The sequence below is a fragment of the Budorcas taxicolor genome, chromosome 10 (assembly GCF_023091745.1).
Source record: "Budorcas taxicolor isolate Tak-1 chromosome 10, Takin1.1, whole genome shotgun sequence".
Taxonomy (NCBI): Eukaryota; Metazoa; Chordata; class Mammalia; order Artiodactyla; family Bovidae; genus Budorcas; species Budorcas taxicolor.
The window spans coordinates 56902658-56974746 of NC_068919.1; the positions used below are offsets into that span (position 1 = coordinate 56902658).

At 41.2% G+C, this 72089-nt stretch overlaps 1 protein-coding gene across 1 annotated transcript; it reads right to left on the minus strand.

Moving 5' to 3' along the window:
* Positions 1–566: 566 nt before the first annotated feature.
* TMOD2 (tropomodulin 2) lies at positions 567–38413 on the minus strand. Its single transcript, XM_052646835.1, has 10 exons — positions 38288–38413; positions 36645–36801; positions 30257–30379; positions 27195–27281; positions 18693–18823; positions 15655–15762; positions 9353–9496; positions 3115–3259; positions 815–845; positions 567–666 (listed from the first exon to the last, which is right to left on the minus strand). The coding sequence occupies exons 1-10, from the start codon at positions 38411–38413 to the stop codon at positions 567–569; spliced, it is 1152 nt and encodes a 383-aa protein (XP_052502795.1).
* Between the last annotated feature and the right edge of the window lie 33676 nt (positions 38414–72089).

Consider the following 72089-nt stretch of genomic DNA (forward strand, 5'->3'; position numbering starts at 1 on the left):
TTACTAAAATTTAAAAATTTCCCATCATGGCTGGAAAACATTAAAACAGTTTTGTAAAATGTTATCCACAGAGTGATGTTAAAGATCAAATGTATGTGAAATAATCAGTAAAAGTAGCTAATTCATTTTGCTACGCGTGAGTCTGGCTTAAAGCTGTATTTGTGGGTGAATAAATATTTCATACTTATTTGCTAAAGCTGTGTTTATGTATCATAATGCTGTCTTCTTTTTATGAGGATGACACCACTGATCTTCAACCAGCAGCGCATTTGCATTTAGTGACTTTTCAGGAACTAAGGGAGAACTTGTGCTAAGCTGGTCACATTTTCTCACTCAGTGAAAGATTGGCAATACTAACTTCTTATGTGGTCAGCAGAACACTTCTGATGTATTTAGCCTAACTCAAAGCTATGCATGTAAACGGAGATAGGCCTCTATCTTAATCACAGTTACAAACACATTTATATATTAAGTTCCTTTCAGTGGTTAAAAAAAAAAAGTTTACATAAGAAAGCAAGATAACCCAATATGAAAATGGCTAAGTCATTTTTGATTGCTGTCACCGACTAAGATCTGCATAAATCCATTGGTGCAAGTCGCCAGAGGTGTCCAGGGACAAATAAAGCAGTTGCAAACGTTAAAAAAATCCAAGACAAACATGTAGCACTAAAAAAGAATAACAGTTAAATTATTAGTTGCTTGGTTAATGGAAATGAACAACCTTTGATAAAATGGTCCCAGTGAAGAAGGAAAAGAGCTTCTGTTTTTAAATTGCTGCCGTGGGGAAACTTCGCCACTTTTTGTGGAAGTTTACCTTCGGTCTCCTTCAACTCGCTTTTTACGAACTAGATGAGAAAGAGAAAAAGGTTTGAAAAGACAAAATGAAGGAGAGGGAATATTCCTTAAATTTCAGACAAACAACAATAATCACACAGAACAGCAATCCCACACGCTTGAGGACAGTTATCAAAAATTTCAATAATTATCCATGGCAACACATGGAAATGATAGAATAGCCCAGTGCTTTGTGGAATTTACATTTAAATAAAGCTATGTCTGATAGTTGGGAACGTGAGTCTTAGAGCTTTCCAATTTCAACGGAGTAGAAGTCTGAAAGAAACCCACGAGACAGTGAACCTCTCATGTTTATCCACAGCGAATCTTCTCAGCTTCTGTGTAACTCAGTCACCAACTGGCTAAAACTAATTCCCTAGGATGTTACAATTCTGATTTTGAGTTGAAGACCAGGAGGAGCTGCAAACAGAAGTTTAAAGTTTCTAAACCTGTTTTAAATGGAAACTTCAAAATAGCAACCTCCAAGGAAGGTGTGCTGAAGAAGGGGATGGCTACCCACTCCAATATTCTTGCCTGGAGAATTCCATGGACAGAGGAGCCTGGCAGGCTACAGTCCATGGGGTCGCAAAGAGTCGGACACAACTTAGCAAAACAACAACAACAAGGAAGGTGTTATTCAGGTGTCTAGCAAACTCAGAGATTAAGGTTCATTTAATCCGGTGTGAGTGCGTGAGTGCCCAAGTCACTTCAGCCTCTTTGCGACTCTATGGACTGTAGCCCGCCAGGTTCCTCCAGTTTCCTCTGTCCATGGGTTTCTCCAGGCAAGAATATTGGATTGGATTGCCATGCCTTCCTCCAGGGGATCTTTTCAATCCAGGGATTGAACCCACATCTCCTGTGTCATAGGCAGATTCTTGACCCACTGAGCCACCTGGGAAGCCCCCTGTAATCTGGTACTTGGTAACAAAGGAGCTAGCCTGACTGCCTTTCCCAGCTTCTACAACCTTCTTCCCCTTTTCACATCCCTACCTGCAGGCTCCTCTGGTGGACAGGAAGAGGAATGCTCTAATCTTTCTGGATTTGGCAAAAAAAAAAAAAAAAAAAATGTGCCCTGGCCTGTGCCCTATCTCATCTCCTCACTTTACATAACCCAGACTGCTCCTGCCTCAGATGCAGGAAATCTGACAAAAGCTGTTCCCATGACTGCTGCTCTTGGGCTCAGGATCACCTCTCCATTTACTCTAAACCTCCAGTTTTGCCTGTTTCTCTTTGTTCAGATGAGGACCTAAGTGTTTTCCCAGGTATCTTCTGACTGCTGCGCTAATCATTCCCGTTTGCTGCTCACTGTGCCTCACCCTTGCACCTTGGAGGCAAGCACTGCGATATGCCCAGCCACTCTCTGGGTGCCATTCAGTGCACCTTGGCTGGGCTTCAGGGGTGTGGGTAAGCACGTGTGGGCAGGGAACTGCACACTAACGTTCACCTGCCTTCTTACAGTTCTAACCCTTGGCTTCCATTTTGTCACCATCTGAACCCTCCCCAAGGTCAGCAATGTACTTGGTGGGACACCTTGTCCAGTTTCTCTAAGGCCTGGCATTCTGTCCCCGTACCTCTATTGAGGACTGAAGCCTGTTATTGGCAGGCTAATTGCCAAGTGGACTGCTGGTACCTGGATGGTCTTTTTCCACACTGTTTCAGGTGGCTAGGATGTCCCCAGATCAAGCCTTCCCAATCGGTGCCATTCTTTTCACTGTGGTTGACCAGGACATTCCCCACCTCTTTCTAACATAAGTCACAAAAGAGTGGGTAGCAGGAAAGATGAAAGAGGGACTAACTGAAAAAGCTACTTTTGAGTTTAACCATTAAAAAACATAGCTCTATTAGGTCATTTCACATGTAAATCACCAAGGTATCAGACATAACCATACTTAAACCCAAGTACAAAAACACAGTTAGGAGTCAAACATAAGTAAACTGGGAATTTCCATGTCACTGTGTCCACTTTCCGGTGTAGATTAACAACAGAGGGTGATTACGCATAAGAAGTAAGTAAAGGAGAAATAAATACACAAAGGAAACCAAGCAAAAACCAAAGGCTGCTTGGGAAAAAAAATTTCTCTTGAAAGAATCCCATGATAAAATGTAAACACTGTAGAGATAATGTGGAGTCCTATGACCATGTAATAACATACTTCTGATGAAGGGCTGACACCAAAGCCCAGTGGAATGGGTATCTGTGAGATGTTATATCTGAAGTGCAGAAATGAATGGTCATCCTGCTCTTGTAATTACTAACAGCACATATTATGCCTGCATTACCCAGGTCATTATTCTTTGTGATGGCAGCTGCCACTCTTGTTCGTGGTCCTTGCTTGGTAAACTGATATCCAAACTTGAGGATCCTGGAATTCTCCTCCAGCATCTGGGCAATTTCCATCTCCACGGCTGTTCCCAACTGCTGTCTCTGATTGCAGATGTGGACACAAACAGAGGATGGTCAAGAAAGAAGAGGGAATAGTTACTCACATTAATGATGCACGGAAAGATGTATAGCTATTTGTTGGACAAAAAGCAAAAGTCTCAATTTGAAACAGTCACGAGATATTTTCTCTCATACACCTGTTCCTTGTTTAAAAGGAAAATCCAAGAGGCAGCTGAATCTGCTGGCATGTTAAATTGAAAAGACTAGGCAAATTATTTATGAAGGAAATGACAATTCCAGATATAAAATTAAAGCAAAACTAACACGTGGTGTTTCCACTTTACCCCAGTATCTGTTGTTTAAACAAAGGATTTTTTTTTTATAGTGACACAGTCTTATAGCAATCAATCCAGTTACAAAATCTTCTATTCTGGGATCTCTATCCAAAGATATCTGAACATCATCAAGTAGATGGGTGGCCATTCTCTCAGAACAGCGTCTCACTGGAAGATCCTCAAGAGGTTTTATTAGTGTGGTTTGAACCATGGCCAGGTGAATTATCAAACACTAAATGGGTTATTGAGCTACAGAAAACTCTGTTTTTTTAAGTGGTGGAAAGAGTATTTTTGCTTGTTTTTTTGAGAAATAGAACAATAATTTTAAAAATAGGGTTAAAAATAGGGGCATGTAAATATAGGAATACACAGATAAATTTAAGGAACATAGTACATTTTTTCCATACTTTATCATTAATTTTAAAAACTACAAAGACAAGACAAAAAAGTATATAAAATAAAAAGCTCCCTTCCTCCAGACTCCCATTTCCCATGAAGAAAGTCAGTTTGGCATGTAGTCTTTGAAACATTTTCTGTGCATTCATGTCCATGTAATCACATGTAATGTCTATATTTTCTTCACATAAACAGATTACATACAATATTATTCTGGGTTTCCCTGGTGGCTCAGACGGTAAAGAATCCGCCTTCAATGTGGGAGACCTGGGTTCAGTCCCTGGGTTGAGAAGATCCCCTGGAGAAAGGAATGGCTGAATGGCTACCCACTCCAGTATTCTGGCCTAGAGAATTCCATGGACAGAGGAACCTGGCAGGTGACCCACAAAGAGTCAGACTCAACTGAGCGACTTTCACTTTCAGCATATTATTCTAGGGTTTTTTATTTTTCATTTAACATTAAGAACATCATTTCATGTAGGTACATATGTTTCCTTCATCCTTGTGAACAACTGCATAGCATTCCATTGTAGTAAGTGATCATATTTGATTTAGCTACATCCTACTGACTGTTACACTGCTTTCCATTCCTATAGTTCCAAACAAGGCTGTGGTGAACTTCCCTTGCACACAAAGTACCAATATGTCCTGGGGCATTTCTGCCAGTGTGCCTGTAGGGTACACGATAGTTGGCTCCAAGAGGAAGGTTTTCCAGATTTTGATAAATGATTGAATTACCCTCAAAGGTTATGACAATTTGTACTCCTGCTGATAGGGCCAGAAAGTTAGTTTTCCCTACTCTAGCCAACATGGGATATTATGAATCTTTTTCATCTTTTTCAATCCAAGGGGTAAAAATGTATTTCACTTATATTTAATTGCTTTAACTTATACTTCTCAAATTACGACTAAGAGCAATTAATTTTCTTATGCATTTGTATTTCTTTGGAAACTACCAACCTGTCATTTGTATACTTTTCTACCATCTTGTGGTTCCTGTTTTTAAAATTTATACATTAGGAAATTAGCTTTTTGTCAAAAATGATGAAAAAATTTTGCTCAGTTTGTCTTTTGACTTTCCTTTTGATTACTATACAGGACCATTTTTCATTTTCATATCGTCAAATTTGTGTCTCTTAGATTCTATGTCATGCTGAGGAAACCTCTCCACTTCTGGTTTCTTTCATTTGTTTTATGATTTCATATATTTTAATATTTAAATCTTCATTTTACCTGGAATGGATTTTAGCAGAAAAATTAAGATATACCCGCAATGTCATTTTGTTCCAAAATGCTGGAGAGTTATGTAGTAAATCAACAATACGCCAATGAAATTTTTTTAAAGTGCTAGTGAGTAGTCCCACCATCTTTTACTTCATTTGTTCCCCTACTGAGTTAAAATGCTACCTTGCTGCAAAATTCTCAGGTGTACTAGGCTGTGTTTCTGGACCCTATAGTTCTGCCAAGTCTATGCCTGTGCCTGACTCATGTAATTTTGATTAAATATATTAAATTACATATCAGTTAAATATATTAAATTATATATTATTATAATACCTTTTAAATATAATACATATATTGAAACATATATTTTAATACATATACCTTTTAAGTTTGGAAAATTTAAGTACTGAGTACATGAGGAAGAAAAGTTAGTGAAGGAATTTTTATGTCCTAGGCAAGTTCTAAGGCTTAACTCTGCTCCTCTTCTTTCTTTTCATCCAGCAACCTGTCAAACGAGTTTTTCCTCAAGAAAAGAACAAAAAGTGATATTTCCAGTCAGACAATAACAATTCTGGATATCCACAGCATAGAGATTAGTGTGCTCAGCAATGTAAGGTTATGGGAGGGAGAGGCAGCAAAAATGTTAGAGATACTGACCTCAACACTTCATGAGCAACTTTAGCTCATGACACGACCCCATGACCGCCAGGCTCCTCTGTCCATGGGATTCTCTGGGCAAGAATACTGGAGCTGGTTGCCATGCCCTCCTCCAGGGGATCTTCCCAACCCAGGGATCGAAGACCCAGGTCTCCCGCATTACACAGGTGGATTATTTACCATCTGAGCCACCAGGGAAACCCACACTTTGGAAAAGCAGGACTGGACCAGGAGTTGAGACCTGAGCTAAGGTCAGGGCTGCCGTAGTTACAACTTACGTCCCCGGGGTGTGCCACAGGTGCTAAGGGTGGAGGTAGCTGACCAAGGAGGGTGACATAAAGTCCCTCTATTTCCTTTCACAAAGCTTAGGCATCTGGAGACCTAGATTTGGGTAACACACAGGCTGGGTATGCAATGGTGGATATAAAGGACATAAGATCTCAAGACAATTATACTGGGAAAAGGGCATATAAAAGAAGGTGAGGAAGTAATATAGCATAGAGCATCTTTCTTAGCCTGAGTGTTTTTTTTTTTCTTTTTTGAGATGTTTTGTGTTATACAAACCTAGGGCAATAAATGGGCACCAAAACTTCTTATAATTTGGATATATTTCTCTTTTTTTAAGTCACTAAATACAAAGGAAAAGAAACAAAATTTAAGCATATGGTTCTTCAGATCATCTTTTTTGAAGTGACCACTTTGTTCTACGCAGATTTATTCAGCAGTTACCCATCTGTTACACCAATACACATCACTGATTGTTCTTCTCACAGGGGCACCTGATTCAATCACAGCTTGTTTACCTGGAGCCTAGCCACGGCAGCCAGCCCAGTGCAGGATTCTCTGCAGGCCTTAGCTTTGGTGCAGCTGCCTGCTGCAATGGTGCTAAATTGGTCTCAGCTGCTGCTCCTGCCTGAGACACTATCTTAGAGATGATTTTATATCAGACCCTTCATTATACAGATAAGGAAACTGAGGTCTGCTTCTAACAGTCTGAGTCAACAACAAAATTTGGATGGAAGACAGGTTTTGACTCTGAATTTCCTCCTTCTGGGAATAAAGCAAATAATTTTTCCAGCTGCTCTAGAACTTAATCCTCTTGTCACAAGTGAAGAGAAGCCATTTCAGAGGCAAATTAGGGAATGAAAGTTGAAAAAGGACACAAATCCCTTCCGAGCTGACTAAGGAGGAGGAGGTTGATGCTTCAGTGCAAGTTTGGACATTGTATTTCAGGGTCTTCGTCACATGCATTTTTAAAAAAACCTTTTATGTATTTATTTATTCTGGCTGTGCTGGGTGTTGGTTGATGTGGGCTTTTCTCTAGTTGTGGTGAGTAGAGAGGGGCTATTCTCTATTGTGGTGCACAGGCTTCTCATTGCAGTGGCTTCTCTTGTGGAGCACTCTAGAGTGTCTCTAGAGTGTGCAGGCTTCAGCAGCTCTGGCACATGGCCTCAGCAGTTGTGGCTTGCGGGCTCCAGAGCACAGGGTCAGTAGCTGTGGCACATGGGCTTAGTTTTTCCGTGGCAAGTGGGCTCTTCTTGGACTAGGGATCAAACCCATGTCTCCTGCATTGTCAGGAGGATTCTTTACCACTGAGCCACCAGGGAAGCCCCCACATGCATTCTTAAAAGGTACTTTATTCTAAATTTTCAGGATTTCAGCGCATTTACTAGGTATAAAGTTTCTAGATTTAGCAAATAAAAATACAGGACACGTGGTTAAATTTGAATTTCATAAAATAACAATTTTTCAGTATGAGTACATCCCAAATATTTCATAGGACACACTTGTATTAAAAACTCTTCATTGTTTATCTGAAATTCCAATTTAACTATATTTTATCTGGCAACCCTAACTAGTATTAAATATCTTAAGAGGAACTAGAAACAGTATCTGGGACATTATTTCAGATGAGGGGTTTCACAATGGCCTAAACCAACACAGAAAGTTAAACCTGCTTTGGAACAAGGTATCCACTTCTGTCTTGGCTCTCCTGGAAACATTCACCTGGAGTCCTCTTTACTTCTTCCTGACACTAGTCTATTTGGTATACATCCCTGAACCATAGCTCCTTTTTACTCCCTTCCTATTTCCCTCTAGCTTGTCTTCCCACTCTCCCCTCCTTCATGCTTCCCTCTTAATTGCCTAGCAGCTGGACACATATCAGGATACAAGGAGTGAGCTTCCTGAGAGGGTACGGCCACGTGTGCACATTCCTGAGGACTCACTCCACATCTCTGCATGGGAAAGCTGTTTTGATGATGCAGCCCTCTGGGGAGGGTGAGACTGAAAGGGTGCCTGTCTCCTGGTGGGGCTCCCCTGCTCCCCTGGCAACAAGCCTCAGGAGGAGTCTAGGAATAGATTAACCTACCTCTAATTAATTAATTCAAATTAAATTTGAATTTCAACCAGACAATGAATAATTTTTAGTACAAGTATGTTTCAAGAAATATTTGGGATGTACTCATATAACACTGAAACAGCCCATGTGTCCTGGAGCCAAATAAAGGAGAGAAGAGCTATTCATGGGTCTGCCGTGGCTTTCCAGGCTTAGGTGACAGTTTCGGGTGGGGTCTAGACCAGGGATTTTCCCAGACATGCAGGGGACACTCCCCCCACTGCCCTTCCCATCACCCCACAGAGAGGATGCTTGAAGCACTAGACTCCTTGTTCGCTCTTTTTGGTCCATTCCAGGGTTCTTTATTCCAACTATACTGTGTGTAGACCTTTCAGATTTCCTGAATCCCATGGCAGACACGTCTCTGCAGCCAAAGGGACAGGGCACGACATCATGCTGAGAACGGAGAGTTGCTGCTTGCAGGCAGGAGCCAGCTGAAGCCGGTAGAGCAACTCCAGCGACTCTGTAGGCTGAGGCTGGGAAAAGAGGTCTTCAGTGTACAGGAGAGGGTGTCTCCAGGGAAAAGCAGCTTGCTTTGGCTGCTGGGACCCCAAGAAGTGCTGCAGCAGAGCTGAGATTGTGATCACACTGTGGGTGTGGCCTGTCGCTCTAAACCAGACCATCTTCTAGAATCCCAACTCCTTTAAATAGGCTCTATGGTCAGCACCAGACAGTAGGGGCCTGGGGTTGCTGCCTGGCTCTGTCAGCCTCCAACCCAGGGCAGGGAGGCTGTTTCTGGGTGTGGCCACTCTGCTTTCTTCCATAGTCCCAGTAAGAGGCAACAGCAAGACTGGGGTAGGACTGCGCCAAGGTTCCTGCTAACAGGCAAGGATGATGAAGGCCGAACAAAGCTGCTGTCAACACCTCTGCCGGTCTCCTCTCTTTTTCCTCTGGTGCCTGACCAGCCCAGGGCTGGGGGAGGGCTGCCTCTTTCTGTCTCAGGCTGCCCCACTAGACATTGTTTAATTATTAAAATGTTCTCCCACTCACCCTCCACAGGCCAGAAGCTGTCCTAATTACCAGGAAGCCAGAATATCAAATTAAACTTTTTCACAGAACTTTGTCTTTTAACTCCCTCCGTTATGGTACTCCTCCCTTTCACATGTACCCTGTGAGTTAACTCACCTGGTTGTCGATCTTGATCTCAGTCAACGTGTCATTTTCCCTTAGTGCTTCTACAAGGGCCAGGATCCCAGCACCAGTGATGAAATTGGATTCTATGTTTAGACTTTTCAAGGTCTTGTTTACTTTTAGCATATCTGCAAAGGCCTTATGATATGAAAATGAAATAACCATTAGGGTTTCTAAAGATTTATTTACCAAACTTCTCACTACCATATTAAATACTTTTTTACAGTACTTAAAGAAAACCTTAGTTAAATCATACCTTCACCTTCAAGTAACAAAGATAATAATTTTAAAGTGCAATAAAAATAGTTTGGTTCAGCAGCTCAGACTTATAAATTCCACATACTTGCAAAATTAAAAAAAAAACAAAGATTGTTGTTGTTTAGTTGCTAAGTTGTGTCCAACTATTTTCGACCCCATAGACTGCAGCCCTCTATGTTCCTCTGTCCATGGGATTTTCCAGGCAAGAATACTGGACTGGGTGGCCATTTCCTTCTCCAGGGGAGCTTCCCAACCCAGGGATCGAACCTGAGCCTCCTGCATTGGCAGGCAAGTTCTTTACCACTGAGTCACTAAGGAAGCCCCCCTAAAAAGACACTGACATAGAATTAACAACTTTGTTTTATTAGGTAAGGACATTAAAAAACCCACAACCATCTGTTATCATTGTATTTTTTTTGAGAAAAGGCATTTTAACATTAGGAAAAAAAATGTAGAAAGGATTAATCTCAGAATTATTTCATTTTTCTCCTTTTACTACAAATGGATAAAGATTTTTATCATTGACTAGCATTTGGGCACTACTAATTTAGTCATATTATTGCAGGTCATCTGTAAATCAGGATTTTTCAAAGGTAACTTTTGGAACAAAATCACCACTCAGAGTGGCACTAAAGACTTCCAGATTAAGACAATAGATGGCACACATACACCTGTTTGTTCCCTTTATTCCCAAAGCTTCCCGCTGTCATAAAGAAAAGGTATAATTTTTAAGGGGCTGGAACTCCTACAGAGCAAGAAGACAAAAACAGAGGGCCAGTATCTTGAAGAGTTGCTAAAATACAGAAAACAGAAAGGTTGGTGGAGAAATGACCACAGAACTGCCTGAGATGCCCTAGATAAGGCCCAGCGGTGTGCGTGTGTGTGCAGCTGTCTCAGTCATGTCCAGCTCTTTGCAGCCCTATGGATTGTAGCCCTCCAAATGCCTCTGTCCATGGAATTCTCCAGGCAAGGATACTGGAGAGGGCTGCCATGCCCTCCTCCAGGGGATCTTCCCAATTCAGGGATCGAACCCACGCCTCTTAAGTCTCCTGCACTGGTAAGTGGGTTCTGTGCCACCTGGGAAGCCCCAATTAGGGTGTCTCACTACAAAGCTGCCTTAGGAACAGGTGGATCAGCGAGAGCAGGTGGAGAGCACACCAGCTCTTCCTGAGGCTTCCCTGAAAAAGAGCAACTGCCTGCAAAGCCATCAGTGAGAAATCTCCCAGGAAGAGGCTCGGTGAGGGTGCTGGGTCCCGAGAGTGAAGAAGTGCAGAAATGGAGGCACCCCCAGCTCTTCCACCAGATACAGAGTGGGAGAAGAGATAGGAGAGGCGGCAATGCCCAGGATGGAAATACACTGGACCGTGTCCCTCCCAGAGGGAAGCCCTCCCAACTTGAGCAGTTGCTGAGGATTCCCTGGTTGCCTGCTAGCTTCTCATACACACACTATGGAGAAGGCTGCTCATCAACTCATCTGCCTGCTTACAAAAGCACTCACTCATTCATTCATTTATTCACTCATTCACTTAGAAAAGATTATGTGTCAGGCTTCTGCTTTGTGCTAGCTGTAGAGAAAACAAAATCCCTGTTTTAGGGAGCTTATATTTCAGCAGGAGAGGCAGAGTCAGTAATTACTAAATAAAATGTATGGCCTGCCAGATGGTAACAAATGGAGAAATATAAATGGGCTTCCCTTTTAAGGGATAGGTCTTTTGGTGAACCAGATCTACATAACTGCAGAGGAAATAGTCCCAGTTTACACAAATCAATTTTGTTCTCTATTTGGAACTATGAACAGGCAAACAATGACTGCTAGACCTAATAGCAAAACCAACATCAGGAGAAAAGTTGAGTTCATGAAACAGGCCAGCATGCTATGCAGGGAACACAGAATATTCAGAGAACAGAAATATGTAAAACTTCGAAATGTTATCAACTCTCTCCACCTTGCCCCACAAAAGAAAAAGAAAGAAAATAGAGAAAGAAAAAACACTGTAATCTATTCACAAAGAAACAAGAATCAGACTGCCATTAGTCACTAGACTTTAAGGCCCATAGAACACAGGCTTTAATATATTTATACAGCCAGATAATTGTAAATGCTGGAGATAAGTTCTAATCTTTTTGGTGTCAATCTATACACCTAACTGAATATAATGAGATAAAATGTATAAAGCTCCAATGTGTGAAACAATAGAATAACTACAAGTTAGAGCTAGAAAAGGAAGATGAAGTAGAAAGAAGAGAGAGTACAGAGTTGCCCAATCTTTTCTAATGGAGAATCAAAAACTATCTGAGATAATAAATCAAAAATAAAAGTGCATGTGTATTAGGTAGAAATACCTGGTTGTATACTAGAATGACCTGGACGCTTTAAAAAATATACCAATGCTTGGGCCCCACCAGATGAATTAAATCAGAATCTCAGACTGTGGCCTAGACAGCTGCTTTGTTTGTTTTGTTTTTTATTATTGTAGTTGATTTATGATTGTATTTTTTAAAAGCTGTTCAGTGACTAATGTTCAGCCAGGATTCAAAATCACTTTAATTGAAATCATATAGACAACAATGAAAGGAATGAAAAACAAACTGCTAACAGTGATTGCTCTCGGGAGTAGAACAAGGAACTTCTGAACTCTTGTTTTTATGGCAGAAAGGACAAGAAGAAGGAAGAGGAGAAGGATTTCAACTTGGGACAAGAACAGGTTTTCCAACCTTGAGACTATCGACATCTGAGGCTGGAGAATTCTTTGTTGTGGGAGGTATCCTGTGTCTTGTGGGAGGTTTAGCAGCCTCTGAGACCCACAAAATGTCAACAGTATCCTCCCAGTCATGACAACCAAAAATATCTCCAGACACTGCCAAATGTTCCCTGGAGGGCAGAATCACCCTGAGTTGAGAACCACTGGACTAGAAGAATAATTCTGTGTATTAGTCAAGCACTTGTTTGAACTACAAGGAAAGCTCAAGGGTTTGCACTGATGTTAGTATACACCATGTAAATTGAAGTGCATTTATTCAGTGCAAGGTCTTTAATTAGAATTTAATGTACACATTTTAATTAGAGCCCCAAAAAGGAAAGCATCAGGCCTTTCCTTATGGATTCTCCAAGCTTTGGGATTTACTTCTGCTATTAGAATAACAAAATGTCAGAGCAATTAGGCCTTTATAAAAAAACTTGCAGGACCTACTGGCAAGTAGCCACCATCTTGCCAATTTCTTTTAAACTGGAGAAAACACTTCTCTTATACTGAACAAAACAGGGAAGAGAGACCCAGCCAAACACAACCCTGGGCTCCAGGCCCAGGTTCACTGCAGTTCAGCAAATATTTGAGCATCTATTACATGTGCTGAGGATAATAACGTTAGTGAAACCAAGACTAGATTTCTTAAAGGTTGTATAAACAGTGTAGAAATACATTTTTAAAGAGAAGGTTTTGCTTTCTGTACTTCATAGTGTTGTGTGGAAATTGCAGTTTCTTGCACTGTCCAAACCTGTACCCTCACAGGGGTAGCCACAGGAGGCTATGGAGGCCTTGAAAAGTGCCTCTTACGAACTGAGATGTGCTGTAAATATGAAAATACATCGGATTTCAAAGATGTAGTATGGAAAAAATACTGCAAAAGACCTCATTACATATACATTTTGAAATGATGGTATTTTGGATATGGTGGTTTAAATAAAATATATTATTAAATTTAATTCCACTCGTTTTTTTTAATGTGGTTACTGGAAAATTTAAAGGTTCATGTGTAGCTTACATTTGTGGTTCTCATTTTATTTTTATTTGATAGTGCTGTCCTAAACTTCTGATGTTTATGTGGCATCCCTATTAATAACAGCATTTTAAAAAAACATATTTGGGCCTTTTCTACATTGGCATTCATTAGTGTGGCAAGTTTCATTAACATTTCTGCTATAGGTGTGATTATATGGAAGTACTTGGAACATGGTAAACTGAATTTGATTACAGATCACTTAAATTTGCTTCCTGGCTTGGTCACAAGCTGGGTAATCTTAGTTAAGATACTCAAACTCTGAGCCTCAGTTGCCACATCTGTAAAATGGGGATAATGTCATCTCATATCCACATAGCTTGTCTATATTCACTATAATCCCACAAGTATTTTGTAGAGTCTATTTCTGAACCTTACATAGAAAAGAGTCTCCAAGCTCTTGCTTTAATGCTGATCTGTAATTCTCAACAGTTCTGCCATAATCACAGTCTGAATATCTCTGCTGCTTATGGGATAATCAACCAATCTTCAACCTATAGAAAAGTTCTTTCCTTTTCTTAGCTGAAAGGGGAACCATCTGGGGTCAGCCAGGTGAGGGCTGGACCATATGAAGCCATCCAGGCATAAGGCTGAAAGAGGCTTTTCTTTTCACTCTAAAGGATAACAGTTATTCCTTGCAGTTGTACGGTGTGCTTGTCACAAGGCGTACATTCAATACATAGTTGTTGGATTGAAAACTATATCAAGCAGATTATTATATTTGATATAATAATATATATCTTAATATATTATTAATACATTTGGGGCTATATTATATTCTATATAATAATATAGAATATAAATTCATTATAGATATAATGTGTTAATGTATATTATTAACATATTGGGCTGTGTAATGGATATATACATTATATTAGTCCATTTAGCAAGTTATCTATTTGACCTAGAGGAGAGGTTAGATTATTTACTAGTAGTACTGACAGTAAACTATGAACTAGTTGCATCCCTGCCATTTTACTGTAAATATTATATTAAACAGAAATTACAAATCATTTCTTTATTTATCCCTTTAGTTATTCACATACAAAATGCACTGTGAATATTTTTGCTTAACTGAAAACAAATCTAGTAAAGGGCAGAGATTACACACAAAATCATACATAGATAAGAACCCTTAAATTGCTACCTTCGCCTCACCAATGATCTAGGTCTGTTCTTTTTCTATTTCAATGATAGGCTTCAAATTCAAAACTGCTTTCAACCTACCAATTTAGACATGTAACAATCGCTGGTGAAAACATCAGTTCTGTAGCGTAGCCACTCTCTTACATGAGTGCTTACTTCACATTTGCTGTCGTCATCATGGAAATACTGCCTATTGTTCAGAGGTTAGAGGGCACATCCATTCATTCATTTAACAAGTATTTTTCAGTACTTGTGTTTCAACATCTACTCTGCACCAGCACCGTGGTGGGTAGCATTACTTTCTTGCTGCCTCTTTTTAATGCTATTTTAAATCTTCCAAAAGACATGTTACTTTAAATCACATCATCAAGTCAAGAAACTTTTATTTTTCAAGTGCTGAGCATTCTTGTGTGTACTGAGGATTCAGTGAGATGACCTAGCAAAGGACAGGGATCAGAGCTGGCAGTTACTAATTGGTCAGGAAATGTGAGCTATTAATAGGAGGAATAACAGTAGTATTAATGTAATAACAGTAGTAGTATTTACTTGGGTTCAGGGGTTTCCTTATTTACCTGAATCAACTAAGGTGCATAGAAGGAATAGCCCTTTAGTTTTTCTTTCATCTTCCGGTTAACAATATCAAACAAAAATGTTTTAAGATTTGGTTGTTTAAAATATTTTTGAGACATATGAATCCACTTAAAAGATTAAAATGAAATATACATTAACATTTTTTCTATGTGCTGAGTTCCTGTAGGCTTTCATGGGGGGAGGGGTCTCATAGCCATTTATTGTTGCGGAATGCTACTGCAGGTACAAACATTTCAGAAAATTTATACTAAGAATAGAACAAAATCTAAATATTTATTTAGGTAGATGCCTAATCTAATCTTATATCTTTTTCATAAAAGTGTAGTGTTAACAAAATTCTAGTGAATTCAAAGTGCCTGACTTGAGGGTTCTTGTTTTATCATCTCATTATAACTAATTTTGTTTATTAATTATACAGAAAATAAATTGACCAGATCTGAACATTGTTAACTGGTAAAACAAATTAAAAATAGCTTCTACTGAATTAAATATCTGAGGGCTGTATTCCTAAGGATTTTACTCACAATTGCCACAGGGTCATTGCTGCGGGTTGCAGCCAGACTGAACTTTTTCACGTGAGTGTTGGTCTCCAGAGCCTTTGCAAATTCCTTCAGGGTTGGAATTGGAATATTCTATGAGAAAGACACAGATTGTTGACGAATCCTTCTATAGCACCTTCACCCTAAGCTAAGGACCCACAGCTTTTACATATAGCAGGTCCCCGACCTACGCATGAGTTTCGTTCTGAGAGCACATTCCCAGGTCCCAAGTGTACGTAACTCCAACAAAGTTAGCCTAGGTACCCAACTAACACAATCAGCTAGATAATACTATACTGTAACAGGTGTATACTGCTTTTCACACAAATAATACATATATAAAAACAAACATTTTTAATCTTACGGTACAGAACCTTGAAAAGTACAATAGTAGAGTACAACAGCTGGCATACAGGAGCTGGCATGTATGTTTGCATCTTTGAAAGTTCACAATTTGAAGGTGCGTATTTTGGTGACTTGCATGGACCTTAGATTTTATCCTCTTTAAGACATTGATCGTCCATCTCTAGCAACCAACCTATTCAGAGCCAATAGCACCACTCAGTGTCCAATAAGGGAATCTAACACAGTGTGACACTCCGGCATCACTTCTGTTCACCCTCCAAATTATGCACATACCACCCTTCCCTCTTTTTCTCTTTCATCCTCTATATTCTAGCCAGACTAGAATTAAATTAGCTCTAATTCCTACTCATCTTTCAAGACCCAGCAGAAACATCACCTCCTTTGTTTATTGGTTCTCTTAGGCAGAATCAACTTTCCTTACCTGCAGTTCCACAGAATTTGGGGGCTTCACATCATGTTATAATATCTGCTTAGTGTTTTTCTCCTAATTTAAGTTCTTCAGACTCGAGACTGAATGAATCTTACTCCCCCAGCCATAGCACTTAGCACAGTACTGAGCACCGGAGAGACAGGCAATACCGGGCACAGCTAGAGGCTAACATGAGTGCATGGTGCACTACAGGCCAGCTCTGTGACTGGGGACACCTGAATCTTTTAAAGTCCCACTAAGGATTAAATGAGATAATGAATTTCAAGTATTTAGCAAAGTATATGGCACATAGCTAGTTCAGTTCAGTTCAGTCGCTCAGTTGTGTCCGACTCTTTGCGACCCCATGAATCGCAGCATGCCAGGCCTCCCTGTCCATCACCATCTCCCGGAGTTCACTCAGACTCACGTCCATCGAGTCTGTGATGCCATCCAGCCATCTCATCCTGGGTCGTCCCCTTCTCCTCCTGCCCCCAATCCCTCCTAGCATCAGAGTCTTTTCCAATGAGTCAACTCTTCGCATGAGGTGGCCAAAGTACTGGAGCTTCACCTTTAGCATCATTCCTTCCAAAGAAATCTCAGGGTTCATCTCCTTCAGAATGGACTGGTTGGATCTCCTTGCAGTCCAAGGGACTCTCAAGAGTCTTCTCCAACACCACAGTTCAAAAGCATCAATTCTTCGGTACTCAGCCTTCTTCACAGTCCAACTCTCACATCCATACATGACCACTGGAAAAACCATAGCCTTGACTAGACGGACCTTAGTCTGCAAAGTAATGTCTCTGTTTTTGAATATGCTATCTAGGTTGGTCATAACTTTTCTTCCAAGGAGTAAGCGTCTTTTAATTTCATGGCTGCAGTCACCATCTGCAGTGATTTTGGAGCCCCCAAAAATAAAGTCTGACACTGTTTCTACTGTTTCCCCATTTATTTGCCATGAAGTGATGGGACCGGATGCCATGATCTTCATTTTCTGAATGTTGAGCTTTAAGCCAACTTTTTCACTCTTCTCTTTCACTTTCATCAAGAGGCTTTTTAGCTCCTCTTCACTTTCTGCCATAAGGGTGGTGTCATCTGCATATCTGAGGTTATTGATATTTCTCCTGGCAGTCTTGATTCCAGCTTGTGTTTCTTCCAGTCCAGCATTTCTCATGATGTACTCTGCATAGAAGTTAAATAAGCAGGGTGACAATATACAGCCTTGACGTACTCCTTTTCCTATCTGGAACCAGTCTGTTGTACCATGTCCAGTTAGTAGTCAATAAAAATCAGTTGATATTATTAAATGCTAGAAATTGGCCTAATAAGAAGGAACACAAAAGGTGTCAGCTAGTATTTTCTCTTTCTCTCATTCTTTCTCTCACACAACACAATTTCTCCTCCCTTTGAGAGTGCTAAGACATTGTCAAAGCAGAAGTGACTTCAGAGAATAGGTCATAAAAGACATTGTGGCTTTCAGTTTACTCTCTCTTTTTCTCTTGGTTCATTTGCTCTGGGGGAAGGAAGTTGTCATGACGTGAAGATATGTTGGCAGCCCTATTAAGAGGTCCATGTGCTGAGGAAACTGAGGCCTCCTGCCAACAGTCACATGAGTGTGCCATCTTGCAAATGGAGCCCCAAGCCCTGGTCAAGCCTTGAGATGACTGCAGCTCTGGCTGACAGCTTTACTACAGCCTCATCTGAGACCATGAGCCACAGCTACCCGGCCAAGTCACTCTCAGATTACTGAAACTCAGAAATTATGTGAAATAATAAACTGTTTGTTGTTTTAAGCCTCTAAGTTTTGGGGTAATTTGTTACTCAGTAGTAGAAAACTAATAACACTTGTTTAACACAAGTACTGTAATTCTTTTCAAAGAATTCTAGAAATAATTCTTTTTTTTAAAACCTACTTCTTTAATTTACTTAAAACATTTATTTATTATAATTTTTTAACTTTTTCTTTTATATATAAGAGAAGAGCCAATTAACAATGTTGTGATAGCTTCAGGTGGACAGCAAAGGGACTTAGCAATATATACACATGCATGCATTCTCCCCTAACTCCCTTCCCATCCAGGATGCCACATAGCATTGAGCAAATAAATCCACTCTTTCTGAATAGGATATTTTGCCTCAAAATCAGCAACTATAAAGGATTTAGAACATGTGTAAAGGCAGGCAGTCATCTCCTGTAAGTTTTCTGACTGAACAATAAATCAAGTGACTGACAACAATCATAATGAAATACCTTAATATTGTTGAGGTTGACTTCTTGCAAGCTGGGATCATTGGCTTTCATCTGCTGTAGACTTACTTCCACATTTGTGGGGTTGGGTGGTTCCTCAAATACTGGCTTGACCTTTTCACCTTTGACCACATCTAAGACACAAGTTTTAATTTAAAAAATAAAATTTAAGGTCTCTCCCATAAAAATCAGAGACAACTTCCCCCCAAATGACCTTCTTTTCATATGTGGTGATTCTAATAATATTCTAATATCAGTGATAGCAAGCTTATTCTCAACTCAGCAAGCAGAGGAATGGTGTGGCTCTGAGTTACAGCCTCCCAGGTTGGTGTTTTCAGCTGCAATGAGAAGTCTCAGTGGTTGATGCTCCATGGAGCCAAAAGTGCAGAAGGCTCTACAGCAAACTCAAACTCCTAAAAGAATATCCACAGGTAGTTATAGCTGCTCCATATGGACCTTTTTCAAAATATAATAACCAAACCAAAGAATCTAAGATGCACAAAAATGAGTTCCTTTATTTCCCAAACCTTAATTCTCCCCTGGCCCATCCTCTAATTTCCATCTTGGAGCTTTAATTTTGAGGATGGTATAGGAAGAGAAAGGAATAGAAAAGAAGTAGAAGAATTCTCAAAAGCAGTTAACAGAAAATGTTTGCAATGTATGTAACACACAAAGGGTTCATATCTCAATATACACAGAGCTTCTACAAGGCAGTAAGATAACCCAGTGGAAAATGAACAGCTAATGATCAGAGGAATCTCTATCAGTCAACCAAAAAAATATAAAAAGTAATTAAATTCTGAGAAATTTAAAAATGAGATACCGTTTGATTTGCCAAAAAATGTAAAAAGATAATATTCAGAGTCAGCAACAATGTGGAGGAAAAAGCATCTTCATATATTGTTAGTGGGAAGGAGAGATATTCCATGTACAGAAATATTCAGTGTTGTCAAGATGTCAGTTCTTCCAAATGCAATGCAATCCCAATGAAAATCTCAGAAATTTATTTTTCAGATATTAAAAAATGATTATAAAGTTTATATAAAGAGGAAAAATAAACAGAATAGCCAAAAAAATCTTGAAAAAGAAAAACAAATCCAGCAATTCAACTTAAAGAAGACTTAAAGCTATAGGAAGGAAGATAGTGATATTGGTGAAAATATACAAATAGATCAGTGGAACATAATAGAGAGGCCACAAATAGACCCACATAAATACAATCAATTGATCTTTGACAAAGCAGCAAAGGTAATATAGCGGAGAAAAAAGTAGTCTTTTCAACAAATGGTGCTGGAACAACTGGACATCTACATGAAAGAAAAAATAAGTGACTCTAGATACAGACGTTATGGGCTTCCCAGGTGGTGCAAGTGGTAAAGAACCCACCTGGCAATGCAGATGTAAGAGCTGGTTCAATCCACGGGTTGGGAAGATCCCCTGGAGGAGGGCATGGCAACCAGCTCCAGTATTCTTTCTGGAAAATTCCATGGACAGAGAAGCCTGGCAGGCTACCTACCGTTCATAGGGTTGCAAAGAGTTGGACACGACTGAAGTGACTTAGTACGCACACACAGACCTTACATTCTTCCCAAAAATTAACTCAAAACAGATCATAGACCTAAATTTAAATGCAAAACTATAGAACTCCTAGAAGATAACATACGATAAAATCTAGATGACCTTGGGTTTGAAGATGAAGTTTTAGATACAGCCCTAAAGGCATAATCCTTAAAAGGAAGAATTGATAAACTGACATGCATTCAAATTAAACATTTACACTCTGCAGAAAATACTCTCAAGTGCCGGGGTCCAGCCCCGGTGGATCTAGGGAATTCGAAGCGGGGATGGAGTCGGCGAGGAAAAACTTATTTGTTTAGAAATATAAAGAGAGATTAGGAAAGAATGGTGTAGTAAGAAAATTAGTGGAGAAAAGAGGCTGAATAACTTGGTTTACGTGGAGAACTAATAAAGTTCCAAGACAAGGAACTTGCACCATCTACGTAGGCCACCGGCGCCCACTTGAATAGCGGAGGGTGCCCTGCCTTGGGCTCCCTCTCTCGTGGGTCTTAAAAGCCAGGGCAAATAAGTAGACACGCTGAGCCTCCACGCTCCAGATGGGAATTCAGCCAGAAAAGGGAGAAAAGAACGACATGGGGGAGTCAAGCATCTGTGCCAGACCCACAACTTTATTTTCAAAAGCAGCTTATATACCCCTGCTGCTGCTGCTGCTGCGTCGCTTCAGTCATGTCTGACTCTGTGCGACCCCATAGACGGCAGCCCACCAGGCTCCCCCATCCCTGGGATTCTCCAGGCAAGAACACTGGAGTGGGTTGCCATTTCCTTCTCCAATGCATGAGAGTGAAAAGTGAAAGTGAAGTTGCTCAGTCGTGTCCAACTCCTAGCGACCCCATGGACTGCAGCCTACCAGACTCTTCCATCCGTGGGATTTTCCCCAAGTTGTACATAAAGAAATAATGGAATATGCAGAGTTATGCAGGGGCAGCAGTCCTGACCCTTATTGAGACCAGGCTTTCTTTTTGCATACCTTCCTGTATACAAAAGGTCCCAGGTAGTTTTACATCATCTTATGGCCAGGGGGCCTGTTAACATTTTTATGGCTCTTTTCCTAGATAAATGTCTATCAACCAGAAAACTCTTTTTCCCTTGAAGTGTTTTTTCTTTAATCTGCATCACCCTCAAAGTACTAAATAAAGTTACATTCCTGTAGAACAAAGCTGCAGTGGGTTATAACAAAGAAAGTACTTCACTCAAAGATCTAATGTTGCTAATACCAGGTCTACTACCTGTTTTTTCTACATTTCAACTATATCTACAAATAAAAGATATGAAAATTTGGCAGCAAATATTGGCTCAACAAATGAAACCCTCAATCAGTCCTATTCTAATGATTTTGACTCCTCGGAAGAACCTACATTCCTAGGATGTTTTAAGCTTCCTGTGCCTCTTGCGGTTAGGAGTCTGCAAACAATCACATGCGCAGCTGTAAGAGTCCTGTAGGCAGGCTAGAAAGCCATCAGAGGGGTTTTTGGATTGAAACACTCTTATTATGCCCAGGAGACTTATTATTTAAAAGCTCTAAATTAAATTTTTCCAGAAAAAGGTGGTGGGGGGACAGCCCCCTGTTAATGTCAGAAGAGTAGGTGGAAAGCATAACACAGTAAAGCAGGCAGACTCTGGTTTTGGGGGGTAGATTCTTGGGAACAGGGGGTCTCCTGAGGCTCGAACCTGCCTTTGCGTATGCCAAGCCTCCTTCCTCATGACCTTTGCCATGAGCAGAGTTCCTCACGCTGGCTCCCGGCACTCAAGAGCAATGGGGAGATAAAGCACAGACTGGGAGAAAATATTTGCAAAAGACACATCTGATAGACTCACAGATATAGAGAAAAAACTAGTGGTTACCAGTGGGGAGAAGGAGGAGGGGAGGGACACTATATGGGTATAGTGAAAAAAGGGTTGTTATGGGATTATTTGAAATCATGTGCGTGAGTACATCAAGGCTGTATATTGTATCCCTGTTTATTTAACTTATATGCAGAATACATCATGTGGAATGCCAGGCTGGATGAAGCACAAGCTGGAATCAAGAATGCCAGCAGAAACATCAATAACCTCAGATATGCAGATGATACCACCCTTATGGCAGAAAGCGAAGAGGAACTAAGGAGCCTCTTGATGAAAGTGAAAGAGGAGAGTGGAAAAGCTGGCTTAAAACTCAACATTCAAAAAACTAAGATCATGGCATCTGGTCCCATCACTTCATGGCAAATAGATGGGGAAACAATGGAAACAGTGTCAGACTTTATTTTTGGGGGCTCCAAAATCACTGCAGATGGTGACTGCAGCCATGAAATTAAAAGATGCTTGCTCTTCAGAAGAAAAGCTATGACCAACCTAGATAGCATATTAAAAAGCAGAGACATTATTTTGCCAACAAAGGTCTATCTAGTTAAAGCTATGGTTTTTCAGGTAGTCATGTATGGATGTGAGAGTTGGACTATAAAGAAAGCTGAGTGCCGAAGAATTGATGCTTTTGAACTGTGGTGTTGGAGAAGACTCTTGAGAGTCCCTTGGGCTGCAAGGAGATCAAACCAGTCAATCCTAAAGGAAACCAATCCTGAATATTCACTGGAAGGACTGATGCTGAAGCTGAAGTTCCAATACTTTGACCACCTGATGCAAAGAAGTTACTCATTGCGAAAGACCCTAATGCTGGGAAAGATTGAAGACAGGAGCAGAAGGGGACAACATAGGATGAGATGGTTGGATGGCATCACCGACTCAATGGACATGAGTTTGAGCAACCTCTAGTAGTTGGTGATGGACAGGAAAGCCTGGCATACTGCAGTCCATGGGCTTGCAAAGAGTTGGACATGACTGAGTGACTGAACTGAACTGTGTGAAAATTTTGCCATTTGTAAAACATTATATAATTTTTAAAATCTTTGATTCATTAAAAAAATCAGAAAAAGACGCATATGATAAAGTACTTATCCAATACACAAAGAATTCTTAAAACTCAATGATAAGGAAACAACATGATTTTAAAAATAAGCCAAAAAAGTTAAGAGATATCTCACCAAAGAAGATATACAAATGAAATATAAGCATATGAAAAGATGCTCCACATCATATGTTATTCAGTTCAGTTCAGTCGCTCAGTCGTGTCCAACTCTTTGAGACCCCATGAATTGCAGCATGCCAGGCCTCTCTGTCCATCACCAACTCCCGGAGTTCATCCAAACTCACGTCCATTGAGTCGATGACGCCATCCAGCCATCTCATCCTCTGTCATTTCCTTCTCCTTCTGCCCCCAATCCCTCCCAGCATCAGAGTCTTTTCCAATGAGTCAACTCTTCGCATGAGGTGGCCAAAGTACTGGAGTTTCAGCTTCAGCATCACTCCTTCCAAAGAAATCCCAGGGCTGATCTCCTTCAGAATGGACTGGTTGGATCTCCTTGCAGTCCAAGGGACTCTCAGGAGTCTTCTCCAACACCACAGTTCAAAAGCATCAATTCTTCGGTGCTCAGCTTTCTTCACAGTCCAACTCTCACATCCATACATGACTACTGGAAAAACCATAGCCTTGACTAGACAGATCTTTGTTGGCAAAGTAATATCTCTGCTTTTTAACATGCTATCTAGGTTGGTCATAACTTTCCTCCCAAGGAATAAGCATCTTTTAATTTCATGGCTGTAATCACCATCTGCAGTGATTTTGGAGCCCAAAAAAATAAAGTCTGACACTGTTTCCATTGTTTCCCCATCTATTTGCCATGAAGTGATGGGACCAGATGACATGATCTTAGTTTAGGGAAATGCAAATTAAAATAGTGACACACCACTACACACCTATTAGAATCACCAAATTCTGGAACACTGACAAAACCAAATGCTGGTGAGGATGTGGAGCAACAGAAATTCTCATTCATTGCTCATGGAATTCAAAACCAAACACCTTACCATAAGATTCAGCAATCATGCTCCTTTATGTTTATCCAAAGGAGTTGAAAATTTATGTCCAAAATTTGAACACGGATATTTGTAGCAGCTTTATTCTTAATTTCCAAAATTTGGAAGCAACTAAGATGTTCTTCAGTAGGTGATCTGATAAACTGTGGTATATCCAAATAATGGAACATTATTCAGTGTTAAAAAGAAATGATCTATCCCTGCCACATGATTTAGCAATTCCACTCCTGGGCATACGCATAAAATAAGCAAAAACACTAATTTGAAAAGACATGTGCACCCCCATGTTCACAGAAGTATTATTTACAATTGCCAAGATATGGAAGCAGCCTAAACATATATCAACAGATGAAAGGATAATATATACACATATGTACAAACAAATATGGGCTACTATGCAACCATGATAAAGAAAGAAATGTTACCATTTTACAACAACATGGGTTAACTTGGAAGGTAGTATGCTAAGTGAAATAAGTCAGACAGAGAAAGCCAACTACTTTAAGATGTCACTTATATGTGAATCTTAAAAAAACAAATTAGTGAATATAACAAAAAGGAAGTAAACTCACAGATATAGAGAACAAACTGGTGGTTACCAGTGGGGAGAGGAAAGGGGGGAGGAGCAAGACAGAGAATTAAGAATTCTCTTAATTAGAGAATTCTCTTAATAGAGAATTGAGAAGTACCAATTTTTATGAATAAAATAAACTATGGGGATATGCTATATAACATAGGGAATATAGCCAACTCCATAGTAATATATAATACTATTAATGGAGTATAACCTTTAAAAACTGAATCATATGCTGTATACCTATAATTTATATAATATTATACATCAACTGTTACTCCCAATAAAGAAAAGAAAGGCTCTATCAAAATCTTGAAAAGACACAGAGGAACCTTAAATGCATATTACTAAGTGAAAGAGACCAGTCTGAATAGGCTACATACTATATGGTTTCAATTATATGACATTCTGGAAAAGGCATAATGATGGAGACAGTTAAAAGATCAGCAGTTGCTAGAGGTTAGTGGGGAAGGAGAGATGAACAGGCAGAGCACAGAGAAGTTTCAGGACAGTGAAACCACTCTGCCTGATACTGTAGGGGTGGAAACTGTCATTGTACATTTGTGCAAACCCACAGAATGTACAAACCTAGCAGTGAGCCCTGTTGTAAACTTTGGGCTCAGAGTGATAATGATGTGTCAGTGTAGGTTCATTAATTGTAATAAATGCACCACTCTGTGCAGGATATGGCTAAGTGGAAAGGCTGTGCCTATGGAACGGCATATCTCTGTACCTTCCTCTCAATTTTGCAGTGAACACAAAACTGTTCTAAAAAAATAATATTTTTAAAAGTTAATGATATGTGTGTATGCACATGTATAACAGCCCAGTAGGCTAAGCACCAGACTTTTTTTTCATAACAAACATGTCAGAATGTTACAGTTTGGTATTGAGATTAAAAGGATGAATATTTTCCATTTGTATGCGTAAGAAACCAGAAGGAAAATAAAAGGAATATTGCTCACTGTCTGGGTAAATTACCCAGTAAAAATGGTGGCTGACAGACACATCAGTGCAACTAGAAAGCACTGCCAAAGTCACCATCAGAGAGAATAAAATATAATTTTATTAAGAAAAGTTGTGATCTTCTGTGAGTTTTCATAACAGCTGGATCACACTGTACTGAAATTATTTGATTATTGATCTGTCCCTCCCACAGATAGATAAGTTCCTTTGGGCAGGCATCATCTTTTTCACCTTTGTCCCTAAGCCTAGAACATTCCTGACACAGTAAATATTTAGTAAATGACTGATGAATGAGTAAGTGAGAGAGGCTAATGAAGGGTACATTTCTCCAGAAAATGGTGACAAAGAAGAGAGTGGTCTGGAATGTTCTGTGGGAAATCCACACCAGTGTGTCTTTCATGCTCTCTGGGGGAAGTAGATACCCAAATTAACATCCATTATTGAGACAAAGAGGCACTCGAATAGACAAGAAAATTTATCTAAGATACTACAGAAAATCAACCCTGAATATTCTTTGGAAGGACTGATGCTGAAGCTGAAGCTCCAATACTTTGACCACCTGATACGAAGAGCTGACTCATTGGAAAAGACCCTGATGCAGGGAAAGATTGAGGGCAAAAAGAAAAGAGGGCAATGGAGGATAAAATGATTGGATGGCATTACCAACTCAATGGACATGAGTTTGAGCAAGCTCTGGAAGACAGGGAAGCCTGGCATGCTGCAGTCCATGGAGTTGCAAAGAGTCAGACACGACTTGGCAACTGAACAACAGCAACAATCACAAACATCCATAATTAAGACAAAAAGACGTTTCTCGAATAGAGAAGGAAAACTTAGCTAAGATACTATAGCTAATTAAAGCATCGTTATGACATAAAACTCTCCTTTCTGTGCTGACTAAGCAAACCTTTTTATCTATCATTTCCTCCTTTGACTGAATCAGGAGAGAATTTGCCTGCAATGCAGGAGATCCTGGTTCGATTCCTGGGTTGGGAAGATCCCTGCAGAAGGGATAGGCTACCCACTCCCGTGTTCTTGGGCTTCCCTTGTGGCTCAGCTGGTAAAGGATCCACCTGCAATGCAGGAGACCTGGGTTCAATCCCTGAGTTGGGAAGATCCCCTGGAGAAGGGAAAGGCTAGTATTCTGGCCTAGAGAATTCCATAGACTGTATAGTCCATGGGGTTGCAAAGAGTCGGACACAACTGAGTGACTTTCACTTTCATCAGGAGTGTGTTCTGGGCAACACAAACTGATCGGTACTAGTCACACTGCCAGACAGAGCTCCCAGTGCTGGCCACTCTATTCTGATCTGATTGCTCACAGCCCAGTGATCCTTGGTGAATTGACAAAATCCACCTTCAAAGCCTAAAAGAATTCCAGACTCCCCAGGGGCCCAGTCAACAAGCTTCTCTCCTATTAGCAACACCCGGAGGCTCCCAGGTTTCATAAAACCACAGATTTCACGTCAGCTTACTTCTCACAGGCCCTTTGCCACCTTTCGTGTTGGTCGTTTCTTCATCAAACTTGGGGTTGTTGAGCAAATTGTGTACTCCAAGAACAGCTGAAAAGCAAAAATAATCTGTGAATAAAACAAGTTTGATAAAGCTTGTTAAGATGTCCACATTGTTAATTTTCCCTTTGCAGAACAATTCTTCATACCATAAAGATAAGTCTCTTGACCTCACTTGCCTTGCAAAGTGTGTGACACATGTATAGTATTAAATAAGCTTTTTTTTAAAATCCCTCCTCCTAAGATCACTAGCATTCTTCACGTCTTTCTACCTCTATATATGTGGAATCGTGTAGGATCTGAGGGACAATGGTCTAGTTGTCTCAAAACTGAAAACCTGCTTAGATCTCTCTTAGTTAAGTAGATTCATCCCTTATGTTTTCTCATCTGTAAAATTTGAACGTGGGACTGAGTAATATTTTAAGCTCTAACATTATGTAGACTATAGTATGTAGTTTTTCTGGAGACAAAGGGCTGAAAGATCATGGTCCTATTTCAGTGTAAGCGTCCCCATTGCTTTCATCTCTCAGTACCGAAAAGAGTGGTTCTTTTCCCTTTTAGAGCATCCCAGGGTGGGAAATAAGAGATATCAGCAATAAAAGGTCCGGTAAGCAGGCTATTTTGAGTCTCCTGTACTACACAGAACTTGCACCAGAGGGCAGTACAGTATGCAGGAGACTGCTGCTGCTAAGTCACTTCAGTCATGTCCGACTCTGTGCGACCCCATAGACGGCAGCCCTCCAGGCTCCCCCGTCCCTGAGATTCTCCAGGCAAGAATGCTGGAGTGGGTTGCCATTTTCTTCTCCAATGCATGAAAGTGAAAAGTGAAAATGAAGTCGCTCAGTCGTGTCTGACTCTTAACGACGCCATGGACTGCAGCCTACCAGGCTCCTCCGTCCCTGGGATTTTCCAGGCAAGAGTACTGGAGTGGGGTGCCATTGCCTTCTCCAATGCAGGAGACAGCACTGGCCATAACTGAACACAGAGCAGGCACTAACTGCCACTGCCCACCCAGCTTTCCCTTCCTTAAGGAAACTCCAGGTGAGAAATTCCAGGAGGCCTCCTGGGGAAGGATCCCAGAATAATTTGCCAGTGGTGGCAGGGGCCTACCTCTGAGCTCCTCAACTGCTGTAAACTATACTCTAGAAGGACACCCCGTATAGCCAACAAAAGGTAAATGTTCAGAGCCAGTGAGTGTATGGGTTTAGAGTAGCAGTCAGGAACAGTCAGCCTGAGTTTAAATCCTAACTCTGTTATGTACTATCAGTATGGCTTGAGAAGTCATTAAATACCGCTGAGCCTGTTTCCCCATCTGTAAAACAAGGATAATCATTGCACTTTATCTATTACAAGGGTTAAATGACTTCCTATGTGTTATGCACTGTTCTAAGTGCTTTACAAATTCTTGTTAAATAAATAAGAATTTGTCACTGTGTTTTTGGCATTGTCTAGGAAGAATAAACACAGGACACTGAGACCATCCAACAAGCATATCTTGCTTTGGCCCCATATTCACTAAGCAACTTATGATTATAATTTCACTCCCCTTGTCAAGTTTTAATTTTAGAATAAGGCAGAGTTGGTTCTCCTGGGAGGAAAGAGATTATTATTACTCATGTCTTCCAATGGAATAACAATGTGAAAATTCTTGCCAAAGCTATGGACTGTTTTTCAAAGCACTTCTATCCTGTGGGGATCTAATGACCCTAATAATGCAAATTTCCATCCAATTAGTACACAAATACGTGGGTATATGCATGGAATCTTTTTCAAAGGAAGTACAAGAAAAGGGAGGAAGCTTATATAATTCATTACATATTATTTTGTACTATTTGGGTTTTTTCTTAAAAAAAACTTTTTACTTCATATTGGAGTATAGCCAATTAACCGGAGAAGGCAATGGCAACCCACTCTAGTACTCTTGCCTGGAAAACCCCATGGATGGAGGAGGCTGGTAGGCTGCAGTCCAGGGAGTCTCAAAGAGTCAGACATGACTGAGCGACTTCACTTTCACTTTTCACTTTCATGCATTGGAGAAGGAAATGGCAACCCATTCCAGCATTCTTGCCTGGAGAATCCCAGGGACAGGGGAGCCTGGTGGGCTGCCGCCTATGGGGTCACTCAGAGTCGGATATGACTAAAGTGACTTAGCAGCAGCAGCAGTGGCAGCATACCCAATTAACAATGTTGTGACGGTTTCAGGTGCACAGCAGAGTGACTTAGCCACACATATACATGTATCCATTCTCCCCGCAAACTCCTCTCCCATTCAGACTGCCACATAACACTGAGTAGAATTCCCTGTGCTATACAGTAGGTCGTGGTTGATTATCCATCTTAAATATAGCAATGTGTACATTTGATCCCAAATTCCCTAACTATCCCTTCCCTGGGTTTTTTCTATCTGTTTGTATAACCAATTCACAATTCACATATAATAATAATTATTATTATACTGTTGCTATTGTTAAGAAAACTAGAAAAAAAATGAGCAGACTGGGCTGAATATGGATCTACTTTACTGGGGAAATGTAACAGGAAAACGGGTTCTGCTCCATGGTTAGGTTAATATAACTCTAAGTGGGAATGAAAAACAGTGACTGTGGGAAAGAACAAGAAATTTTGTGATGGAAATGGAAATTTTGTGATTATAAAATGCCAAATGTGGAGCTTTTTTGAAGGCATAAGGGCTGTTATTTTATTGTTTAAGTTCTCAACACTCCTTCATATTTCTTCTCTTTGATTTCTCACAGTAACTCTTGGATTTTGTAGGATAGGCATTACTGTGGGTGCTTTACAACTGAAATATGATTTTACATTTTATAGCTGAGATACGGTGAAATGTTTGCTCAGAGAGCTTAGGTGACCTGCATCCAGCATCTCAGCTGCCTAATGGCTGAAGTCAACTTGATATCATAATAACAATCAACAGTGACACAGGGGCTCAGAGGCTGCTTCCAGGGGGTCAGTGCATGTCTGGAGGTCACAGTGCTAGACAGAAAAGCTTCCCAGAGCTGAGGACTAACCTGCAAGGTCATAGAGTTCAGTGTCAGAGGCGCTGGCCAAAGCTTCTTCCAGTTCTGGGTCCAGGGTCACCTTTTCTTCTTTATGAGTTTCTATGGGCTTTTCTTTGGGGATGAAGACTCTCCCTTTAAATCAGAAGAAAAACAAAAACATTGTGTGCTGCTGCCTTGTTATAGGGGAAGTGAACTAACCAGAGAATGTACAACTCTGGTCATTAAGAGCTGAAGCATTAAACCAATGCAGGTCTAACCAGGAGTAGTGGATTAGTGACATTGGCATCATTTCAGAAATTAAGGATCCTGGCTAGACATGCTCCTGGGTCACTGGTGGTCTTCCTGGGGCCCTGTGCACACCTCACTCTGATCCTTCCACTCTTTCTGGAAAACTTGCTCTCTGCTCCTTTAACCCAATCATGTGGCTTCTCCTAAGCTCCCCTGAGCAGCTGTCCACCCCGTCTGGACCCCTATTTATTACTCTGACTGCTCCTGGACGCCTAACCCCCTAAGAACCATCTGCAGATTAATCTGGATCAGGAGTTAATTTACCATAGCTGCTCCCCAGACCTCTGCACCGAGAACAGAAGACGACAGCTTTCCTCTTGTTATTCTCTTACTACCCTATTACTGCAAGTTAATTGGCCTTTTATTGAAGAGTTGACATTACAATTTATTTTTTCCTTCACAATTAGTCTAACAATAACCATGCTGCCATAGAAACAGCTCCATGTTTCTACTGCAAACCTTGGTTATTTGCCCAATTTGTCACTGCCCAACCTTACTTTCTTAATAAAATGACATCATCAGTGGTTCACGAGGCATTGGATGCACATGGTTCAGAGCAGCCGTGACACTGCATAGGGAAGGCAGCAGCCAAGGGGCCGGTACTCCTGCTTCCGTGGCCCTAGCACAGAAGCTCAGAGATGGCACTCATTCTAATCCATGTTGTCCAGTGCCTGCACCATGCCAGTTTCTGTGCCAGGATGCAAGAGAGACACAGTCCCACTGTGGATCTCAGATTCGTGCGACAAACACACAAAACTGGAAATAAGTAAACAAAAGGATGAATGTTGTCACAGTGCTATGGGAGCAATAAATGGATGTCATGATAGAAGGAGCGTGGTTTAGACAGAGAGGTCAGGGAAAGCTGGAGGCCCTGACATTTAAGCTGGGACTCTCAGGAGGTAAAAAATGGGGAGGCAGGTCAGAGAGAAGACAACCTCGGGGTGGGAAGAGAACTTCGCAGGTTTGGGGAATGGAGTGAGGACAGGGGGGCTGAGCTTAGTGAGGGGAGGGGAGACACAGTCAGAGAGGTGGGCCAGGTGAGCTCTCCATGGCTGTGCGCACCATGGCAATGGTTCGAGACAGTAAGTGGGGAATGACATGATCGGATCTGTGTTTTAAAAAGACAATGGATGCCACGAGGTTATCAGCGATTCCAGTCGTATTTTGGGGACCAAGTCACTGTTACAGCTGAGAAACCTGGATAGGGGATTGGTAGCCACTTTTCCTCCAAAGGGGAGCTCAGGGTGGGGGGCTAGGAAGGAGGATTTTCCTGTCTTAGTTCAGAGCTCACTCCCTGCTGAAGGAACATCCTCTTACTCCTCAGGCCCCTTCCAGGTCTATCAGAATGTTTCTCATCACATGCTCCCTGAGGGCAGGGCAGGGTCTGCTCTGTGGTCCCAGCACCTGGCACAGGGCTCTGAAGCCAGGAGGTGGCTGGTAGATGCTAGATGAACAGATGATTAACTGCACTGGCCTCTAGTGGAAGCATCTAACACAACAGAGGCAGACCTGGGGTACCTGCAACTGGGACAGTCCCCGGTTAAGAGGAACACGCCAGTGCTTGATGCTACTTTACACTTCCAAACTGCTTCTTTGGGGCTTAAAAAAATATTTTTTTATGAAACAAATTTGAATACCATTACACTCGATAGAGGAGATCAGTCCTGGGTGTTCTTTGGAAGGAATGATGTTAAAGCTGAAACTCCAGTACTTTGGCCACCTCATGCGAAGAGTTGACTCATTGGAAAAGACTCTGATGCTGGGAGGGACTGGGGGCAGGAGGAGAAGGGGACGACAGAGCATGAGATGGCTGGATGGCATCACCGACTCGATGGACATAAGTTTGAGTGAACTCTGGGAGTTGGTGATGGACAGGGAGGCCTGGCGTGCTGCGATTCATGGGGTTGCAAAGAGTCAGACACGACTGAGCGACTGAACTGAACTGACACTCTTAAGTATTAAGTTCATTTTGGACTTCCCAGGTGGTGCTAGTGGTAAAGAACCCACCTGCCAATGCAGGAGACTTAAGGGATGCGGGTTCGATCCCTGGGTGGGGAAGATCCCCTGGAGGAGGGCATGGCAACCCACTCCAGTATCCTTGCCTGGAGAATTCTATGGACAGAGGAGCCTGGTGGGCTACTGTCTATAGGGTTGCAAAGAGTCAGATACGACTGAAACAATTTAGCACAGCACAGCACATTCAGTTAATTAGCCTGTGGGTTCCTTTTTCTGCCCCCTTACTCAAGCAGATTATTACTTTTCTTGGCTAGGTAGATATTTTTTTTTTAATAAATTATGGTTACCTGTGTGGGTTTCAGAAGCCAGATTCACACTTTTCTAATGACAATATTCTCTCTTTTGAACTGGCAGCTTCTTTTGTTGTTCTTGCTGTTCAGATCTTTAATCTTTCTGCATATTAGTCTGTATTTTTTAAAATTTTATTGAAGTATAATCAATTTACAATATTATATCAGTTTTAGGTATACAACAGAGTGATTCAATATTTTATAAATCCATTAGATTTAAAGTTATCACAAAAGAATGTTTATATTTTCCTGTGCTATATAATAAATCCTTGTTACTTACTTACTTTATACATAGTATGTGTTTCTTAACCCCATACCTCTATCTCACCCTTCCTCTCCTTTCTTGCCTTCTGGTAATGACTACTCTGTTCTCTATTTGTAGCCTACATCTTTTGCCATGGTTCTTTTTTTTTTTTTTTTTTTAATTAATAGACTTTATTTTTTGGAGAAGCTTTAGGTTGGCATTGGAAAGTACAGACAGTTCCCATGTCTGCCCTGTCCCTAATTCACAACCTCCCCTCTAATGACAGCCCACAGCACAGTGTGTACTTGTTACAACTGCTGAACCTACACTGACATCATTGTCACCCAAAATTTACAGTTTATACTAGTGTTCACTCTTTTTTAAAAAAATTGGGGTACAGTTGCTTTATAACATTGTACAACAAAGTGAATTAGCTATATGTATATATATATATCGGAGAAGGCAATGGCACCCCACTCCAGTAGTTTTGCCTGGAAAATCCCATGGACAGAAGAGTCTGGTAGGCTGCAGTCCATGGGGTCAAGAAGAGTCGGACACAACTGAGCAACTTCACTTTCACTTTTCCCTTTCATGCATTGGAGAAGGAAATGGCAACCCACTCCAGTGTTCTTGCCTGGAGAATCCCAGGGATGAGGAAGCCTGGTGGGCTGCCGTCTATGGGGTCACACAGAGTCGGACACGACTGAAGCAACTTAGCAGCAGCAGCAGCATACATATATATATCTCCTTCCTCTTTGCCCTTCCTCCAACCTGTCCCTCATCCTACCCATCTAAGTCACCACAGAGCACCGAGCTAAGCTCCCTGTACTATGCAGCAGGTTCCCACTGGCTATCTCTTTACACATGGCAGTGCACATATGTGAATCCCAATATCCCAATTCATCCCACCTCCCTCCCAGGCCATGCCCATAGGTCCATTCTCCATGTCTGTCTCTATTCCTGCCCTGCAAATAGGTTCATTTGTACCAGTTTTCTATATGTGTATTAATATATGATACTTGTTTTTCTCTTTCTGACTTACTTCACTTCACCTAAATATCCATCAACAGATGAACAGATAAAGAAGATGTGGACTATATACAATGGAATATTCAGTTCAGTTCAGTTCAGTCGCTCAGTCGTGTCCGACTCTCTGCAACCCCATGAATTGCAGCACGCCAGGCCTCCCTGTCCATCACCAACTCCCGGAGTTCACTCAGACTCACGTCCATCGAGTCCGTGATGCCATCCAGCCATCTCATCCTGGGTCGTCCCCTTCTCCTCCTGCCCCCAACCCCTCCCAGCATCAGAGTCTTTTCCAAGGAGTCAACTCTTCGCATGAGGTGGCCAAAGTACTGGAGCTTCAGCTTCAGCATCATTCCTTCCAAAGAAATCCCAGGGCTGATCTCCTTCAGAATGGACTGGTTGGATCTCCTTGCAGTCCAAGGGACTCTCAAGAGTCTTCTCCAACACCACAGTTCAAACGCATCAATTCTTCGGTGCTCAGCCTTCTTCACAGTCCAACTCTCACATCCATACATGACCACAGGAAAAACCATAGCCTTGACTAGACGGACCTTAGTCGGCTAAGTAATGTCTCTGCTTTTGAATATACTATCTAGGTTGGTCATAATTTTTCTTCCAAGGAGTAAGCGTCTTTAAATTTCATGGCTGCAGTCACCATCTGCAGTGATTTTGGAGTCCCCCAAAATAAACTCTGACACTGTTTCCACTGTTTCCCCATCTATTTCCCATGAAGTGATGGGACCAGATGCCAGGATCTTCATTTGCTGAATGTTGAGCTTTAAGCCAACTTTTTCACTCTCCTCTTTCACTTTCATCAAGAGGCTTTTTAGCTCCTCTTCACTTTCTGCCATAAGGGTGGTGTCATCTGCATATCTGAGGTTATTGATATTTCTCCCGGCAATCTTGATTCCAGCTTGTGTTTCTTCCAGTCCAGTGTTTCTCATGATGTACTCTGCATATAAGTTAAATAAGCAGGGTGACAATATACAGCCTTGACGTACTCCTTTTTCTATTTGGAACCAGTCTGTTGTTCCATGTCCAGTTCTAACTGCTGCTTCCTGACCTGCATACAGATTTCTCAAGAGGCAGGTTAGGTGGTCTGGAATTCCCATCTCTTTCAGAATTTTCCACAGTTTATTGTGATCCACACAGTCAAAGGCTTTGGCATAGTCAATAAAGCAGAAATAGATGTTTTTCTGGAACTCTCTTCCTTTTTCCATGATCCAGCGGACGTTGGCAATTTGATCTCTGGTTCCTCTGCCTTTTCTAAAACCAGCTTGAACATCAAGGAGTTCACGGTTCACGTATTGCTGAAGCCTGGCTTGGAAAATTTTGAGCATTATTTTACTAGCATGTGAGATGAGTGCAGTTGTGCGGAGAAGCTCTCTACAGTCAACAAAAACAACACCAGGAGCTGACTGTGGCTCAGATCAGGAACTCCTTGTTACCAAATTCAGACTCAAATTGAAGAAAGTAGGGAAAACCGCTAGACTATTCAGGTATGACCTAAATCAAATCCCTTATGATTATACAGTGGAAGTGAGAAATAGATTTAAGGGTCTAGATCTGATAGATAGAGTGCCTGATGAACTATGGAATGAGGTTCGTGACATTGTACAGGAGACAGGGATCAAGACCATCCCCAAGGAAAAGAAATGCAAAAAAGCAAAATGGTTGTCTGGGGAGGCCTTACAAATAGCTGTGAAAAGAAGAGAGGCGGAAAGCAAAGGAGAAAAGGAAAGATATAAGCATCTGAATGCAGAGTTCCAAAGAATAGCAAGAAGAGATAAGAAAGCCTTCTTCAGTGATCAATGCAAAGAAATAGAAGAAAAGAACAGAATGGGAAAGACTAGAGATCTCTTCAAGAAAATTAGAGATACTAAGGGAACATTTCATGCAAAGATGGGCTCGATAAAGGACAGAAATGGTATGGACCTAACAGAAGCAGAAGATATTAAGAAGAGGTGGCAAGAATACACAGAACTGTACAAAAAAGATCTTCACGACCCAGATAATCATGATGGTGTGATCACTAACCTAGAGCCAGACATCTTGGAATGTGAAGTCAAGTGGGCCTTAGAAAGCATCACTATGAACAAAGCTAGTGGAGGTGATGGAATTCCAGTTGAGCTGTTTCAAATCCTGAAAGATGATGCTGTGAAAGTGCTGCACTCAATATGCCAGCAAATTTGGAAAACTCAGCAGTGGCCACAGGACTGGAAAAGGTCAGTTTTCATTCCAATCCCAAAGAAAGGCAATGCAAAAGAATGCTCAAACAATGGAATATTACTCAGCCATAAAAAGGAACACAATTGGGTCATTTGTAGACACATGGAGGGCTCACCCTTGGTGGTGTACAGTCTGTGGGTCTGGACATGTGTACACACACATATGTCCACCAGCCACGATGCTTTTTAATCCTACTGAATCCAGTTCAGGCTTAGTTCCCACTGTCAGGCCAGTTCCCTCATCTCACCCTCCACAACAACACATTGGGGTACTTATGTTGTCAGACTGCACCTGTGGTCCTTACCTTTCTTTTCTCCAGTGAAGGGCACAAAGTCTTCCCTGTCTTTCTGCTCCAAAGCCTCCTTCTCCAGGTACATAAGGAGGTGCTCGCGGTCAAACGGGCCCGTGGCTGCTTTCTGTGTCTGGTCTTTCTGTCGAAATCCAGCTGGCAGCAGTGCACTCTGATGAGACAGAGGAATGAGCAGGAAAGGGGGTGTCTGATATGTTTTCCCTCCCTGACCCCTGCTGTGTAGGGGGAACTTGGGCAGACCACACCTGGCAGAGATGAGGGCTGGAGCTCCGGCATACCTCTGGGGCCTATTCACTCTAACATTCTGTGTTGACGGCGGGTGATCCCAAAGAGCTCAGGCAGAACTCAGGCGGCTGAAACAGCCTCAGACTGCTGCAGCTGCCTTCCAGAACATGGTGGCAAAAGGCCAGCCACCCTTCACAGCCTCTTTCCTTATAGATCCCACTTAGGTCTGTCCAGCAGTGCTCCCAGGCACGCATATGGAAGAGCCAATATGGCCACTCTTCTTTCTTTTTTTTTTTTTTTAAAGCTTTTTTGTCTGTGTTGGGTCTTCATTGTCTCGTGGGCTTCTCTAGGTGTGGCACTCAGGCTTAGTTCTTCTGAGTCATGTGGGATCTTAAGTTTCCCATCCAGGGACTGAACCCATCTCCCTTGCATTGGAAGGTGGATTCTTAACCACTGGATCACCAAGGAAGTCCCCACACTCATTTCTAATCTCTCCTGGGAAACATCCAAGGTGGTAAGTGAACATTATGATAGCTATTGATACCTGCCTGATTAAACATAGAGATATTTCTTTTAAGATTAAAAAGTAAAAAAAGATACTTGTATTTTTTAAAGTAAAACAATATCCAAATTATCTGGCATTATAGAATATCACATAAATATTTTAGTGGATTTTTTATTTATAGTAAAATCACTATTTTAGATGTCTCTGCCTCTAAGTTTGAGATAATACTAGCAGGGCTGAAGAAAGTGCTTGCTAAACAAACATTATAACAAGCTATTTACCTTTGTAAGAGCTCAGAAAAACATGAGATGCTCCATTTAAATTTATTTGATATTACAGTTACAGTTATTCTAATCTATCCATTATTGTGAGATCACCAAGATTTTAACTTGTTTATATATGTTAAAGAAATAAGATATTAAAAATATCTGCTTGGGGGGTTAAAGATTTGGTTTAAATACCATCTCTGACATTTACCAGGTTACCAGTATGGGATCTTATGTAAATTACTTTTCCTGGTCTGTCCCCTTATTTATGAAATGGGGGTAATATAATTTAAGTCAAGGACTTCTGGGCCCAGCAGAATACATGACTCAGAAAAAACTTGGTCATGTTTGTCTCCTCTTTCTTTTTCCTTAAGTCAGTCTAGTCCTTCTTGGAGTCAAGGGAAAATATTTTCTGGCATTTACATTAAACTGGTTTCTGAGAAATGAAATTGCCATATCAAATATGTGGCTACTGAGGTTCTCCATGGTTTATAAAAAAGTAAGTGACTCAGAACCAATTAGGGAAGAACACAGAATCTGCATTTGGAGCTCAGGGATTCCTATACTATTGTTTTAAGGACATGTTATATCATTCATCCCACCTTATCACGAACCACCTGCTTCAGTTCCAGGTCACTAACCTCAGGATCTAGGTCATCAAGAACATTTTCCAGCTGTTTCAGTTCCTCTTCTGAGAGTTTGCCAAGAAGCTCATCTTCATCAATGTTCTTGTATTTCTCCAGCTCTTTTTGAAAAGGGAGTGCCATGGTTTCTTATATGTCTTTCTCATGGGCCACGAACATTTAACTGTGCCAGCTTCCTAAGACTTCAGAAGAAAGAAAGACTGTTACCTCCTTTCGATAAACAGGACTTATTAGCAGGAGACAGAGCTATCTGCCCATGGAGTCTTTCCACTGGACGAAATAGTCAACAAAATAAGCAGTATTATCTTCATCTATAGAGCAGTCTGTCTGCTTACAAAGTATTTTCATACATATTATCTCCCTTATTTAGATTTTTACAATGACATGGAAAGAAAGCCTGGAGAGATATAGATATCACATTTTACAGGTGAATATCCTGAGGCCCAAGTGAAACATGAGGCAAGGGGACAGGGCACAACTTTTAAAAGAATGACATAGCCATAGGACATGACAAAAATTGGTTAGAACCAACAAGGTCCAAGGTGGCAGAAGACGTGACTTCCAGTGGACACTGAGCCTTATTATATGCTCACTGTCACACATTAGCATCTAAATGACACACCCACAGGAGCCAGGACAGTTCTGAGGTCAACCAGCAAAGGCCGAAAAGTGGGCAGTGGCCCATTTCCTGGAAATCTCCACCCTTTTGCCCAAATAGCTGAAATACTCCTCCCTCTTATTCAGTTTCAGTTTCAGCTTAAGTTCAGTTGCTCAGTCGTGTCTGACTCTTTGTGATCCCATGGACTGCAGCATGCCAGGCTTCTCTGTCCTTCACAGCGTCCCAGAGTTTGATCAAGCTCATGTCCATTGAGTCGGTGATACCTTCCAACCATCTCAACCTCTGTCATCCCCTTCTCCTTCCGCCTTCAATCTTTCCCAGCGTCAGGGTCTTTTTCAAATGAGTCAGCTCTTCGCATCAGGTGGCCAAAGTATTGGAGTTTCAGCTTCAACATCAGTCCTTCCAATGAATATTCAGGACTGATCCCCTTTAGGATGAACTGGTTGGATCTCCTTGCAGTCCAAGGGACTCTCAAGAGTCTTCTCCAGCACCACAGTTCAAAGGCATAAATTCTTCGGTGCTCAGCTTTCTTTATAGTCCAACTCTCACATCCATTCATGACTAAGGGAAAAATCATAGCTTTGACTAGATGGACCTTTGTTGGCAAAGAAATATCTCTGGTTTTGAATATGCTATCTAGGTTGGTCATAACTTTTCTTCCAAGGAGCAAGTGTCTTCTAATTTCATGGCTGTAGTCACCATCTGCAGTGATTTTGGAGCCCCCCAAAATAAAGTCTGTAACAGTTTCCATTGTTTCCCTATCTATTTGCCATGCAGTAATGGGACCAGATGCCATGATCTTGGTTTTCTGAATGTTGAGTTTTAAGCCAGCTTTTCTACTCTCCTCTTTCACTTTCATCAAAAGGCTCTTTAGTTCCTCTTTGCTTTCTGCCATAAGGGTGGTGTCATCTGCATATCTGAGGTTACTGTTATTTCTCCTGGCAGTCTTGATTCCAGCTGTGCTTCATCCAGTCCAACATTTCTCATGATGTACTCTGCAGGCATATAAGTTAAATAGGCAGGGTGACAATATACAGCCTTGAACACTTCTTTCCCAATTAGGAACCAGTCTGTTGTTCCATGTTCAGTTCTAACAGTTGCTCCTTGACCTGCATACAGATTTCTCAGGAGGCAGGTCAGGTAGTTTGGTATTCCCATCTCTTTAAGAATTTTCCACAGTTTGTTGTGATCCACACAGTCAAAGGCTTTGGTGTAGTAATATAGCAGAAGTAGATGTTTTTCTGGAACTCTCTTGCTTTTTCAATGATCTACTGGACGTTGGCAATTTGATCTCTGGCTCCTCTGTCTTTTCTAAATCCAGCCTGGACATCTGGAATTTTACAGTTCATGGAATTTCACAGTTGAAGCCTGGCTTGGAAAATTTTGAGCATCACTTTGCTAACATGTGAGATGAGCGCAGTTATGCTGTAGTTTGAGCATTCTTTGGCATTGCCTTTCTTTGGGATTGGAATGAAAACTGATCCTTTCCAGTCCTGTGGCCACTGCTGAGTTTTCCAAATTTGCTGGCATATTGAGTGCGGCACTTTCACAGCATCATCTTTTAGGATTTGAAATAGCTCAACTGGAATTCCGTCACCTCCACTGGCTTTGTTCATAGGGATGCTTCCTAAGGTCCACTTGCCCCCTCCCCCTCATGAGCCTATGAAATTACCCATTGCCATAAAAACTGACAACCCCATACCCTGGCGCTGCTCTATCCTCCCAGGACGGCCCACACTCTGTCTGTGAAGTGTGTTTCTAAATAAATGTAGTTCATACCTATAACTTTAGAGAAGGCAATGGCACCCCACTCCAGTACTCCTGCCTGGAAAATCCCATGGACGGAGGAGCCTGGTAGGCTGCAGTCCATGGGGTCGCTAAGAGTTGGACACCACTGAGCAACTTAGCAGCAGCAGCAGCAACCTATAACTTTGTCTCTCACTGAATTCATTCTGCAATGAGACATCAAGAACCCAAGCTTCATTAAGTCCTGAGATCAGGTGTGTGCTCTCAGTTAAAAGATCGCAGGTTCAAACCCCAATCAGAGTTGCATGGTTTATGAAAGTGACTGAGCGCCTTGCTTGAGGTCTCAGAGCTGGGATGTGCCAGGCCTGGGGAGTCCCCATGGAGTGAATGCCTTCCCACCAGATTACTTTGCCTCCTCCAGCTTTCCACAGAGAACAACAATGAAAAACAATGCACTAATTGTAAGGCAGTTGTAAGGAGCAGACTTGTGTCTTTTCAGACAGAGGGTGATGTGAAGAATACAAAATGGGGCTCATTCAGGAAAGAGAGTTTGAACGATCCTTGTGAGAAAGCATTGTCAAGAAACTCCCCTGCAAGTAAACTAAGACAGAGTCTAAAATTCTGGCTACTCCCTCCACTCTTCTCCTTTCTTTTCTTCTTTCTCCATCTCCCATTCTCTTTCTAGTCTCACTTTCTTTTTGTTTCTAAAGCCATTCTCCCTAATTCTTGTGCATGCTACGTCACTCCAGTCGTGTCTGATTCTTTGTGATCCCATGGACTGTAGCCCACCAGGCTCCTCTGTCCACAGGATTCTCCAGGGAAGAATGCTGGAGTGGGTTGCCATGTCCTCCTGCAGGGATCTGCTCGACCCAGGAAGTGAATCCACATCTCTTATGCATTGGCAAGTAGGTTCTTCACCACCTGCTGCCACCTGGGAAGCTGTAATTCTTTGTACCCCATACTATTCTTTTTTCAACTTTCTCTTTTTATACTCAGTTCAGTTCAGTCGCTCAGTCGTGTCTGACTCTTTGCGACCCCGTGAATTGCAGCACACCAGGCCTCCCTGTCCATCACCAACTCCCAGAGTTCACTAGGACTCACGTCCATCGAGTCCGTGATGCCATCCAGCCATCTCATCCTCTGTCGTCCCCTTCTCCTCCTGCCCCCAATCCCTCCCAGCATCAGAGTCTTTTCCAATGAGTCAACTCTTCGCATGAGGTGGCCAAAGTACTGGAGTTTCAGCTTTAGCATCATTCCTTCCAAAGAAATCCCAGGGCTGATCTTCAGAATGGACTGGTTGGATCTCCTTGCAGTCCAAGGGACTCTCAAGAGTCTTCTCCAACACCACAGTTCAAAAGCATCTATTCTTCGGCACTCAGCCTTCTTCACAGTCCAACTCTCACATCCATACATGACCACAGGAAAAACCATAGCCTTGACTAGACGGACCTTAGTCGGCTAAGTAATGTCCCTGCTTTTGAATATACTATCTAGGTTGGTCATAATTTTTCTTCCAAGGAGTAAGCAATCTTTTAATTTCATGGCTGCAGTCACCATCTTCAGTGATTTTGGAGCCCCCCAAAATAAAGTCTGACACTGTTTCCACTGTTTCCCCATCTATTTCCCATGAAGTGATGGGACCAGATGCCATGATCTTTGTTTCCTGAATGTTGAGCTTTAGGCCAACTTTTTCACCCTCCACTTTCACTTTCATCACCTGCTTCTGTTAGGCTTTTTAGTTTCTCTTCACTTTCTGCCATAAGGGTGGTGTCATCTGCATATCTGAGGTTATTGATATTTCTCCTGGGAATCTTGATTCCAGCTTGTGTTTCTTCCAGTCCAGCATTTCTCATGATGTACTCTGCATATAAGTTAAATAAGCAGGGTGACAATATACAGCCTTGACGTACTCCTTTTCCTATTTGGAACCAGTCTGTTGTTCCATGTCCAGTTCTAACTGCTGTTTCCTGACCTGCATACAGATTTCTCAAGAGGCAGGTTAGGTGGTCTGGTATTCCCATCTCTTTCAGAATTTTCCACAGTTTATTGTGATCCACACAGTCAAAGGCTTTGGCATAGTCAATAAAGCAGAAATAGATGTTTTTCTGGAACTCTCTTGCTTTTTCCATGATCCAGCAGATGTTGGCAATTTGATCTCTGGTTCCTCTGCCTTTTCTAAGACCAGCTTGAACGTCAGGAAGTTCACGGTTCATGTATTGCTGAAGCCTGGCTTGGAGAATTTTGAGCATTACTTTACTAGCATGTGAGATGAGTGCAATTGTGCGGTAGTTTGAGCATTCTTTGGCATTGCCTTTCTTTGGAATTGGAATGAAAACTGACCTTTTCCAGTCCTGTGGCCACTGCTGAGTTGTCCAAATTTGCTGGCATGTTGAGTGCAGCACTTTCACAGCATCATCTTTCAGGATTTGAAACAGCTCAACTGGAATTCCATCACCTCCACTAGCTTTGTTGGTAGTGATGCTTTCCAAGGCCCACTTGACTTCACATTCCAGGATGTCTGGCTCTAGATTAGTGATCACACCATCATGATTATCTAGGTCGTGAAGGTCTTTTTTGTACAGTTCTTCTGTGTATTCTTGCCACCTCTTCTTAATATCTTCTGCTTCTGTTAGGTCCATACCATTTCTGTCCTTTATTGAGCCCATCTTTGCATGAAATGTTCCCTTGGTATCTCTAATTTTCTTGAAGAGATCTCTAGTCTTTCCCATTCTGTTGTTTTCCTCTATTTCTTTGCACTGATCGCTGAAGAAGACTTTCTTATCTCTTCTTGCTATTCTTTGGAACTCTGCATTCAGATGCTTATATCTTTCCTTTTCTCCTTTGCTTTTCACTTCTCTTCTTTTCACAGCTATTTGTAAGGCCTTCCCAGACAGCCATTTTGCTTTTTTGCATTTCTTTTCCTTGGGGATGGTCTTGATCCCTGTCTCCTGTACACGAACCTCATTCCATAGTTCATCAGGCAGTCTATCTATCAGATCTAGGCCCTTAAATCTATTTCTCACTTCCAATGTATAATCATAAAGGATTTGATTTAGGTCATACCTGAATGGTCTAGCGGTTTTCCCTGCTTTCTTCAATTTATGTCTGAATTTGGCAATAAGGAGTTCACGATCTGAGCCACAGTCAGCTCCCGGTCTTGTTTTTGTTGACTGTATACAGCTTCTCCATCTTTGGCTGCAAAGAATATAATCAATCTGATTTCGGTGTTGACCATCTGGTGATGTCCATGTGTAGAGTCTTCTCTTGTGTTGTTGGAAGAGGGTGTTTGCTATGACCAGTACATTTTCTTGGCAAAACTCTATTAGTCTTTGCCCTGCTTTATTCTGCATTCCAAGGCCAAATTTGCCTGTTACTCCAGGTGTTTCTTGACTTCCTACTTTTGCATTCCAGTCCCCTATAATGAAAAGGACATCTTTTTTGGGTGTTAGTTCTAAAAGGTCTTGTAGGTCTTCATAAAACCGTTCAGCTTCTTCAGTGTTACTGGTTGGGGCATAGACTTGGATAACTGTGATACTGAATGGTTTGCCTTGGAGATGAACAGAGATCATTCTGTCATTTTTGAGATTGCATCCAAGTACTGCATTTTGGACTCTTGTTGACCATGATGGCTACTCCATTTCTTCTGAGGGATTCCTGCCTGCAGTAGTAGATATAATGGTCATCTGAGTTAAAGTCACCCATTCCAGTCCATTTTAGTTTGCTGATTCCTAGAATGTTGACGTTCATTCTTGCCATCTCCTGTTTGACCACTTCCAATTTGCCTTGATTCATGGACGTGACATTCCAGGTTCCTATGCAATATTGCTCTTTACAGCATCGGACCTTACTTCTATCACCAGTCACATCCAGAGCTGGGTATTGTTTTTGCTTTGGCTTCATCCCTTCATTCTTTCTGGAGTTATTTCTCCACTGATCTCCAGTAAATACCGAGCTGTGGATGTGACTTTTTATACTACCTCCCTCCTAAACTTCCACTCAGAATGAAAATTTTCTCCAATCCCTTCTTTCTGGCAGAGGGACTTTACCAATCTTCTCTAGAAAGATAATACTGCATTCAGGAAATAGCAATGTGCTTAACTGACTGTGTTTCTCCTTTGGCAGTATTAATATCAAGCAGATATTTCAAGGCAATAAATACCTGTGTAAACCTACTGTTTGCCAGGTATGGTTCTAAAAAACAGGAATACACAGATAAATAAGATATGACCCCTTTCTCAAGGAGATCACAGCTCAGTGATATATATGTATATGTGTGTGTGTGTGTGTATATACATATATATGTATAGGATGTCTTCCCTATACGTCTTGCCAAAGAACCAGGGCTTTATTCTGTTCCAGATGGGGAGTTAGTATACATTTTTCAATAGATATATAACCTTTGATATATAGGCTACAAAGCATGTTACAGCCCTCAGCCAGTGCAGCCAGCCCAATGGTGTACCCTGAGGGGACTCAGGATAGGAAAGAACAGAATACTGGCCCTAGATAAGGTGCATATCAAAGGAATGATTTCAGTGAGCCCAGTCCTTTGCAGCTTCCCACACATTAAAAAGTGCTAAATTCATTAACTTGAGATGTTTGGTTTTCATTAACTAGTAGTAATCTTTTGATGGTCTGATTCCCTGGTTTTTGTAGCAAAAACCGCTATATATACAGGTTCCTAGCATACCTCTCAGAGTTATCTGAGAGACTTCTGACCAGGTTTGAGTCCTCAGAAAGTCCACTGAATAAAACACAATTCTCAGCTTTGAGGTTGTGCTTTTTTTTTTTTTTTCAGTCAACAAGTGTTATAACAGAAGTCATGAACACTGTAGGATGGGGTGCGGGAGTTGAGTGGAAACTGTGAAAAAAGTTGTGTTTGAGTCTTGAAGGAAAAGGTCATAAGGTGGATGATGTATGCAGGGAAAGGCAACAGCATAAACGAAGGTACAGGATAAGGAAGTACATGAGGGACTTTCCTGCTGGTTCAGTGGTTAAGACTTTGCACTTCGACCGCCAGGGACTCTGGTTCGATAGCTGGTTGGGAAACAAAGATCCCATATGTTGCAAGGTGTGGCGAAAAAACAAAAATAAAACAAAGACAAAAAAGAAAGAAAGTATATGATGCTTGGTGAATGGCTGGTGTGGCTAGAGGGGAGGAGCAGGGGGGAGAGGAAACCACAAAAGACAAGGTGGGGAGGCCTGTGAAGGGCCTTCCCTACACATCTCGCCCAAATCTGGGCTTTATTCTGTTCCAGACGGGGAGTCACTACACATTTTTCAAGTAGAGGAGTTGGTCTGAGAAGACTTGTTTTCAATAAGATAATTCAAATGGTAAGAATGAAAAACAGGTTGTTATAGAAAGAGATTGGATGTGGGTGGGCCTCTTAAGAGCTATTGGAATATTGTTCCTCTCTCGTTATTTCTGCTGTTTACCATGTGCCGGTTTTTGGTTTTCTGTTTTGGTGTATTTTCCATATCCAATGTAACTCTCTTTCCCTTCCACCAGCCTCCCTTCTTTTAAACTTCAATTGCAATATTTCAGTAAAAAAAAAAAACAAAAAAACCCCAGAAAAACCCTATCCTACTAAAGTCAAAGAAACCAACTGGACTGTATACACTGTTTTCTGGTCCCAACTACCACTAATTTATTATGTGAGTCTGGACAAGAATCTCAGCCTGCCACGCTCTTAGCTATCAAATGAAATGGTTGAACTACCCTATCGAATAGATTCTAAGACACACAGTTTCTCACATTTAACACTTGGAAACTGAGGCCTGTCCCACAACTGATGGTCCTACAATTACTTGTGACCTAGCAGTGGTCAAGAAGTCATATCTGCCATGCCTATATATACATAAATATGAAAAGCAACAGCTTCAAAACTAGCAAAAGGGGTGTCAGGGATTTGCAAAATGTCCCAGGGACTTTTTAAAAGAGTGAAACACTCTTTTAAAACTTATCATAAGGTTTAAGAGCCAACATCAAAGGCTTTTAGATCCTTTACAGGTTTTTAAAATTTAATTTAAATAATTTACCATTTATTTAAAATTTAAAAAATTACCACTCTTCATGGCATGGAGGAGATATTGTGTGGAAATGACCAGTGATTCAGAAAGTTGGAATCTGAGCATGAAGAAGCTTTAAGACTATTAACCAATTCATTTCCATTTTCCCTTATTATGTATGCACAGAGGTGATATATGATTTTTTTTAACTATGCATATTTGTAGATGCTTTATTTGTAATAGCCAAAACCATAAACAACCTGAATGATCATTAGTAGGTGAGTAGATAAACAAATTGTGGTACACCCACCTAATGGAACCGAGAAGCAGAATATTTCCTGCCATATCAGTAAACAAAGGATCTCACAGTCATCAGTGATTGCAGCCACCATCAATGCTGAGCCCCAAAGGAACTTGGGAAGAAAAGAACACCTGCCATCTAGCAGCCATCAGACCACAGTCATGCTCTAGAGTAAGCCTTGAGGAAAGTCAGGATGTGAAACACAGGATACTGGCCCCAGAGAGGTGAGTTATATATCAAAGGAATGATTTCAGTGAGCCCAGACTCCTGCATCTTCCCATACAGAGAAAACCACTAAGTTCCTTAATTTGAGATATCTGGTTTCCCTTTAATTAACAATAATCTTCTGATGTTCAGATTACTTGCCCTTTGTTGCAAAACTTCTATATAATCTGCCACCCCCATTTGCCTCCTCAAAGTGGTCTCTCAGGATTACTTGAGATGCTGTCTCCCAGGCTTGACATCCTAAAAATTCCCACTGAATATAACATAACTCTCAACTTTTAGGTTGTGAATATTTTTTAAGTCAACAGAATCTACTCAGAAATAAAAAGTAATGAACTATTGATACACACAACAACATAGATGAATCTCAAAACAATTATACTGAATGAAAGAAGCCACACCAAAAAGAATGTATGTGGCATGGTTCCATTTGTCTAAAATTCTAGAAAATGTAAACTGATCTATATGACAGTAAGCATATCAGTAGTTGCTTAGGGATAGAAGAGAGGTAGGGAGGGGAAGAGGAGTATGAAGGGGCATGAAGAAATTTGGTGGGTTTCTCATAATGGTTTCATAGGTATATGCATTTGTCAAAACTCATCAAACTTTTGCTTCAAATATGTGCAATTTGTTGAATGTCAATTCAAAAAACTATGTGTAAATCTAAAACAGCTCTTCAATAATGTAAAAAATACATTTTTAAGAAGGATCACTTTTCTTTTTCGCAATGCTGCATGCCTTTCAAGATCTTAGTTCCCTGACTAGGGACTGAACCCAGGCCCTGACAGTTAAAGAACCAAGTTCCTAACCATTGGACCACCAGGGAATTCCCAAGAAGGGTCACATTTTATTTGGTAGCATGGGCACTTCCCTAGCAGTCCAGTGGTTAAGACTTCATGTTTCCAATGCAGGGCATGCAAGTTTGATCCCTGATGGGGGGTGGGGCGGAGGGAAAAAGATCTCACATGCTGTGCGATGTAGACAAATGATGAAAAAAAATAAAGACAATAATTGGCATAATTTTTCTTCACAGTGCTATGTAAAATATTGGTATATTTTATGACTGATGGTATCTTAGATAAGATTCTATTTGTAGTTCTGGTCCAGAATTCTACAAGTATACCCCAGCTTCTTACCTTCCCCTGAAACAGACTAGTTCTGGTTTTCTTGATCATACCATTAATTTACCAGTCGTGCATATGTGTTCGTGTGCATGTTCAGTCGTTCAGTCGTGTCCGACTCTTTGTGACCCTATGGACTATAGTCTGCCAGGCTCCTCTGTCAGTGGGATTCTCCAGGCAAGAATACTGGAGTGGGTTGCCATTTCCTCCTTTAGGGGATCTTCCCGACCCAGGGACTGAACCCTCATCTCCTGCATCTCCTGCACTGGCAGGCAGATTCTTTACCACTGAGCCACCCGGGAAGCTGAATCTACCACTCACTTCCAAAACTTTGATCAGCTGAATTTCCTCCCTTTCCACCCTGTCTCACTGGTTACCACTTCCACTGGATTCTTACTGCATGATACTTCTCACATCATCCTTTTCTGTCAGTCTTGTTTTAGATCTTTGTTCCTTTGGACTTGGAGTACCCTCATTGCCTTTTTAAAGGATTCTATTCTTCCCTCTAAGCCACCAGAGTACCATAGTTAGATCATCTTTCTTCACAGTGAAAACAAGCCACTTTCCTGATTAAGGACTTACAATGGCTCCCTTTTGTCTACAGAATGAAATTTATACAACCTAGCATCCCAAACTCCCACTATTTGGCTTTGGTCTGCACTTTGTATTTTCTTTCTTCATAACTTTCCTAAGGGAGCCCTCCAATCCAGCCAAAATGGTTTATTCACTCTCTGTGGTAGGCAGAATAATGGTGCCCTAAAGATGTCCACATGCTAATCCCCAGAATCTGGGATGTTACTTTACATGGCAAAAAGGACTGGGTGTGATTAAATCAAGGATCGTAAACTAGGGAGACTACCCTGGATTATCTGGGTGGGCCCACTGTAATCACAACGGCTCTTAAAAGATGGGAGAGGAAGGTAGAAGAGCCGGAGAATGAGATGTGATGACAGAAGCAGAGGGACAGAGTGATGCAACTGCTGGCTTTGAAGACAGAGGAAGGGGCCAAGAGCCAAGAAATGTGTACCGCCTCTAGCAGCCGGGGAATGACTTCTCCCCAGAGCCTTCAGAAAGAAATGCAGCCCTGCTGACATGCTGATCTTAACCCAGTGAAACCCGCTTTGGACTTCCCACCTCCTAAGCAATGCCATAATAAATTTGTGCTGTTTTAGGCTCCTGCATTTGTGACAGCTCCAATCGGAAACTAATATACTCCCTTATTCATGGACTTCCATTTTCCCAGATAGTTTTTCTGGACATCTCGTTTGCCCTTCCCCTCCCCTTTCACTCCCGGCACTGTTCTGTGCCCCAGGAAGGTGATGTATTTACACGGCATCATCAGGCTTCCTAGCTCTGTGACTCGTTTGGCCAACAGGAGGCACTAGCAGGAAACTGGAGGGAGGCTGGTGCAGAAGAGAGAGTGGCCCACTAGCAAGCCTTCCCTCTAGGGCTGCCCCCACCCCTGCCTTGCTGACTTGAGGCCTGGGGGTGATGAAGGGTCCCTGTGTGGCTGGTGCCAGATTTCCGCCTTGTTGGACTCCTTACACCCTCCCTACAACCCTGTAAATAGGATCTTTATTTAAATTCCCTCAAATTACTCAGTTGAGTGTGTCCTCTGTTTCTTGTCGGGACCTTGGCTGATACTGTAATGTCACTTGGAATGCTGTTCTCTGCTCTCATGGCCTATCCACGCGGTCTGCTTTGGAGACCTGGCTCAGGTCCCAGCTCTGCGGACCACAGAATGTCAGGGCTGAGTGAGGCCTGAAGGGACATCCAGTCCAGCAACATAGATGGTTCTTCTCCTACGTCTCCGACCACTTCTTCTTGGTCGCCTTCAGCAATTCTTCCTCTGCCTTAAGTACTGGCATGTTACAAGATCCTGTCTTACCATTTCTTTTCTTACACTGCACATTCTCCCTGGGAGAAACTTGTCCCCTCTAAAATTCTCACTATAATCCACATTCTGGGGACCCTCAAATCTTTGCTTAAGACTCTGTTCCTTGAGGACTAGATCCATGTATCCCCACTGCTGAACCAACGTCTCCACTTCACTGAATCAGGCATCTCAAATGGTAGAAGTACTTGTACCATCGTTCCTGCCAAATAGCTTCCCCTCCTCTGGAATTTCCAATTTCAGAAATTTAGCCAAGAAAGCAGGGAACCATCCTTGACATCTCCCCTTCCTTGTCTCCTCCCATTCATCAGTCCAGTCCTTAAACCTAAACATGTTGAGGATCCATCTGCTTCACTCAGCTGCACTTCCGCATCCAGTCTTAGTCCATTTTGATCAATTCTTCATACAAATGGCCAAAGTGATATTTTTAAACAATTCTGCCCTAGTTACTTATAATCCTCCTGTGGCTTCCCTTTGCCTTGAGGATAAGGTTCAGACCCACAGTCTAACCTCTGTCATCCTCATCAGCCTCATCCTGCACTGCACCCCCCCAGCTTCCCCTGGCTCCAGCCTGCTGGACTACTTCCAACTCCTGGATCACGCCTTATGTTGTTTCCTCTGCTCAGAGCACTCATACCCCTTCTTCCTCTGGCTGACTGCTAGCCAGCTCAGCTCATCTTCCAGTCTCAAAGGAATCTTCACTCAGTTCGGTACTCTGTAATAACCTAGAGGGGTGGGATGGGGGGGGTGAGTGGGAGGGAAGCTCAGCAGGGAGGCGAGGTGATACACGCATACATATAGCTGATCCGCATTGTTGTACAGCAGAAACTAACAGACACTGTAAAGCAATTATACTCCAATTAAAAAATAAATATGAATGTAAGCTTCAATTCCTCGAAGTTGCCTTGTTTGTAATCCCAGGCAGGTCTGAGTCATCCCCCATCCCAAGGCACGCCCCTTGTTCAGAGCTCTCTTGACTTTATTACAACTGCTTGTTTTATCGCTGTCTTTTTTGCTAAGCTCTGTGAGGGTGGGGACCGTATCTGTTTTAGTCACTGTTATGGTCCTGGCTCCCAGCACAGGTCTTGACCCAGGATAGGCATCCAACAAATATCAAATGAAGGAAATGAGCTCAGAAAGGTGAAGTGACCTGATGGTTCAAAACTCACTCCACCCATATCCACAGCCTCCACTTTCTGTCATGGAACTTTCTGAGGCCACCTAAGCACAGAACAGTTGCTCTGTTCCCCAAATTCAACTACACCGCCAAATCCTAGAGGACAGGGATGATGTCATGATTCTTTCTATTCCCGGGTCTCTTGTAGATTCATTCAACAAATATCTACTGACAGCCCACCTTTTTTCACTGCTGGGACAAGAGCAGTGAACAAAACAGATGATATCTTGTACAGGAGCTGAGCTTACAGTTTGGCAGTAGGAGAGACATTAATTAAGCAGTTACAATAACATGTTAATACTATGTAACAGTCCCTGTTAAAACAAACTGCATGTGTTTCACTAGTGCACCAGGAGGGCATGAAAGCCAGAAGAGAGAAAAAAAAAATAATGCACCCTCCTAAAGCATAACTTTGAAGATTTGGGGGAAAGCTGGTTTTATTTTTAATAACAAATATAGAGGTATGTGGACATATTATTCACACAACTTTTAAAGTCAAATCACAGATTTCTGGCTCAAGGTTGGCCTGCTTTAGCCTCTACCCAGGGCACCGAGTGTTCACACTTGCCCTCTCCTCCTGTTAGTGACGCCACAGTGGAAAGCTTCCAAACATCACTGCAGTCTCACCTCTGGCAGAGTGCTTGTCCCATGGGGAGCTCTCAGCATGCAACAGGAGACTAATGGGCACACTGGAGTGAAGCAAGTGCCAAGCAGCGCTTTCAGGAGTCCAGGTGCATGTGCATACCAAGAAGGTTAGAAAACAGAAAACAGGAGAAAGGACGGAGCTGAAGGAAGGGCGACGTGGGCCCTTCAATAACTCTTCCTATCAGAGACATGAACCCTGAGAAGGAGAACAAGGAGTGTGGCTTTCTTTACTTCTTCTTCCGCTACCTTACTTTATATGTATTTCATAACTGGTATGAAAGAGGAAAATCAGAAACAACACAAAGTGCCCAAATTTTGGCCCCACCTCCATGCAGACTTGGAATCAAACCTAGAACATTCAGCCCTGTTTAATAAGCCTGCTCCAAACCAAAGACCCATTTTTACAGAAGAGTAACAAAAAATACTTGTAAAACCTAGCAAAAAGTTTTTTAAATGGGTAAAACTGCCATGAATTGCTTAGGAGTACATATGTATCTGGGAAAGCTACAAAGGACAACACGTGGAAAGGACAGACATCTCAGAAGGAGGGGCGGGGGATCTGACTGGGAAAGGACAACCTGCCCTTCCACTTCACTGATGATGATTTCATCCCAAGAGGGGAAGTCAGTGTGTGAGAAGTTGTTATTCTTTATTACGTATCTTCAATATTTTATAATAATCTTTAAACAGTGAGTGAACCAGTTTGAACAAGAGAGCCAAATCTACATTTCCTAAAACTAATGAGAAAAAAAATCAGCTTATCAATATATCCTCCAACAAAACAAAACAGGAATTTTAAAACTGGAGTATAATTGCTTTACAATTTGTGTCCGTTTCTATTGTACAACAAAATGAATTGGTTACACACATATATATATATACATATCCCTTTCTTCACCCCACTAGGTCATCACAGAGCACCGAGCTAGGCTGCCTGTGTTATAAAGTAGCTCCCCACTAGTTATCAAAACATATAGTAATCCTACATATTTAATTTCTTTCTAGCTGCAGGCAAATACAAAGATGTGTACAAAACACATAGCCTGTGTCTTGAAATAGCCTAGCTATTTCAAGATGGCTCTTTCAAGTCTGTTTTGTTTGTTTTTTTAAATAACCGAGTGGCTCTTGCCATAGCCTCAGAAATCTGTGCAGGAGATGTGGGACAGAGAATGGGGTGTGATAAGGAGGAATTTCAGGCAAAAAATATGAGAAAGCAATTGGAAGTGGCAAGCTGAATGGAGAATGAGGAATAGATCTTACCAGAATGAAAAGGTGTCCCATCTCACAACACAAACGTGGCCATAACTTAAACTGCTCAAAATAGTCTCCTTTTAAAACAGTGTGCCCACCAGTAACCACTCCCTCCAGGTTCAGAAGAGAACAGAAGACAAAAAGCATAGGCCTTGGAGTCAACTAGCCCTGGATCTGATGGTTACAATTCATGTGCGAGTGACAGCCTCTCCGAGCCTCTGTCTCATCCTCGGTGAAACAGGCAGAGCAGTATTTATCTCAGAGGGTGGAGATGATGTTTAATGTGGTGACGTATCTACCAGGAACAGCTGCTAACACATGCGAGCCCTCAGTCAAAGCCATTTCTCTTTTGTCCTTGGGTGCAGTCTTCTACGTGGGCTATTTGTTCCCTCCATTATCCTTGTCAGGATCTGTTGAACGTGGAGAGGAGCACCCTACAGGAACTCTGGGTCAGCGCTGCCAGGTATAGTGAGCTGCCATGGGGAGGCTGGCCAAAGTATGAGATAGGTTTCCACCTGGGCAGGAAGTTGCCAAGAAGCTTCCTGGCAGGGGCAGAAGGGCTCTAGCATGGAAATCTCACTGTCTGCTCAGACCGCCACCTGGCTTCTAATTCTCTTGGCAGGTCCTACTCCCTGTCGCTGCCCTATCCCCTTGTCTGGCCCGATTCTCTGCTTTCTAAGGAGTTCCTGTTTCTGGACTTCTGCATACCGCCTTGCCTTCCACTTGGGTGTCTGCGTCTCCAGCTGTCTATTGGTTCTAGCTATGTCCCCTCATCTTGGCTTTGGGAAGTTATGGGCTTCTCACTTCCTGACTGGCATCAAGGGTTCTCTACTGTTTGTTGACAAAAGCTGGCTTCCGTTTGCTTATGAATCTTTGACTCACCTATCTTCTCTCCCTCTCTGGCATCTGTTTCCCAGTTTGGTTTTGATCAAAGCTTTGTTAAGGGTTACAGGTGCAATGTGCCCTTTGACTCATGACTGCTTATCAAGATGATATGCAAAATATTTAATAACTGGTACGAAATGGGCGTTGGCCATCAGAATGGATGTCGGCTATAAACAAGAGGGGTGGCTGACCCGGCATATATTGGCTGAACAGCAGCCCAGCTCCCTAGACTCCGGATCCCTCCCTCTGCTCTGACAAGAGGCTTCCTGGTTCTTTCACTGGACTGAAACCTCAGATTTGCTCCTTGCTCCTCACATCCTGTCTTGCTGCAGCTGGTCTTGTGCCTTGTTTCATGAGCTCCTATTACCCAAAGTCCTAGGGCTGATCTTCTCATTCCCTTTCTACTCAGCTATCACCAGGGAAACCCAGGAATACTGATGATACACATGAAAGAGATGGGATAGCCTTGGTGCCAAACCAGGGGGGCAAAACATAAAAGCATATGAGTGTGTGTGTGTAGGAAAAAATCCTTGTAGCAAAAGATTCAGTATAAAATTAAAGTGTTATATCTTAAGAATTGGTTCTGTTTTCTTAGTCTGGTAATAGGAAATCTCTTCTGCACTTGCCTTCTATGAGCTCCTTTGAGCCGCTTATAGTCTATAAGGAAACATTTGGTTGTATGTGATTAACAAAAAAAGTGAACAAGAGGAAATCCTTGAACTTCTGTCAGAAAGCTGGGTCTGTTTTTCCTCCAATGTTCCCCTAATTCAAAATAAAAAGAACCAGCACCTAGAACTTCCTGCTATAGAGGCGCAGATCTTGAACTCAGAGAGAAAAGGGATAGCGCTTTCAGGATGGTTTGTGGGGAGGGCTAGAAATTCTAAGGTATGGAAATTTCAGAATTTGAGGTTGGAATTAGGGGATGGGGTGTCTTAAGAATAAATGATTGATAGTAGTTAAGACAAAGCAAGAAAGAGAACTTCCCCTGATCCCGCTCACTCCTCCAACAGGGCTGAAATCTTGAGTGAGCGCAGTGAGACACAGACTCACTGTGACTTCCCTGCAGATTCACTGCAGATGTCCACACTGTCCTCTGGATCCTTTCCCTTTGTTTGCTTATCTATTTTATTGATCACCCCAATTTTTAATTTAAAAAGTTCAAATCTACAGAAAAGGTAAAAGAACAGAACACCTATATACCATTCTCTCTGATTCACTGTCATCATTTTGCTACATTCTCCAGCTTCCTCCCCAACCCTTTACTTCCCCCTACCCTGAACAGGCTGAAAGTTGCAGATGTCATGCCGTTTTGCCTCTAATACCTACATCTCAAAAGAAAATGACAGTGTCCTACATGACCACCGTACCATCACTGCACCTAAGAAAATGAAAAGTAATTCCATGATATTTATCTAATATGTAGTCCATATTCAAATCTCTCCAACTGTCTCCAACTCATCAATCATAGCTTTTTCCTTTTTTTCTGATTTAGGATCCAAAGTTCACACATCCCAATTTATTGTTAAGTCAGTTGAATATTTTAATCTACAATACCCTGACCCCACCATCTTTTTGGCAGGAACATTAAGCAGGTGAAGTTATGACCACCTTATTGCATAACCCAACAGGAGACTCCTGGTACGTGTTGGTATGCTTGATCATTCAGCTGAGGTGATGACTTTCTCATCTCTCTATTGTAAGGACACATTTTCCCTAGCTAATATGTGGCAAGATACTTTGAAATAATTCAAAATCCTCTTCCCCAACAACCTCTGGCTCAAAGGTTTTGTCATCTGTGGATGAATCCTTGCCTGATGTAATGTAATCAGTTACATTAGAGCTGCAGAGTGCTGGTTTTCTGATTCTCTCATTCCTTGTATTGTGTATTTATTATTCAAACAATGACCCATCAGTATCCATCCTCTCTACCCTCAGTGTCTGAACTCTCTGGTTACTTTCTCCGTGGTTCCTCCCCTCCTCCTTGCTCACCACCTCTGAGCACTCCTGCCTTGCCCTGGGGAGCCATTTACATCTCACTCTACCTGATGAGTCCATCAGTTCACCTTCAGCCAATTAAAAACAAACACAGAAAATCCACAGCACGTTGTTGTCTACATATTTATAGTAATTCACAAAAATTAAAATAGTTGTAATGCATGATTTATTGGATTAGACTGCAGAGAGTAGAGAAAACCAGTTCTAGTTTTGAAAAAATCAAGTTGCCTAAACCCTGAAAAATCTTTCTTCCTCACTAGGTAAAACCTCCTGTTCTGTCAGTGTCAGGCTTTCTATAATGGTGTTCAACAGGCGCACCCTCCTCTCCTTAGTTTCTTGATATGAGAGCCTTGGAAGAACAGAGGTTTAGAAATCATTTAGGCGGAATACCCCGTTTTACATGGAGAAAGAGGTTAAAAGAGGGTGAAGAGACTTGCCCAGGGTTCCTCAGCTCCTTAATGGCAGAGCTAGGGAAATGGGTTTTTATGATACCTGCTCCAACCCTCTTTTCATTCCCTTCCCAAGGACCTGGTGATCCCCATGTTTAATAGGCAAGAGGAAGCCCGTAGCATTCACAGCCTTCGTTGCTAATTCGCATTTTGCCTGCATCACCTTCCCATCTTTGAACATTTCAAAAATTCCCATTAGGAGCCATTATTGTCATTGTTATTACTAAAAACCAATTTTCACTCCTGCAGGTCAACAAGGAAAATTTAGGAAGACTCAAGGGAGCACATGCTAACATTATCTAAACCAGAAAAATAAAAATAAAAAGAGTCTCACGACCTGCATCAGGCCGCTCTTGGAACGCTTTCTCGGAGGCTGAAACACCCTGCGGGTGACAGCTCCAGCCGGAGTCCACCCTTCCCCGCCGCCCGATCTAACGCTGCAGTGGCAGGCATTAGGCTCCAGGAGCTTGTCAAATGTTCACAGGAGAGAAGCGGGGAACAAAGCCCAGCGTGGAAACACCCGGCACCGCAGCTCAGGGCGGACAGAGACCGCGCCCTCCCTGCGGCGGCAGGGGATGCAGAGACTGCGGAGCCGCAGTGCAGCGCGTGGGACCCACACCCGCTGGGCGCCTCCCTCCCGCGCAGCCCTCCACCGCGCTTTCCTCCGCGCCGCCGGCCGAGCGGAGGAGGCCAGAGGCGGTGCCGGCTCCGCGCGCCCTCCCGGCTGAGCGCTGACCCCGCACAGCATCCTCCCGCGGGCAGGGAGGGCGCGGCCGCCCCGTGCTGCTGGCCTGGGGGCTGCAGACGGCACCTCTCCCGGGGGGCCCCCACCCACCCCCGGCGCGCTCACCCGTGCGTGCGCCCATCCCGGAGCGGGCGGTGCGGGCCGTCAGTCCGTCTGCCCCGAAGTAGCGGGGCCGGCGAGCAGGGCGGCGCCGTGGCCCGGGCGAGCGCGGCGATCAACAGGCGGCTCCCGGCCGGGCGCGGCGCCGGGGCGCGCGGCTGCCTCGGAGCAGGCTGGGAAGCGTAGTTCGCAGCGGCGAGCGGCGGCCGCGCGGAGGCTGGACCCCCTGCCCCCGGGCTGTCACCCCGGGCTTCCCCACCCTCCGCTGCAGGTGTCCTCGCCCGGAATCTGAGTCCCGACCGTCTAAGCGCTGTGCGGGCGAACAGGACCTCAGCCCTGGGACCAGGCTGTGACGGGCTCTCTTGAGAAGCCTGGGGCCACGGATAGGGTGGGTGGCAAAGGCTTTCCAAGCTTGTGAGGAGCAGCTAGGTGAGTGAGCACCGTTACTTTGAAGCCGTGAGAACACCGGCTTAGACACAGACGAGGCCTGTCCTGGGTTTTACTGGCTTTACGCTGGCCTCGGGCGGAGCGTGGGGAGTAGAGGCTGGGGCACATGCCTGGGGGTAGGGAGGGGGTGTGTGGGGAGGCTGATCTAAAGTTTGTGGGTGAGGATGTTCGCCAGCCCACGCACACGCGGTGGCTTCACTGAGGAGAGCCTCAGCACCCTCATCTGTGAAGTATAGACTTAAAGCTTGAAGGTAAGTTGTGAGGACCAAATGCATTTTAGGTGCGTATGTGGAAGCCCCTGTGGTCAGGCCCTTAGCACTTACTCAATAACGTTCCTCAGGAGTTACAGGGAGACCTGGGCACACTTTGATCTTGAAAGCCCCGTGTATAATGCTAAGCTAAAGAGAGTTGGCCTCGTTGGTCTGGATAAATAAATGTTAAAGCCCACCGGGTTTGCTATTGTCAGCTATTTAGCCGGCTCACTTTACCCGGAATATGTACTGTGATGTGTCCTCTATGCCAGGTTCTTGGGAGCTACAAAGACAGAGAAAATACTGTCTGGTCTGTGAAGCATGGAAGCGGGGGTGGGGGGTGGAGGCGGGAGGTGGTACTACCTAGGACAAAGATTGGAATTATGAAAATACATGGCATAATAGGGTTACCTTCCAAAAGCATTTTCTCCCACATGTGACAACTCTCCTTTTTGAACTCTTGCTGCATACTTTCAATGCAATATTTCACCTTATGGTGGGGTTTGCATTTTCCAGATGTGGTGGAAGGAAAATGAACCAAAGGGATGAATGCAGCATTGCTGGCATAATCTCTGAAACAGGCAAAGAGTGAATGGATGTGAAAGAGCATCATAATGTGGCAATGACCTGTACAGTGGTCACGTGACCAAAAAATGCTGCAGAGAAAATTCCATGTTTGAAAATAGTAGCATCACTTTGCATTTGTGGAAGTACATTTCTATCCATGTTCTCATTTGACTTTTCCAACAACATTGTGAGATGCAGGGTGAGGATTTTCTTCAGTCAGAGTTCCAAGAGGCGCAGAGAGATGATATGAGTTATTCAAGGCCATCCAGCTGGTCACTAAGCCTTCTTCTCTCCTTCTGTCCTGGCCTTCTCTGAAGAGGCACTCTCAGTGCTGTCTTTCATTTGTACATTTCAAAACAGGGCCATGCTTTCCCTAGGAAGAGGGCTGAACCAGAAAATAAAGTTAATTCTCAAAGGCCCTTGGAACTATAAGCTAGAACAATGGCATCCCATAGCTGCTGACTGAGAGCCCAGTGTTGTGTCCACCAGCAGCACTGTAGTGATGGACTACAGCTTCTATCACTACACTGTAGTGATGCACTACAGACTCTGGAGAACCTCCTTACCAGAGTGGCAAATCTGCAAGAGAAGGAGTGAAATGAAAGGGAGGTGTGGCCACGTCAATTTAAATCGCATTCCCGTGTTTTCCTGTATTTGTTTTATTCCAAATGTCCTATGTAACAGACCAGATGCCTTTGACTTTAGTTATGTTGTACATTTGTCAAAAATTATAGCTTTCTGTTAAATAAGAACAGGACTGCTTACAGATCAAGCTAGTAGCTTCCCCAGAGAAAGCTGGTGGTAGGCATAAGCTGAAAATAACAAAGCAATTTTACTCAGATTGTAAGAAAGGGTAGCAAATGTTTAACATAGCAAAGATACTTTGTTGTTGTTCAGTCACGAAGTCATGTCCACCTCTTTGCAAACCCATGAACTGCAGCACACCAGGCTTCTCTGTCCTTCACTATCTCCCTGAGTTTGCTCAAACTCAGGTCCATTGAGTCAGTGATGCTATCCAACCATCTCATCCTCTGTTGTCCCCTTCTCTTCTTGCCCTCAGTCCTTCCCAGCATCAGAGTGTTTTCCAGTGAGTCAACTCTCCATATCAGGTGGCCAAAGTATTGGAGCTTCAGCTTCAGCATCAGTCTTTCCTATGAATGCTGCTGCTGCTGCTGCTGCTAAGTCGCTTCAGTTGTATCTGACTCTGTGCAACCCCACAGACGGCAGCCCACCAGGCTCCCCCGTCCCTGGGATTCTCCAGGCAAGAACACTGGAGTGGATTGCCATTTCCTTCTCTAATGCATGAAAGTGAAAAGTGAAAGTGAAGTCGCTCAGTCGTGCCCGACTCTTAGTGACCCCATGGACTGCAGCCCAGCAGGCTCCTCCATCCATGGGATTTTCCAGGCAAGAGTACTGGAGTGGGGTGCCACCGCCAATATTCAGGGTTAATTTCCTTTAGGATTGACTGGTTTGATCTTGCTGTCCAAGGGACTCTCAAGAGTCTTTTCCAACACCAGAGTTCAAAAGCGTCAATTCTTCAGTGCCCAGCCTTCTTTATGGTCCGCCTCTCACATCTGTACATGACTACTGGAAAAACCATAGCTTTGACTGTACAGACCTTTTTTGGCAAAGTGATGTCTCTGCTTTTTAATACACTGTTTAGGTTTGTCATAGCTATTCTTCCAAGGAGCAAGCATCTTTTAATTTCATGGCTGCAGTCACCATCCACATTGATTTTGGAGCCCAAAAAATGAAATCTGACACTGTTTCCACATTTTCCCCATCTATTTGCCATGAAGTGATAGGACCGGATGCTATGGTCTTAGTTTTTTGAATGTTGAGTTTTAAGCCAGGTTTTTCACTCCCTTCTTTCACCTTCATCAGGAGGATCTTTACTTCCTCTTCATTTTCTGCTATTAAAGTGGTATTATCTGCGTATCTGAGGTGGTTGATATTTCTCCCAACAATCTTGATTCCAGCTTGTGATTCATCCAGCTTTGCATTTCACATGATGTACTCAGCATATAAGTTAAATACACAGGGTGACAGTATATGGCCTTGACATACTCCTTTCTCAATTTTGAACCAGTCCGTTGTTCCATGTCCAGTTCTAACTGTTGCTTCTTGTCCTGCATACAGGTTTCTCAGGAGGCAGGTAATGTAGTCTGGTATTCCCATCTCATTAAGAATATTCCATAGTTTGTTGTGATCCACACAGTCAAAGGATTTAGCACAGTCAATGCAGCAAAATTAGATGTTTTTTTTTTTTTGGAATTCCCTTGCTTTTTCTATGATCCAGTGGTTGTGGGCAATTTGATCTCTGGTTCTTCTGCCTTTTCTAAATCCAGTTTGAACATCTGGAAGTTCTTGGTTCATGTACTACTGGAGCCTAGCTTGAAGGATTTTGAGCACAATCTTGCTGGCATGTGAAATATGTGCAATTGTATGGTAATTTGAACATTCCTTGGCTTTGCCTCTCTTTGGGATTGGAATGAAAACTGACCTTTTCCAGTCCTATGGTCTTTCTTAGTCCTGCTGTTTTCCAAATTAGCTGGCATTAATAAGTGCAGCACTTTAACAGAATCATCTAAGATTTGAAATAGCTCAGCTGGAATTCCGTCACCTCCACTAGTTTTGTTCATAGTAATGCTTCCTAAGGCCTACTTGACTTCACACTCCAGGATATCTGTCTCTAAGTGGTGAGTGACCACATCATTATTGTTATCTGGGTCATTAAGAGCTTTTTGTACAGTTCGGTGTACTCTCCCTCTCACTGGCTTCCTTGTGTTTTCCCACAAGGACAATGTCTGCATGTGATGAGGTGAATGAAGCACTGTTTCAGCTGAAGATTGTGAAAGAAGCTGGCAAACAAATGATTTCGTAGGTTAAAGGCAGAGTTGACAGTCAAAGCAGAGATACAAGAGCTATCCAACAGTCCCAGCCCCATTTATATGAAAATGCAAAGTTGAAACACAGCTTCTAGAGCTGGAAGGAACCTTACAGATCATCTTGCCTCATCTCTTCTTCATGCAATGAGGAGGCTGATACATCAACAGTAAATTCTCAATGGAACATATAGCATACACCACTGAGAACACACAGTGTTCTGCCTGCTCATCATCCATTCCCCTCTCTTCCTTCTTTACAGAAGCCTGTTCAGATGTTTGTCTATTGGGGAACGTGACGCTATTACCATCCCATACCAGCCTATCATGGGTACGGGGAATAGAATCCTCTTGACTGGCCTTTCAGAGATTAGGGGTGGGCATGTGACCCAGTTCTGGCCAGTGAGACCTAAGGAGGGGTTTGCTGAAGGCCTTCTGGGAAAGGTTTTCTTGCTTTTAAATGGAGACATACGGAGAAATATGCCACCATCTCCATGGGATGTTGTTGCATCTGGCTGTGTTCCCTGAAACTGGAATAGCCATCTTAGAGCTAATCAGAGGTTCCAAGCATAGGACAAAGCCAACACACTGATGACAGCAGACTAAAGAGAATGAACTTGGGTCTGTGATGCTGTTGTTGAGTCAGTAAACCAATCAGCCCTGGTGCTGCCCAGCTTCTGGATTTCTTGTAATATGAGATAATAAATATCCTTATTGTTGAGACCATTTGAGATAGAGTTTTCTGTTACTTGAAGCGGAAAGAATCCTAAGTGTTGCAGATGAAATGTGAAAACAAGTTCTTTGGATGGAATGAAGTTAATAAAAACAAACAACAACCACAACCCAAGGCAAAGAATAGGGATATTATCACCTTATGGATAGAAGCATGCATTTTAACTATGGTTAAACTATGGCTTCCAATCCAGACAGATCTGGGTTGAACCTATTTATTTATTGCTTGCTTGACTGTGGTCAAATTTCATTAACATTTCTAAGCTTCATTTTCTTCACTCCTAGACTGGGAATATTAATACTTACTACATGGGGCTGTTGTGAAGATGAAATGAGATAATTTGTGTCAAGTAGGCTACAAAGGATGTGGTGCTCAGTAAGCACTAAAGGAGTGATGACTCTCTTGATGAAGTATGAATTATCTTATTTATAGTGTAATAAATAACATGGTAGCAACAAGCACCTAAAAGTGAATCACTGTAAAATAGTGATTATGTTAAATGACACCACAAGGATGCAATCAGCAAAATCCAGAATGTAGGAAACTCTACAGGACAAACCAGTTCCTCGATAAATAAATTGCAAGAAAAATAAAAGATGGAGAGCTTATAGATACACAGAAATAGAAGAGACAAATAACCAAATGCAATGGGTTGAAATTGATTTGAATAAAGCAGTTGCTTTAATCTCATGGTATTAATTTAAAATTGTTTGCATGTGATAATAGTATCATTATTTTTTAAAGAGTCCTTATCTTTTGGAAAGATATTACTGAATATTACTGAAAAAATGCTGAATATTTACAGAAGAAATAATATCTGAGATTTTTCTTTTCAAATAATCCAGCATGAGAGTATTTATGAAATAAGGTAGGCCATGAGTTGATAACGGTTGAAACTGAGAAATGGAGCTTTATTAAACCATTCTTTGTACATATTCTGGGTAGCTTTGGACCCCTTTCTTCATGATGAGAGCTTTTGAAGGTCTAGTCTCAGCAACTTTCGAATATGCAGTAGAGTATTGTTAACTAGAGTCACCATGTTGTGCATTGTATCCCCCTCATTGGTTTACTTTTTAACCGGAAGTTCGTATCTTTTGTCCCCCTGCACCCCTTTCACTCACTCCCCACTCCTTGTCTCTGACCACCACTAGTCTGTTATCTGTATCTAGAAGCTTGGCTTTTGTTTTGGTTTAGAGTACACATGTACGTGAGATTATACAGTATTTGTCTTTCTCTTCTGACTTATTTCACTTAGCATAATGCTCTCCTGTTGTTGCAAATGGCAAGCTTTCATTCTTTTTTGTGGCTAAATATCTCTGTATTTTAAAAATGCAGCTCCCCTGAGGTAGATTTCACATATCATAAATTTACCCTTTTAAAGTGTATACTTCAATGGTTTTTAGTATATTCACGAAGTTATATAATTGTTACCCAATCTGACTTTAGAATATTTTCAAAATCTCAAAAAGAAGCCCCATATTATATATCAGCAGTCACTCCCTCTTCCTCTAAGACTCCCAGACCCTGACAAATACTAATCTATTTTTTTGTCTTCTCTGGATTTGCTTATTCTGGGTATTTCATATAAATGGAATCATACAACATGTGGTCTTTTGTGACTGTCTTCTTTCACTTAGCATCATGTTTTCAAGGCTTATGAATGTTGTAACATGTATCATTACTTAACATTTTTATGATCAGTTCAGTAATACTCTACTGTATTGGTATATCAGATTTTCTTTATTTTTCAGTTGATGGACATTTGGTTTAATTCCACATTTTGGCTATTAAGAATAATGCTGCTATGCACATTTGTGCACAGGTTTAAAAAATTTTATTTATTTTAAAAGAAACAAAGATGAATATTTTTAATGATAAAAGTTACAATTCACAAAGAAGACAGACATCATAAACTATTAGACACCTACAACAAAGAAGCAAAGATAGTAAAGCAAAAATCAGAAGAAATTAAAGGGAAAAGAAAACGTGTATAATCATTGTGAGATATATTAACATTTCTCTGAGAATATTTTTATCAAGTGCAGGAAAAATAATAGGAGTATCTTGAATGATGTCATTAATAATTTAAATATATTTCTATTTAATTTATATTGATCATATCCTACACAAATATATTTAAAACTTTATATCTCATACATTGTTATTAGATGTCCATAGGACATTTAGAAAAACTGGCAAAAAGATAGACATTACTGTTTCAAAAAGTAGAATTTTTTTTAATGTGTGTGATTCAGTTATACATATATACATATGTATTTTTGAAATTATTTTCCATTATGGGTTACTACAAGACATTGACTATAGTTCCCTGTGTGCACAGGTTTTTGTATAGACATATGTTTTTATTTCTCTTGGGTATATACCTAGGAATAGAATATGGTAACTTTGGGCTTCCCTGGTGGCTCAGATGGTAAAGTGTCTGCCTGCAATGCAGGAGACCCAGGTTCAGTACCTGGGTCAGGAAGATACCCTGGAGAAGGTAATGGCAACCACTCCAGTATTCTTGCCTGGAAAATTCTATGGACAGAGGAGCCTTGTAGACTACAGTCCATGGGGTTGCAAAGAGTCAGACATGACTGAGGGACTTCACTTCACTTCATGGAAACTTTATGTTTAGCATTTTGAGAAACTGCCAAACTGTTTTCCAAAGTAGCTGCACCGTTTTATATTCTTACCAGTAATGTGTGAGCATTCTAATTTTTCTATATCTTAGTCAACACTTGTTGATATGTCTTTTTAAAAATAATTATTATAGCCGTCCCATTTAGTGTGAAGTGATATCACATTGTGGTTTTGATGTGCATTTCTTCAGTGCATAATCATATTGAACAATTTTTTCATGTGCTTATGGATCATTTTTATATTTTCTTCAAAGAAATGTCTCTTCAAATCTTTTGCCTACTTTTTAAGAACAATTTATGTTTTAATTTATTTTTGGTCACGCTGGGTCTTGGTTGCTGCACGTGAGCTTTCTCTAGCTGCAGTGAGGGGCTACTTTATAGTTTGGTATATGGGCTTCTCATTGTGGTGGCTTCCCTTGTTGAGGAGCACAGGCTCTAGGGCACACGGGCCTCAGTAGCTGCAGTTCGTAGGCTCAGTAGTTGTTGCGCATGGACTTAGTTGCTCCACAGCATGTGGAATCTTTCCTTACCAGGGATCAAATCCATGTCCGCTGCATTGGCAGGCAGATTCTTAACTATTGGACCACCAGGGAAGTCCACTTTTAATTGGGTTGTCTTTTTATTACTGATCTATAAACCTTTTCCATATGTTCTGATTATAAATTCCGTATCAGACATATTATTTGCACATATTTTTTCTCATTCTGTGAATTGTTCTTTTTCCTATTAATAATTTTTTGATGGTATCCTTTGGTAAACACTCTTTATCAGTTTGAAGAAGTTCCTGTCTATTACTACTTGGCTCAATGCTTTTATCATGAAAGGGTGTTGGATTGCTTCAAAGACTTTTTCCAGTCTATTAAGATGATCATGTAGATTTTTTTCATTTATTCTATTAATATGGTATATTACATTTATTTTCAGACTTTAATGAATTATTTATTACTGAGATAAATCCTACTTGATCATGGTGTATAGTCCTCTTTATAATCATTGCATTTAGTTTGCTAGTATTTTGTTGAAAACTTTTTTCATATTCATAGGAGACATTGGTCAGTGATTTTCTTATCTTCTGATATGTTGACTAGTTTTGATAACAGAGTAATTCTAGCCTTATAGAATGAGTTAGAAGTGTTGCTTCCTCTTCTATTTTTGGGAAGCATTTCTGAAGGATTGATATTACTTCTTTAGATTTTTGGTAGAATTTACCAATGAAACCATCTGGGCCTTGGCTTTTCTTTACTAGAAATTTGAAAATTACTAATTCAATCTTTTTGGTTGAATTCAGATTATGTATTTCTTTTTGAGTCAGTTTTGTTAGTTTGTGTCTTTCTAGGAATGTATCCATTTCATCTGAGTTTTGTAGTTTCTTGGCAAACAGTTGTTCATAATATTTCTTTATTATCCTTTTTATTTTTGTTGTATCAATATTGATGTTCCCCCCCCTTCATTTCTAATTTTAGTATATGCATTTCTCTGTTTTTTCTTTTGGTCAGTCTAGCTAAAGATTTGTCAATTTTGCTGATCTTTTCAAAGAACCAAGTTTTGGTTTTGTTGATTTACTCTATTTTTTTCTAGTCTCTATTTCATTTATTTTGTGTATAATCCTTATTAAATTTAATTATGGCCAAGATGGTTTCACCAATGAATTCTACCAAGAATTTGAGGAAGAAATAATACCTATTCTCCATAATTTCTTCCCAGAAAATAGAAGCAGAAGGAACACTTCCTAACTCATTCTATGAGGCCAATATTATCCTAATACCAATACTAGACAAAGATATTACAAGAAAGAAAAATTACAGGTCAATATCTCTTATGAAAATAGATGCAAAATTCTTCAACAAAGTATTAACAGAGTCCAGCAATATATAAAGAAGTTTATATTACTAGCAAGTGGGGTTTATTATCAGTATACAAGGCTGGTTCAACATTTAACAAATAAGTGAATATAAAATTAATCCATCACATCAACAGGCTAAAGAAGAAAAGAATCCTATGACTGTATCAATAGATATAGAAAAGGCATCAACAAAATCCAACATTCATTCATGATGAAAAGCTCTCAAAAATGTTCCCTCTTTTCTAGAGGGGACCATCCTCAACATGGTAAAGAAGATGTATAAAAAACTACAGCTGACATACCTAATGGTAAAAAACTAGATGCTTTCCCTCTAAGATCAGAAACAAAATGAGGATGTCTCCTCTACTCACTGTTCTGATTCAACATCATACTGAATGTAGCAAGACTAGGAGAGGGAAGGTACACATAGATTGGGAAGGAAGAAATAAAAGTCTTTGTTCATAGATGACATGATTGTCTATGTAGAAAATCCCAAAGAATTGTTTAAAAAACCTTCTGGAACTGCACTATGTATATTACCACATGTGAAACAGATCACCAGTCCAAGTTCAATGCATGAAACAGGGCACTCAAAGCCAGTGCACTGGGACAACCCAGAGGGAGGGGATGGGGAGGGAGGCGGGAGGGGGGTTTAGGATGGGGACACATGTACACCTGTGGCTGATTCATGTCAGTATATGGCAAAACCACCACAATATTGTAAAGTAATTAGCCTCCAATTCAAATAAATAAATTAATTAAAAAGTAAAAGTTGAGAGATATACATACATATATATGTATACTTATCATATATATCATATCATATATATAACAGGCATGTCATATATATATCACATAGAATTTACAAGTCATTCCAAAAAATTATTTAATCTCATATTTCTGAGTACACATGCAAAGGAAATCCTTATCATTAACTATACTGTTGAGTTGTAACATTAGTATTTTTATTCTCAGATTGTTGTGTATGTAATATTCAATAAAACAAACTGGAGACCCTGTTATCTCAAAAAATAAAAAATCTTCTGGAACTAATATGTGATTATAACAAGGTTGCAGATTACTAAGTCAATATACAAAGGCAATCGCTTTCCTGTAATTGTAATTTGAAATAAAAAACACAATATCATTTATGTTAGTACCAAAAAAATGAAGAAAGAAAAAGATATTTAGGCAGATGTATAATATCTATATGATTAACAAAACTCTGATGAAAGGAATCAAAGATTTAAATGGTGAGGTATTTCAAGTTTATATAGAGAAAAACTTCATGCTGTTAGGATGCCAATTCTTTCCAACATGATCTATAGATTTAGTCTAATCTAAATTAAAATCTGAGCAAGTTATTTTGTAGATGGTGGCGGTTTAGTTGCTAAGTCACTAAGTCCAACTCTTGTGACCCCATGGACTGTAGCCCACCAGGCTCCTCCGTACATTGGATTTCCCAGGCAAGAATACTGGAGTGGGTTGCCATTTCCTTCTCCAGGGGAATCTTCCCAACCTAGGGATTGAACTGGGATCTCCTGCAGTGCAGTCAGATTCTTTACGGACTGAGCCAAAAGGGAAGCTTATTTTGTAGATATCAACCAACTAATTCTAAAGTTTATATGGAAAGGTGAAAGACCTAGACTGGTCAATGCAATACTGAAGAGGAAGAACAAAGTCAAAGGACTTAATGCTACTAAAGTTCAGGATTTAATATAAAGCTACAGTAATCATAACAGTGTGATACTGATGAAAAAATACACAAGTAGATCAATGGAACAGAATAGAGAGCCCAGAAACAGACTCACACAAATACAGTTAACTTACCTTTGACAAAAAACAAGGCCAAGTTAGTGGATAAATGATAGTCTTTTTGACTAATGGTGCTTAGTAACTTGGAGAAGGCAATGGCACCCCACTCCAGTACTCTTGCCTGGAAAATCCCACGGACAGAGAAGCCTGGAAGGCTGCAGTCCATTGAGTCGCTGAGGGTCGGACACGACTGAGCGACTTCACTTTCACTTTTCAGTTTCATGCATTGGAAAAGGATATGGCAACCCACTCCAGTGTTCTTGTCTGGAGAATCCCAGGGACGGGGGAGCCTGGTGGGCTGCCGTCTATGGGGTTGCACAGAGTCAGACACGACTGAAGTGACTTAGCAGCAGCAGCTTAGTAACTGGACATCCACATTGCAAAATAATAAATTTAAATGCAGAGTTCTCACCATTCACGAATATTAACTCAAGATGGAACATAGATCTAAGCTCCAAACACAAAGCTATGGCAAATAGAAAACAACTTTGGAGAAAATCCAGATGACTCTGGATTTGATGATGACTTTTTAGATACAACACCAGAAGCAATTTCATGAAAGAGAAAATTGATGAGTTGGGCTTTATTAAAGTTGAAGTTTTCTACTCCGAGAAAGACACTGTTAAAACAATGAAAAGGCAAGTCAAAGACTGGGAAATATATTTGTCGGCAAAGTTGTAGAGAAATTGGAACCTTTGTACATTGCAGCAAGTTGGAATGTGAAACCGTATAACTGCTATGGAAAATAGTTTGGTGGTTTCTCAAAAAGGTAAACATAAGACCCAGTAATTTCAGTCCTAGGTATCTATCCAAAGAAATAGAAAATAAGGACTTGAATAGATATTTATAAAATGCCAATGTTTATTGTAGCATTATTTACAATTGCTAAAAGGTAGAAACAACCCAAGTGTCCATCAGCAGATGAATGGACAGACAAAATGTGATGTATCTATATTATGAAGTATTATTCAACCATAAAGAGGACTGAAGTTCTGACACGTGTTACAGCATGGATGAACCTTGAGGACATTATGCTAAGTGAAACAAGTCATACACAAAAGGACAAATATTGTAAGTTTCTATTTATATGAAGTGTCTAGAATAGATAAATTCATAGAGATAGAGGTTACCAGGGGCTGGAGAAAGCAGGAATAGGAAGTTACTGCTTAGTGATTATAGTTTTTGTTTGGAGTGATGAAAAAGTTTTGGAAATAGGCAGTGTTGTGATGGTTGCACAACAGTGTAAATTGTAATTGGTGCCACTGTACTTAAAAATGGTTCAAGTGGTTAATTTTGCTATATATGTATATGTATTTTTTACCACAAATAAAAAACTAATAATGTACTACGAATGTAAAATACTTTGTATGGGTGAGTTATATGATATGTGAATTATTATCAATAAGGCAGTTAAAATATACAATTATGTAAATATAGCACAATTTACTTATTTGTTCTGCTGCTGAATAATTGATTGTTTCCAGTTTTTGTTTCTCTGAATGATGCTACTGTGGACTTTTTCACAACATATCTCCTGGTCTACAGGTATGAGATTTTCAACAGGGGATATACAATGTCTAGTATTAGAATTTCTCATTTGTAGGGAATGCACATGTACAATTTTATAGTTTTGCTTATCTTAGCGAGTGTTTTTCAAAGTGGCTCTATCAAATTATACTCTTCCCAGCAATGAATAGAATTCCTATCTTCCCTGGTCACTGGTCTTGCCAAACTTAGATTTTGCCAATCTGGTGAGTGCAAAAGGGTTAACTCTTTCATCTTAATGTAAATTTTTCTGATTTTAATGAGGTTGAGCATCTTTTCATATGTTTATTCACAATTAGGATTTTTCCTTCTGTAAAATTCTAGTTATACCCTTGGAATATGTCTTTTTTTTTAATTGTTGTATAGGAAGTAGCTCTTTAAATATTCTAGATATTAATCTTTGGTGGATGACATATGTTAAAAATAAAACATTCCTTACTATCAACATTTATGCAGTTTCTGAATTCAGATAGCCAGAATTCAAATAATGAAGAACACCTAGTTTTCAGATCTATTTGGTTCTTGCTTTTCATGTAAAAACTAACTAGAATTTGGATACTGAGGGATAATTCAACATTTTATTAAAATACTTTTTGCTTCCTAGGACACATGTCTCTTAGTTTCTAATTTGTCTTTTTGTTTTCCTTAAAGTATCATCTTGTTAGCAGAAGTTCTCAATTTTAATGTTGTCATGCTTATTAATCGTTTATGAATAAAACTTTTAGTCTATCTAAAGAAATCTTGTCTTGAGAACATGAGGATATTTTTTCCTATATTCTTCTAAAAGTTTTGAAGTTTTATCTTTCACATTTCAGTCTGTAATTCAGCTGAAATTGAATTTTGTGTATGGTAGGAGGTAGAGTCTACCATGTAGATAGCTGACTGTGCTGATGCCGTGTGTTTTACAGACCATTTCCCAGTGATCTGCTACCTTTGTCATAGATGAAGTTCTCCCACATTTGTGATTCTGTTTCTGGCTACATTACTCTTATCCACTGGTTTCCCAGCATCAAAATCATCCTGTTTTAACTATTGTAGCTTTATAGGAATTCTTGATATCTGGTAGAGCAGTTTCCTTTTCCTTATTCTTCAGAAATATCTTGGTTGTCTGTGAGTCTTTGCTTTTCCATATCAACTTTAGAATTAGCTTGTCATATTTCTTACAAACCCATTGTTATTGCATAGAATATACAGATCACGTTTTAAGATATTGAAATTTTATATGATAGAGTCTTCCTGTCTGTGAACATAGCATAGTTTTTCTGTTTGTTTAAATTGTCTTTAATGTATTTTTGGGCTTCCCAGGTGGCTCAGTGGCTTATCAATACTTTAATTGTCCAGTTCTTCTATTTTTGCTAATCTCATGCCTATGAAATATGGTTTTAAATGGAATTTCTCTGCTTATTGGTGAGTCTGTGCATCTTTCCATTGGGCACTTGAGTTTTATTTTCTGTAAATTGTCTATTCATATCTTTTAATCATTTTTTAGTGGATGTTTTTTCTTTTAATAACTTGTAGGAATTTTAACATATTCTGGATAGTAATTCTTTGTCAGTTATATGTATTCAAGTATATTTCCCCAGTTTTATACCTTGTCTACTCAAAATTTTAAGGTGCATTTTCAGGACAGAGGTTTTTATGTGTATAATTTGCCAGTTTTTTTCTTTGTAGTTTTTATTTTTGGTATCTTGTTTAAGAAATTCTTTGCTATCCCAAGGTATAAAGATATTATAAACGTCTTAAAGTTTGCTTTTCCCAATTATATGTTTACTCAATGTACAACTGATTTTGGCATATGGTATAAGGAAGAGATCTAATTTTTTTCCACAAGGATAATTAATTGTGGCAGCAGCATTTTCGGACATAGGTTCATTTCTCTGATATGTGTGGGTCTGCTTCTGGGATTTTTT

What these genes read in the sequence shown, in the direction of transcription:
- TMOD2 (XM_052646835.1), bottom strand. Translation starts at nt 38,413, where the DNA reads ATGGCACTCCCTTTTCAAAAAGAGCTGGAGAAATACAAGAACATTGAT. An exon ending in TGGCAAAGGGCCTGTGAGAA is followed by an intron (nt 18,824 to 27,194) that starts GTAAGCTGACGT and finishes CTTGTGTCTTAG; the next exon opens with ATGTGGTCAAAGGTGAAAAG. An exon ending in GCAATGACCCTGTGGCAATT is followed by an intron (nt 9,497 to 15,654) that starts GTGAGTAAAATC and finishes TCATATCATAAG; the next exon opens with GCCTTTGCAGATATGCTAAA.